The sequence below is a fragment of the Pistacia vera genome, unplaced genomic scaffold, assembly GCF_008641045.1.
Source record: "Pistacia vera cultivar Batoury unplaced genomic scaffold, PisVer_v2 Contig234, whole genome shotgun sequence".
In the NCBI taxonomy this organism is placed as follows: Eukaryota; Viridiplantae; Streptophyta; class Magnoliopsida; order Sapindales; family Anacardiaceae; genus Pistacia; species Pistacia vera.
This window is the reverse complement of record NW_022196040.1, coordinates 579098-650632: the sequence shown is the minus strand read 5'-3', so window position 1 is coordinate 650632 and position 71535 is coordinate 579098. Positions and strand designations below refer to the sequence as shown.

At 35.4% G+C, this 71535-nt stretch overlaps 7 protein-coding genes and 1 non-coding gene across 9 annotated transcripts in view; 4 read left to right on the top strand and 4 right to left on the bottom strand.

Annotated features, from left to right (window-relative positions):
- The first annotated feature begins 13705 nt into the window (after nt 1-13705).
- Nucleotides 13706-13778, top strand: TRNAR-UCU. Its single transcript has one exon. It is a non-coding gene; the product is annotated as a tRNA-Arg (tRNA).
- A 5858-nt stretch (nt 13779-19636) lies between these two features.
- LOC116131568 lies at nt 19637-20910 on the top strand. Of its 2 annotated transcripts, none has more exons than XM_031417221.1 (2): nt 19637-20010; nt 20111-20910. In XM_031417221.1, the coding sequence occupies exons 1-2, from the start codon at nt 19663-19665 to the stop codon at nt 20750-20752; spliced, it is 990 nt and encodes a 329-aa protein (XP_031273081.1). In that variant the 5' UTR covers nt 19637-19662; the 3' UTR covers nt 20753-20910. The 2 variants fall into 2 exon arrangements, with proteins under 2 accessions (XP_031273081.1, XP_031273080.1); XM_031417220.1 differs by having other exon boundaries at nt 20108-20910.
- Nucleotides 20911-21979: 1069 nt separating this feature from the next.
- On the bottom strand, nt 21980-27697 carry LOC116131490 (serine hydroxymethyltransferase 7). Its single transcript, XM_031417138.1, has 4 exons — nt 26383-27697; nt 24620-25025; nt 22920-23021; nt 21980-22593 (listed from the first exon to the last, which is right to left on the bottom strand). Exons 1-4 carry the CDS (start codon nt 27415-27417, stop codon nt 22367-22369), a joined length of 1770 nt encoding a protein of 589 aa, XP_031272998.1. The 5' UTR covers nt 27418-27697; the 3' UTR covers nt 21980-22366.
- Nucleotides 27698-28433: 736 nt separating this feature from the next.
- LOC116131558 lies at nt 28434-30517 on the top strand. The gene is made up of 3 exons (XM_031417210.1): nt 28434-28561; nt 28645-28791; nt 29994-30517. The coding sequence occupies exons 1-3, from the start codon at nt 28453-28455 to the stop codon at nt 30032-30034; spliced, it is 297 nt and encodes a 98-aa protein (XP_031273070.1). The 5' UTR covers nt 28434-28452; the 3' UTR covers nt 30035-30517.
- Nucleotides 30518-46540: 16023 nt separating this feature from the next.
- LOC116131534 (protein GrpE) lies at nt 46541-48971 on the bottom strand. Its single transcript, XM_031417180.1, has 3 exons — nt 48677-48971; nt 47644-48153; nt 46541-46957 (listed from the first exon to the last, which is right to left on the bottom strand). The coding sequence occupies exons 1-3, from the start codon at nt 48860-48862 to the stop codon at nt 46748-46750; spliced, it is 906 nt and encodes a 301-aa protein (XP_031273040.1). The 5' UTR covers nt 48863-48971; the 3' UTR covers nt 46541-46747.
- Nucleotides 48972-50128: 1157 nt separating this feature from the next.
- LOC116131549 (auxin response factor 17) lies at nt 50129-54103 on the bottom strand. The gene is made up of 2 exons (XM_031417200.1): nt 52939-54103; nt 50129-51582 (listed from the first exon to the last, which is right to left on the bottom strand). The coding sequence occupies exons 1-2, from the start codon at nt 53914-53916 to the stop codon at nt 50884-50886; spliced, it is 1677 nt and encodes a 558-aa protein (XP_031273060.1). The 5' UTR covers nt 53917-54103; the 3' UTR covers nt 50129-50883.
- A 1745-nt stretch (nt 54104-55848) lies between these two features.
- Nucleotides 55849-57795, bottom strand: LOC116131528 (probable eukaryotic translation initiation factor 5-1). Its single transcript, XM_031417171.1, has one exon. It carries the CDS (start codon nt 57421-57423, stop codon nt 56092-56094), a length of 1332 nt encoding a protein of 443 aa, XP_031273031.1. The 5' UTR covers nt 57424-57795; the 3' UTR covers nt 55849-56091.
- An 11386-nt stretch (nt 57796-69181) lies between these two features.
- Nucleotides 69182-71535, top strand: part of LOC116131527 (beta-1,3-galactosyltransferase 7) — a 3705-nt gene continuing 1351 nt past the window's right edge. The window contains exons 1-8 of the mRNA XM_031417170.1: nt 69182-69329; nt 69431-69527; nt 69622-69680; nt 69795-70000; nt 70093-70156; nt 70965-71037; nt 71125-71245; nt 71350-71437. Coding sequence (XP_031273030.1) covers nt 69232-69329; nt 69431-69527; nt 69622-69680; nt 69795-70000; nt 70093-70156; nt 70965-71037; nt 71125-71245; nt 71350-71437 — 806 coding nt within the window. The 5' untranslated portion in view covers nt 69182-69231. The remainder of the gene's footprint in view (nt 69330-69430; nt 69528-69621; nt 69681-69794; nt 70001-70092; nt 70157-70964; nt 71038-71124; nt 71246-71349; nt 71438-71535) is intronic.

Genomic DNA, 71535 nt, shown 5'->3' with positions numbered 1-71535 from the left:
TTATGGAAGGGATATACGCCTAATTTAAAATATTTGAAAGTGTGGGGATGTCTTGCTAAGGTGATGCTTCATGTCTCTAAGAAAAGGAAAATAGGTTCTAAGACATCTGATTTGCATGTTTATTGGTTATGCTGAGCATAGTGCTGCTTATGGATTTCTTATTTTGAAAAGTGATGTGCTTGATTGCAATACTATAATCGAGACAAAGCATGTTGAATTCTTTGAACATGTTTTTCCTTTAAAATCTAAGAACATTTCTCATGCACCTGTACAAAATGTTATTGAAAATCTTTTTAACGATTTGAGAAAAAGCAAAAGACAAAGAAAAGAAACTTCATTTGGAAATGATTTTTATATATGTCTTGTTGAAAATGATCCATTAACTTATTCTGATGCCATTACTTCTTCTAATACTCTACTTTGGAAAAAAGCTATTGAAACTGAAATTGATTCTATTACACATAATAATACTTGGGTTTTGGTAGATTTATCTCCACGAGCTAAACCTATTGGTTGCAAATGGAATTTTAAAAAGAAATACAACCCTGATGAATCAATTGAAAAACACAAAGTAGGATTGGTTGCAAAAGGTCTTAATCAAAAACAAAATGTTGACTATTTTGACACTTATGCTCTTGTGACTAGAATTTCTTCCATTAGAGTTTTAATTGCTCTAACTTCAACCCATAAACTTTTTATTCACCAAATGGATGTTAAAACAGCTTTCCTTATATAGTTTAAAACAAGCACCAAAATAGTGGCATGAGAAATTTGATCAAGTTTTGATTTGTGATGGCTTTTCTTCTGTTGAAGTTGATAAATGTGTGTATACAAAACTTGTAAATGATGAGTGCATAATTATTTGTTTATATGTGGATGACATGCTCATTTTTGGTACTTGTCGTGATATAGTGCACAAAACAAAATGTTTTCTTGCCTCAAATTTTGATATGAAGGACATAGGTGAAGCAAGTGTGATTTTGGGTGTTAAAATCATAAGGAAAGGTCATAGTATAATGCTATCGCAAGAACATTATGTTGAGAAACTTCTTAAGAACTTTGGACATTTCGATGTCTTACCAGTGACTACCTCTTATGATGCTAACACTCAATTAAAGAAAAATATAGGCGATCCTGTTGCTCATTTGGGTACGCATAGATTATTGTGACTCTGTTGCATTTGATGAACTTTTCTCGACCTAACATAGCATATGTTATGTGTAGATTGAGCAGGTATACACACAATCCCAATCATGATCATTGGGCTACATTGGTCAGATTAATGAAATATTTGAGAGGTACCATGAACTATGGTATTCTATATAATAGATTTCCCGCTGTATTAGAAGGATACAGTGATGCTAACTGGATTTCAGATTCAGATGAGATAAAATCCACTAGTGGTTAGGTATTCACCTTGGTGGTGGTGCAGTTACTTGGAAATCAACCAAACAAACTATTATTACTAAATGCACGATAAAGTCAGAGTTTATTGCTTTAGAATTGGTTAGTAATGAGGCTAAGTGGTTGAGAAACTTCTTAGCAAATATTCTGTTTGGCACAAAACCAACACCTTCTGTATCTATGAATTGTGATTGCCAAGCAACAATAGCCATTGCAAAGAATAAAACCTTCAATGGTAAGAATATACACATTCATTTGAGGCATAATGTGGTTAAGTAGTTGCTAAAAGATGGAATTATAATCATTGATTATGTGAAGTCAGAAGTGAATTTGGCCGATCTTTTAACTAAGCCTTTAGGAAGAAAATTAATAAATGAAACATCGAGGGGAATGGGACTTGAGCCAACCTGAGAAATTAAGAGTGATGGTAACCCAACCTTTGTGATTGAAGATCCCATGAATAAGGTTCGTATGGGTAATAACAAGTCACTAGTTAATTCTGCTAGCACTATTATTTTTGTCCCATCTTATGGTGTGAGAAGTGCTAGACTGTATTAAATGAGAGAATGAGCTAAAAGCTCTTAATGATTTTCATATCCCTTATGGGTGGTGTAAAATTGCAGTATACATTTGATGAAATCACCTATATGAGTGTGGAGTGGGGCCGCTCCTATGAGATTGTGGCATAATCTCTAGAGCACTCATGAACTACCAGGCGAGCACATGGTCTATAAATGCAAAACAGCATCAACTGTAAGAATTATGAGAGTGTAATGTGATTGATAGGATTCTAACTTACTAAAAAGGGTTTTGGTTCATAGAAGCTAAAAACTTCACCGACAACTTTGTATGTCAAGTCTTATTTGTCTAGGTCTGGTTCATAGTCCAAAAGACACTAGATTCGAAGCATCTACACTCATGTTTTAACTTAGAAAACTTTCTTCTTATTTTTCTTTTCCCAAATCTTTTTAAAATATGTGAGGGATTATTGAATTATTATTGATATTTCAAAAATCTAGGACCGTTATTATTTTTTATTGCATTTGACCAATTATTCCTAAACTTTATCAAGGAGTTTTACTAATTGTTGGAGTTAGCATTATCCTTGACTTCTTCATTACATTCATAAGCCTTATCTTTCTCCTATCTTTCCTCAATTACAACGTTATTATAACATTATAATAAAAATCCTTGACTTCTTCATGAGCCTTATCTTTCTCCTATCTTTACTCAATCACAACATTATTGTAACGTCATAATAGAAGAGTTATTTACTCTTCACAATGAGATAACTTATCAGTCTTTCCCTCTGTATTTCCTCTCTAGGTTAATTAAAATCTCTTACTGTTCTGTGTACCTGAAATTATTTCAGAAGAACCTGTTAAATCCTAGGGGAGTTTTGCATTCTTAAAATATTTATTGTGGCGAAATAATCTTTAAGGACATTGTTTATAACACGTCTCCGGTTTTCTAATTTTTCCTTGTTTTCTAAATTATTTTACAACACCAATTACGAGTTATCACGTCAAGGTTGTGAGAGAAAGTTTCTAAGAAGAGGTTGTGGGTGTAGTATTAGTCAAAATGGAAAATAGTTCTTCCTAAAATCCTCCCTTTAATTTCTTACATGGGAAAATGACAATTTTCCATCCAAGGTTTGGCCAAACGATACTTTTCACCCAAACAGTTTCAAAATGATAATTTTTCACCCATTGTTAAGATCCGTTAGTAAAATTCGTTAACTAATATGATATAAATAATGTAAAGACAAAAATACTATTCTCTCCTCTTCTTCTCTTTTCTCCTTTCTCCTTCGTCACCCCTCTTCTTTTTCTCTTTTCTTCTTCTTCTCCTCCTCTTTCTCCCCCTTTCCCTTCTCCAAGACTATATGTCCAAACTTTGGCCGTTCGATCTGGTCGCCTCTTGCCCAAATCACAACGGTCATGATCTGGTCGTCGCTTGCTCAGATCATGTTGGCATGATGTGGTAAAGCGGTGGCCAGACCAGATTGTGGTTGCCCAATCTAGCCATCCACCAATTTTTTAATACATTTTTCTTATGATCTACTTTTTCATTTTTGAAGTAATAGATCCTATGAATTTTAAGTTGTGTTTTAACATTTTGGAGAATTTGAACATGGTTAAATCTTTAATTTAGTAAGTTGTTAGAGATTTGGTTGTGGAAAAAAAATTGAGATAAATTGTTGAATGTTTGGTGACGAAGATTTTTGTTGGTGATTGGGATGCAGTCTGACTGCTGCAAAAAAACTGGTGATTTGGAGCCGAAGGTGAAGGAGGAGGTGGCGGTGGCGGTGGACGCTCGGGTAGTGGTGGATGAGGAGGCATTGGAGGTGGTTTAGGTAAAGATGGAGGCTTTAGAGTTGGGCACGATGTTGGTGACAGGGCTAAAGGTCGTATTGGTGGTGGTGGTTCTGGCCCCAATGGAGGCTTTAATGTTGGAAGAGGTGTGGGTGGTGGTGTTGGAAGAGGGGGTGATGGTGGTGAGGGTGGAGGAGAGGGAGTTGGAGTTGGAATTGGAGTTGGTGGATGATCTAGACATGAGGGTGGTTGTGGAGTTGTGGAGGCATAAGTTGTGGAGGAGTAGCTAAAGGCAGGGGTGGAGGAGGAATATGTGGGGGTTCAGGCAAATTTGTATTGTTGAAGGTGTAGGTATAGGTAGTGGTGTTGGAATAGGATAAATAGATGGTATTGGTGGAGGCCATAGAGCTGATGGTGGAGGTGGAATTGGGATAACCATTAGAGTGATTTACTATTTTGTTCTTCTTCCGTTAAAGTTAACAGACGAATCTTAATGATGGGTAGGAAAGTGTCGTTTGGCCAAACCTTGGGTGCAAAATTGTCCTTCTCCCTTTCTTACACCTCTAAATGTGATATAATAACATTACTCACATTTGCTAAGCATGTGGCTCGAATTCTTTTTTATACAGTTAGAACCAGAGTTGCAAAGGAAATGGATTAAATTTAACTGCAATACCAACACCTTTACAATTTGCCTAATGAAAGATAGCAAAGCGTCCTTAAGTGCCCCAATAATTTCTAGAAATGATTAAATATCTTCTTGAAATTATCAAAAATTTCCAACAAATATTAAAAAAAAATGCCTTACAAATATAAGAAAAACGCTACGTAGAGGATTTTTAATACTTTCAAAAACAATAATGCTACGGACACCGGGATTCTTACACTGAAATCTTATACCAGCCTACGTGTCCCATGACTCACACCACATGTTTCACGTTATTAAATTTTTTTCTAGTGAACGGTCGTTCATCAAATATAAACGGTTGTTCACTTACATGGACTCCCGTCCATATTATATGGACGGGGGTCCATTTACTACGGATGGGCGTCCCCATTTAAAGGACGCCTGTCCATCAGTAAATGGAATAAAAATATAAACAAAAATTAGGGACGGCCGTTCATAGGTTATGGACGGTCGTCTCTAAATATTGAATGGGCGTTCATATGTTAATGGACGTCTGTCCATTACCAATCATTTTGAAAAATTAAAAAGCATTTAGGGACGGCCGTTCCTTAATTTTGGGTCCATAATGTAAATATAAAAATTAAAAAAAAAAAGACGTCCGTCCATAACTTGGACAGGCGTCCCTAACGTGTGGACGGGCATCCGTAAGGAATGGATGCCCGTCCATAATGTGGCTTTAAAAAATTTAATAAAAACTTTGGACGCCCGTCCATAAATTGTGGACAGGCGTCCGTAATGAATGGACGCCCGTCCATTATGTAAGGATGGCCGTCCGTAAGTAATGGATGCCTGCCCATAAGGAATGGACAGTCGTCCTTTAGTTTTGGATAGGAATCCGTACTATAATTAAAAGAAAAAGTAATATATTAGGTTAAAAAAATTTGGGGGAAGTTTTTAAAATTAAAACAACACAGCTGCGGTCTTCTTCTTCGTCTTCCATCTGCGCTCTTGTTCTTCGTCTTCCTCATTTGCCATTGGTAATTTGACACTTTCGTTTTTCAATTTTTTTTTTTTTTTTTTTTTTTTTTTTTTTTTTTTTTTTTTTAATGTTGGAGAATGTGTGGATTCTACATTGTGTTGAATGGAGTTGAGTTGATAAAGAGAATCTAGTCAATTTGGTGGGACTGGTTTGTGTGATGATAAATAGAAGTGTTATGTTTGAGTGTTTTTGGGCTTGAAAAAGCTTACATTTTTGTTGGTTGTGTGATATGCTCTCTTTGAAGGCCATTTGTATAGACTCTTATGAATAGTGCACATTAGTGGCATTTTGGTTCCTTTACCTGTAGTTTTTAATTTTAAATAAAGTACATATTTTAAGAGATTCAAATTTTAAAGGAAGAATATTAGTGGAAATTTGAAAGTGTATTTTAAATACTTCGAATACTCTGTCTTATGCCTCATTCTAGTTTATTTTAAATGCATAAGGGTAAGACTGGCGATCCAGACTTACTAAAAAAGGTTAACTCACTTTTCTCATATTTAGTGAAATGAAAATTTATTGTTGATATGACAATCAATTTGGTATAAAATTTTCTCACACAAGCATATCATGTATTATATATTGATATTCCTTTTAGGATAAGGCGAAATATATTCATGTTTGTCTTGATTCTCAACCATCCACTTTAAATTTCAGCCACAGTAAAGGTGAGATATAAAAAATGAAAGAGAAAGGAAAGAGTAAGAGAACCTTTCATAGCCTAATAGCTTGTCTTGAGCCATTCATATTGTTGGATTGTTCCGACAAAATGAGTTTTTTCATCCACACACATCATTAGCTTTTTTAAATGATAAGAGAACATATTTTGTTTTTGAGAAGAATTGTGGTACAGGGTGAACCAGCAGTCCATACACATTATTGAGTTTGAAAATAGCATGATGGACTCACCAAGCTGGGAATAGTTTTTTGGCAGCATCGAAGCAACCTTATTTGTAAACTGCAATGCACGTAAGATCAGAAAATACTAAAATAGAAAACCTAAGTTCAACAGGCAATATATCATGTTTGGAAGCATGAGCCTAAGTTCCAGACTTGAAGAACAGGCCGATATATTGATGCTGCTAGGTATATGCCTTGCTCAGGCAAGATGGCTGCAGTCCCATAGCCTCTTGTAACACATTGGGACCCTTCCTACCCCATCCTTGGCGAATGAGATCAACTCCTGGATAATGCATGCATCTGAGCACTGTAGCAATAATATAAAATTTATGTTACCTTTCTTATGTTGAATTTTCATTAGATAGCTTTATGCATCTGAGCACTGTATAAGAATTTTCACTATTTGCTGATCTAGCACATTGATAGTTTACATAATTGGCTCTTTGGTCAAATTCATTTGTACTTGATTTCCCAGTCTAGGATAAGAAGAGTTCAGCTGAAGTTTTTGTATTGTCATAATCAATGGGTTGAAAGGGGATTAATGTTCTTGCCACCTGATTTAGTTGGTCATAGTTAAATACTCTTAATTGATTGATGACCTAATTAATTAAACCTCGACATCTATGTAGCTATCACCCTCTTGAGATCCGAAATTTATCTCATGATTAAATTTCAAAGCTACAATTGTGTGGTTTTTTGTATCATGCACTATGAAATTCAGTATTAAAGGAATCTTTAACGTGATAAGGGATGGCAAGGTAGTATTGGTATCTTTCTGTTCATGAATGGGGAACATGATTCTTGTGACATTTTCTCAAAATACATTGTATGTTCATACTAAAATAAGGTTTCTATAACTAGTGGAGTGCTTGAATTTTGTGAAAATCAAAATTATGTGTGAGTGTTTTTCAGAGTTAATTAAAGATTCTGCTTGGTTGGTCTCTACTTCATGGAGTAGGCTACTTCTGTTGATGAACCTAGTCTTGATATCACAATAGGGATTTTTTGGACAATTTGGAAGCATAATCAGTTGCTGGCATAGGAAGAAAGAAACATGAAGGATGATAAAAAATGGAAATTTAATTAAAATTTGGAACTGGTGATTCAGAACCTTGAAATAGTTACATTTTTTTCCTTTGAAAAAAGTGAATGTTGTTTTTGAAAGTAGAATAGAATCTAACTTTGAAATAGATGCCTTACATTAACAATCAAGATTAGACACCCTACTATAGAAGGATCTGCATATGTATCCATATATGTATTAGCATTCCTTTTCTGTAATTTTTTTTTTTTTTTTTTTTTTTTTTCCACATTATATGTGATGAGATAGTTAGCGCATTTTGTTTTGGAATTTGTCATTTATATTTTGGGCAATACTTTGAAAGCTAATTGACAATCTGTTTAGGTTTGGCAGATTATGATGATGAATTTTTTATGTATACAGGTTTTAGAAGAAAGCAGAAAATAGTGAGAGCAAAAAATACAACCATTCCTTATGAAGGCACATCGTCATCTGCAATTCAATTTTGAGACTTGCGACATAAAAAACAATACGAGGGCTTGTCGAAAAGAGATATTTTCCTTGGAAGAAGTTTGGATTTAGGACTTCTAACAAGTTTAGGTTTAGGTGATGAAATGAATGGTTGGATTAATAATTTGAAATGTGACTGGTTGGTCAGTATTAGATATGATGGATATATGCATTTGATTTATGAGTTTTTTGGTTGTTTGGAAGTTTTGGAGACAGATACTGATGAGTTTCTGACTTATACAATGTTTTTTAGATTAAAAAATCAAAACTTTGTAGTGAGACCACAAGATTTAGCAACCTGGATAGGATTTGATTTTGAAGGTTTGGAAAACGTATCTAGAACCTGGGATTCCAAACAAGCTTGGATTGATGTTTCCAGGATAGGGACTTACCATCCACATAGGTTTAAATCTACAAAGTTAAAGAATCCTGCTATGAGAGTATTTCACAGATATCTTACTTACACATTTAATGGTAGGAAAGAGACAAATGAAAATGTGACGATTAAGGATTTAATGTTCATAGAAGCAGTAGTAGCAGGGAGGCAAGTTAATTCAGCGAAGTTATTGATTAAGAAGTTGGGAAAGATTCAAGCAGAAAAAGGAGAAATATATTGGGGGATGCTTGTTACATTAATATGTGAGAAGTTGGGTATTGAGATCACCCGTAATGATGCAGCAAATAAGATTAAGTTTTCTGCAAATAATGTGTTGGGGGATGTGACATTGAATAAAATGGGTTTGATTAAAAAGAATATGGCAGGACAATGGTTTGTGATTAGGGATGAAATGGAGAGAGATGCAACAATTCAGGAATGTGTCAATGTTCCAGAAGGGGTTAATAAAGGACAAGTCTATGTGTGCAAAAGAAGAAGAACGAGTATTGAACCTAGATCATTTGAAAATGTAGAAGATATGTCTTCTCATACTTTAGAGGAAATAGAAAGCAAATTTGAGCGGATGGAAAAGTTTCAAGAGAAGGGTTTTTCACGTATTGAGAGGCAAATGCAAGAACAACATGATCAATTGCAAAGTGATTTCAATACGTTTGCATCAAGAATAGAAGAAATAGTTGACATCATTAGGGAACACATGACAGAGATTTTCAGCATGATGAAGAACTTCTCAATAGCCTCCTCCTCCTCCAGTCAACCTCCACCCCCTGCACCATGATAAAGAATTTCTCAACAGCCTTTTCCTTGTCAACATTCTTGGGGAACACACTATGAATGTTAATTATGATTATGTGTACTTCAAATGCTTAGTTTTATGTACGAAGATTATATTTGTCTTTTGTTTATAAATAGATTGATTTCAGCTGATGTTCTTGATAAAGATTGTCTTTTGTTTATTAATAGATTTGCCTTTTGTTTATACATATATGAACTACTCTTTTGAATGCATATGTATATGTAATACTAGACATACCCAAAGACATCAAAATTCAAATCTCAAATGAAATGCATATCCAAAATTCCATCTACAACCGAAGTCTGTAATGTGATGATAATATATACTAAAAACATTCATAATAAGTTACATTAAGGTCATTATGATGAATTCACTACTCTACACAACCAATGACGAAAATACTAAAAACAAAACAACTGAATCAGCATACAACTCAACTACATTCGGCAGAAATTAACCAAAGCATGAAAAATTTCTACCAAATACAATTCTATATGCTTCAACATGTCAACAATACCAAACATCTCCTAACGAGGAATGTTCATCATTTACAAACTCCTGTCCAGTATAGAAATTACTTCATCCTGTGAGATTCTGAACCAGACCAGTTGACATCTGTCATTGTTTAACAACCACAGTTTAGCACACGTTATAGAAAACTTAAGCCAATTACAATTATACAACATACATAACACATACCTGAGTAGAAACAACATCATTCGACAACACTTGAGTTTCCGCATCGGCCATGGAAGTACATGAAAGAGCTGTTCCTTTTGTCGTTGTACTGATAATCCTTTTCCTAAAAAGTAGCATAACACATTAATAATCAAATCAATATTATTCTAAACTTCAAATAAGTAGATAATATTTCAAAAAAATATATATATATTATGTAAGCATAGGTGTATAACTCATACCAATTCTTTGTTTTTGTATTTTTTTCTTTTTAACCCTACGTACAATTTCTTCAACCTTCGATTACTTTCTTATACATAAAGGACGACCTTTGCTACGAACTGCCTGTGGACTATTCCCCTCTTTCGGAGGACTGTCCCCATCTTGACTACTCAAACCGGTTGTGGAAGATATGTTCACTTTTGTACCAAGCCCTCCCTCACTTCCCTTTTGCTCCAACTTTTTCCTCATGTCAATCATAAACTTCGTCAACATATTATAATCTTCCTCATTGTTTGATGCCATATCGGCTACTGTCAGCATTAAATTAGACAACTTATCAAAACGTTGTCCTTCAATGTTGATGCTCCACCTATTATAACTCACCTTAATTTTCATATGACATCTGTTTATATTTTTCCTCCAACTTCGTAAAATGTACTTTTCCAGAACGTGTGAAACCTTTTTATGAATCAACACCATAATGGCATGTCTGCATAAAATCCCTCTAAACTCAAACAAATGACAAGTACAATGAATATCACACGAACTTTCTTCAAAGTATATTGCAAACGGAACATGGTGACTACTATGTCCAAACTAAACATCTTCCAAAACTTGATACTCCTCATATGAATCACATTTATTCGGAAAAGATAACTCACAATAAATCTTCCCCGCAATCTCTTCTTGAAACTCTTTAAACCTTGCAGTTATGTATGCACTTTGAAATTGTTTCACAATAGGGTAATTAGTTATGCATGGTATCCAAGATTTGAAAGATCTAAAATCAGGCTCCCTTTCTTTTTCTACTTTATCTCACAATGCATTATCATATTGTTCCACAAATTGTTTCAAAGTAGTTTTGGAATTTACATACCCATCAAAAAATACATGCATACTTTTACTACATTGGGTAGTAGACATACCTGCCCAGAAAGTATCTTTAAGAAATGCAGGCACCCATCGTACTCTTTCTTTGTACAATCCACATAACCTTACATTCTCGTGAAGGTTGTGCACATCAACAAATTGGTTCCACCATTCTTCGAACTCTTCATGCGTAAAGGAATCATACACAATATTTTGCAACTTAAACTTTATAGTTTCACATTCCTTATACCTTCTTAGCTTTTCAGACAGTTTCTTCATTATATGCCACAAACACCACCTATGTCTTGTACCAGGGAAAACAATCTCAATTGCATTTTGCATGGCCTTATCTTGATTAGTGATAATTCCATTAGGAGCAACATTCATGCATTCAAGCCAAGAACGAAATAGCCATACAAATGTCTTAGTGTCCTCATGAGAAATTAACCCACAACCTAACAACGTCAAATGTCCATGATGATCAACCTTCACAAAAGCAGCAAATGACATATCATACTTGTTCGTCAGATACGTTGTGTCGAAGGTGACAACATCACCGAATTCGTTATATGCAGCCGTATATCTAGCACCAACCCATAGCACATTTTGTAATCGACTCTCTTCATCTACATCAATCATGTACCAGAAATTTGAATTCTCCTTTTGCATTTTCATAAAATACTCAAGTATTACCGAAGCATCTCCAACTCCAAGTCGTAGCCTTCTCACTTTTTCAATGTAGTCCTTACAATCTTTTTGTAGAAACGTCAAATTCTCTACACCTCCTGCCTCAACTGAACATGAATGAAAATTTTTACACTATCTAATCTCAGCCATATCATAATTATCATTAACTTCAAGTCGCTTTTTCACATAAGGTTGTATAGTTCGGTTAACCTTGAAATATCTTCTTTTTGTCGGACTTGTAAGATCATGGTTATGTTCAAGTACAACTGATTTAATTTCCCATTTGCATTCACCATTCAAAGCTGCACTAATCCGACTCTTACAATCTGTTTTGGCAACAGATTGCTTTTTGAAAGTATTTATGGACTTATATCTCTCCTTCCTAGAACAAGAACATGCCACTGTCACATATCTCATCTCTCCATCATCGCCTTTCGTTGACATACGTATCATTGCTTCAAATCCTATTTTGTTACCATACCGTTTGTAATACTTCACCAGACTATCAACTGAATCAAACACCATTCTAATATAAGACTCTACTTCTTCCTCTGCACATCCCATATCTTCTAATTTATCACGTTCATTTTCCTGATCATTTAATAATTTTATAATAAGCAAAATTAGAATGTACTAATACAACACATCAAAAGAAACAATACGATACAATAAATTTAAAATCATGTTAACAAAAAAGTTGAGGTTTCAAGCACAATTTACCTCAACATCATTGAAATGAGGCAAACTAGACTCTTCCATATTATGTAATTTAATGCAAAACCAATACTAGTGTTCATGTTCACGAATCTGATTCACAACAATCACCAACAAATATTATCTATCAGTTTTTTTCTATTGTAACATATATTCAATACAAAATAGAATACAAAACTAATAAATGTATAAGTTAAATAAAAACTAGTTAACAACCTCAACAAATCTTTTTAATCTGGACAAATTTTGATCTTCTTTATCTCCCTTTCCACTGTAAACAATTGTTTGAAGAAATATTTTTAGCTTTCGTTCTTGTCACGGTAGCTGGAAAATGAGGAAGAAACGGCTGTTGAGGAAGAAACTCGAGAAGAATGCATACGCTTTGAACAGACGGGAACGATGAAGCAGATGGCGGCGATAGGTATAAAATGAAGTTTTTTCTTTTTTCTTTCGCTCGAAGATTTTTCGTGCTGGTTTTTGGAGAAGCTAATGTTTTTCGCAAATAAAAAAAAATTAAAATAACATTTTATTATATTATGGACGGTCGTCCATATTATGTGGACGGTCATCCATTCCTTACGGACAGCCGTTCATACGTAATGGACGGGCGTCCATTCCTTACGGACGCCCGTCCATACTTTAAGGACGCCAGTCCACAATTTATGGACGGGCGTCCATAGTTTTTATTTAATTTTTTAAAACCACATTATGGACGGGCGTCCATTCCTTACGGACGCCCGTCCACACTTTAAGGACGCCAGTCCACAATTTATGGACGGGCGTCCATAGTTTTTATTTAATTTTTTAAAACCACATTATGGACGGGCGTCCATTCCTTACGGACGCCCGTCCACACGTTAGGGACGCCCGCCCACAATTTATGGACGAGCGTCCAAATATTTTATTTAATTTTTTAAAACAACATTATGGACAGGCGTCCATTCCTTACGGGCGCCCGTCCACACGTTAGGGACGCCCGTCCACAAGTTATGGACAGGCGTCCAAAGTTTTTTTAAAATTTTTATATTTACATTATGGACGGGCATCCCTTATTTGCATGCCCTTCTTTGCGGGCACCCGTCCAAAATTAAGGAATGGCCGTCCATAACTGATGAACGGCCCCTAAATGTTTTTATATTTTTAAAAACGATTGTTAATGGACGAGAGTCCATTAAAATATGAACGCCCATCCAATCTTTAGGGACAGCCGTCCATAACCTATGAACGGCCGTCCCTAATTTTTGTTTATATTTTTTATTCCATTTACTGATGAATATAATAAATGGACTCCCATCCATATAATATGGACGGAAGTCCATGTAAGTGAACGGACTAGAAAAAAAAAATTTCACATGAAATGTGTCTGGTGTGAATCACAGGACACATAGGCCGGTATAAGATTTCGGTGTAAGAATCCTGGTGTCCGTAGCATTATTGTTTCAAAAATTGATAGGTTGAGACTTGATTAAGGGATGAATAAACAATTCAAATTAATAATAAAATTACCATTAAAGAAGACGTCAAGTAGCGCCCATGGCCTAATGGATAAGGCGTCTGACTTCTAATCAGGCGATTGTGGGTTCGAGTCCCACTGGGCGTGACATTTTTATTTTGCATGAACCTGTCTGAGAGATTGGTTTCTGAATGGAATATTTATGCATGAATAGAATCCCACTCATTACCTGTCAATTCTTGGCCAGGCTTTTCTACTACTTTCTAATCACTTTTTTTCTTTTCCTTTTCCTTTCTTTTTAGCTTTATGTTCCGCCTAATGCAGCAACAACTCTGCACAATTTCATTCTCTTTTTATCACAATGCACCATAATCATCACCAAAAACCCCCCATCCAAATACCAGTTTAATCGTATAAACCAGGGAATGGGATTATGGATGGGCCGATAAAGAAAGTATAATTAGTAGCCCAATGTCAACTATTCTTCTTCAATACAAAACACAAACTAAAATCCAACCCACCATCGATAATATTTAATTTAATATCAGCTTTTACTTTAATAAAAAATTATTCTTTCTTCTGGTTCTGGGTTACAGACATGATTACATTCTGCTCTCTCTGGTCGATGTTGGGTGGCCGCCCTAATAGGGCCAGCAAGCCGCAATGCTTTAAATAATGGATTTTGAGTACACAAAAAGTACTAAATTACAACTCACTATAAAAGCACAACAAAAGTGGGCCTACAGTGAGCCTACTCCTCAATAGTGATTGGGTCCAAACTCCAAACCCTTGTAATTGTTATCTATTCCCGTTCCTATTTCCATTTCCATTTTCCATTTCCCAACCCTAGCCAACAAAAGTAGTACAAGACTGCTTACTTTTTCTGTATATTCAATATAATATTGACCCACTTTTGGATCATTTTTCTTTCTATTCTCATTGGACCATGCTGAATTTTACCCAAGTACCACAATTCTTACCTTCTTGGACCATATTGCTTTCTTATGGCCTGGTGACTCTGGTCCCTCCATCTAAACTCTTAACGCATTAAATTAAAGGCCGAATGACATTTTGTCCCCCTAATCTGTAGTGAAAAGACCAGTGTCCCCCCTTGGTTTCCGAAACACCCAATATTATCCCCATTTTTTTAATTCAAACTTAAAACTTAACCTCACCTCATGTAGATAGACAAAAAAAACCTAAGACTCGCTTTATTATGAACGTGGCTGATCAAAACAGTTGGCTTGACACACAGTTTTGAGTTGAATCAAAATACAACCTAATCATCATCTGAGTGGAGTGGAGCGGAAGGCTTCTTTAATCTTTGATGGGTTGATAAAACATAAAAAGTTTTAGAGGAGAAATCAACACGAGTTTCCTGTTTAAGTTAAGTGCATGATGAAGTAAAATTTCACACGATGAAACTTTGTTCCATGATGGGTTGTTGGACCACATAGAAGAAGATGCTCTTGGTCTCTAAAATTAAATGAATATTTTGATGGGATTTATCTTAAAAGGACCAACGTTTTACATGGAAATTGATTGAAGACGAAAGTACTTTTCAAAGGTAATGGCATGGCCAGGGCACTCTTGGTCAGTATCCACAAACATGTCAGCTGTCAAAAATTTATTCTGCATAGCGTAGACCTATCTACACAAAACCCCCTTGTGAAATGAACCATTTAGGTGGCCACTACTACCATTAAATTTATAACATGTGGCATGCCCCAGCACTTGGGCACATGGTGAGTGAGGTAAGGACTTAATCAAATTGGGTTTTGGGAAAAGAGAAAAACTTGTAAAATCGAAATCATAATTATGAAAAAGAACACACCCTAAGGCTAATACAAAATTTCTAAAAGCCTAGAAATGAAGCCACCTAGTACTAGTTACGGACATTACTATAAATGTTGAGTTGATGGGTTTAGGTCCATTGGAAAATTATATATAAATGCAGAAGGCTCCCTCTTTTAGGGGAGGAGAAAAGGGTTAAAAGGTAGCTATAGTGGGAAGGAATCCTGAAGTGGGTTTTGCCTAGTTGAAGCAAAAAAGAAAAAAAAAGACCCTTCTTCCTCTCACTCTCACCATCATCAATGTTAGTCAAAAAAAATATAAGTTATGGGCTACTACTAGACCCAAAGAATAAGGTATATATGGCCTTAAATATGATACTACTTTCTGTTCATATCATCATTTTAAAGTTGCCCCTACCTTGTTTCTTTACATAAAGAAACTATTCTTATTGGTCGACCCTCTTTCCATTTACCCATTTCTTTTGGGGTTTTGTTTCATCCAATAACGTTATCAATTTATATTATGATAGTGTAGTTTCGTTCAAAGTAAAATAGTTGAAAGATGTTTTATGATAATGGTTATAACATCATATCATAACCACAAGCAATTCCTGCCGTGTCTCAAGCACTGGCTTGAATTGAACCCATTGAATTTGAAGGCTCTTTGGTCATGTCAATATAATGTATTATGGCCCATCTTATAATAACAAAGTTGTCACTTCTAACACCACACACACATGACTTAGTGTTTTTTTTTTTTTTTTTTTGGTAATTGGGTATTCAGACTAACTTGAACGCACCTCAATTAATCTTTGGAATCTATTGAATATCTTACAAACCCAAAAGACTAGATAAGTTACAATATTATTGTGGTAAATGACTCAACAGTTTGAACTCATGAACTCAAGGAATGATTAAACCTCCTTAATCGCAAGACTAACCCTTTAAAATTATGGCTAAGTATTCTTCAATTAAACCATCACACACATTTCAAGTTCAAATCATTATTCAGATACCCAGAAACAAATTATTCTAAATCAAAATTTTACAAATGAAGGGCCCAATTGATTGTCATGTTCATGTTCATGTAGAAAGGATATTGATATCAGTCCACTCTTAACAACACAATTGGCTGCATTCTTTCTTTTACTTTAATTTTGCGTTTATTGTTTCCCCAAATCTTTATATCAAGTAAAGGTGTAATTAGGTGGCCCAGAAGAAAAGAAAAATTATAACTTTAGAAGGTTGAGCATATGATTATGATCCAGTTGTTTAGTTTCCTAGCCGCCACCTGTCCTCTATAATTTGAAGCTATTTGACACTTTCACGTAGCTTTAGTAAGTTCCTTTTTCTCTTTTTTTCCCTTTTAACTAACACACACAGTAGAAGAATAAGAAGAAGAACAAAAAAGCAGCGATTTAAATTACATTTGTTTATGATAATTGGAGCACCTACTTTTGCAGAAAGACAACGATGCCCTCTCCAACTAATTATTATTTTTTTTGCTATTTTTTTCTATAATTTGATTGTGTACATAAATATGTTTACAGACAAGACAACTGTTTATATACTCAATTATTGTTTCTGTATCTTATTAAAAAGGTATCAAGCAATAGTTAAAAAGGTGTTTATGAGGGTAGACAGAAGATGCTTTATGCCATTGCCATTTATTCATTACTGTATTTCAAATTTTATACTATTATCATATAATAATTACTTAAACTTAAATAGCTAGCGTGACAATCAAGGAGATTTGAATCGGATAATCTACCATAATAATATTATGACTTATCTGATCTTTTGAGTTTATAGTATTTAATGAACCTCGAGGATTAGTTGAGTGAAGAAATACGTGCAAGCTGGCTGGACACCCTCGATTACCTACCAAAAAAAAAAAAAAAAAGAAATCTCAAAGAAAAATCAAGGCCACCCAAAACTTAGGTCAAGGATAGAAAGTAACGGTAATTCATAATTTATAATGTTTTAGATAGAAAAAGAAAAGAAGATATGGGTTTTTGTAATTCAATAAATTCAAGAAAAACAGAGTAGGAATTGCTTTTATCTTTCATTAAACACACTGAAAAGAAGTGTGAGTGGTCCCTTTAGAACCCCAATTTAATTTGGAACTAATTTCATAACCAACTTGGCAAGAGGACTAGCCGTATCAACTCAACCATGGACTTAATTAAATTCATTTTTATTATTCTTTTTATATCATTTTCATTTCTTAGAGGCCATGGACCATCCAGTTGTATCCATCTAAGACCATTAAGAAGAAAATGAAACATTCCCCTTTAATTTCATGATGTGATTATGATAGAGATGTAGGCTTTCAAATCCAGCCATCCATTCATATTTACCTCCGTGATTTTGATGGACCCCTTTCTCATGGAATTTCTCCACCACAGACATACAGTTAATAGTTCACTTCAATTTAATTAATTAATTAATTAGAATGAATTTTTGGAAAGTGCTTTTAAAAAAGAAGTGCTTCTTTTACTAAAGATAATCAAACAACCCCTCGGCTATCGACCTCCCCCAGATACTTTACCTTGGCAATATTTTTTTGAATAAATAAGCAAATAATAAAAACCCTTTTTATGTAAAACAAAATAGAGTAAGAGGGAGTCCTAGAGAAAAGAAAAGAGGTGTCAAAATCAAAGGGGGGGGCTTAGGTGTAGTTCACTTTCCAATGAAATCTTAAAAGACCAACATACTCTTAAGATGTCCCGTTCTCCGAAAACCCACGAGCAACCCGACTCTTAACAATTTTCATCAACCCAATAAACAAGATTTCATGGTCCCCCACAAACCAATTTTAATTTTAATTTTAAGATTATGTTAAACCCATTCAATTCTTGTTTAAAAGAAAAATAAATAAATAACACCAACCCACGCCTTTAGACGTGCTTTTGCCGTTGATTAATAACACAATAGGGGCCAATCAATCATTAGAAACCCAATTGGTCAAATGCAACAAAATTTGGGACCCAATTTTATCATTAATCAACCTTAATCAATAAACTCCTTCTTTGATATCCGCCGTTTAATGGGTCCTTAAACCATACCAGACCCATTGTAATTTAATTTTGTTTCCTAATTTCGAAATTCAACCGTAAAAATACAATTTTTATTTTTAAATATTAATAATGGTGGCCTAAAAAGACTGAATTTTTTTTTTTGCATAGAAGAAGGATACATATATATACAAGGAACCTCATCATTCCAATTGCCCTTTTTGAAAAAATCAAAAAAANCCTTCTTTGATATCCGCCGTTTAATGGGTCCTTAAACCATACCAGACCCATTGTAATTTAATTTTGTTTCCTAATTTCGAAATTCAACCGTAAAAATACAATTTTTATTTTTAAATATTAATAATGGTGGCCTAAAAAGACTGAATTTTTTTTTTTGCATAGAAGAAGGATACATATATATACAAGGAACCTCATCATTCCAATTGCCCTTTTTGAAAAAATCAAAAAAACAAGAAATATCTAGGAGAAGTAAACCCACAAATTTCAATAATAAAATAAAAATACAAGGGGGAAGTAAAGTCAGTTGCTCGAGGAAGAAAATTGGGGAAGAAGAAGGAGGCAGCCAATTAAATTCGAATTAATACAAGTTTTATAGAAAGAATCAGAATCTCAGTCAATAATCCAGTCAAACTTTTTACAACCCAATAACCTCCATTCTATTCTATAATCAATTAATCATACAAAACAAATACCAACTCCATATAATACTACTATTAATATACCCATTATTTCCTCTATATAAATAAACTTACAAAAGTAAAAAATTGGAAGCATTAAAAATGATTAATTATAACATAAAACAAGATTAAGCAAGGATGATTAAATTAAAAAAGAATATATTTATTTTTGGGTTTTTGGGTTTTCCTTTCTGCCCATTAAACAATGAAAATGGCATATTACCAATCATCCTTTCCCCTCTATAGGAAACACCCATCATTGCTCCCAACAATCCTTTTCAACCTTAGAAACCTGAGCTTCTAAGATATTCCCTCTCTTCTTCTACTTCTTCATTCTTATTCTTATTATTACGTTTCTTTTTTCCTTTTAAATATCTCCCTCTTTTTTTATTTTCATATTATTAATTTTAATTTTAATTTTTTATTTATATATATATATAACCTTTTCTCTGCTTTCTTGATCTCCCCTTCTCTCCCTCCCTCCCTCCCTCCCTCCCTCTTTTCTTTCTTTTGTTTTACTATCATGGATCCTTCCTCTGTGAACGGTTTCTACTCTTCTCTAACTCGTGGGATCGATGATCTTGAACTCGTTTATCTCTCTAACAACTTCATGTCTATCCAATTTCTTCAACGGGCTCTTTCTCTTCTTAGATCATTTCATTCTCAACTAACTCTCCTCGTCCAGAAACTCCATTTACCCGTTGGTGAAAAATGGCTCGATGAATACATGGACGAAAGTTCCAAGCTCTGGGAGGCTTGTCACGTTCTCAAATCGGGAATTTCAGGAATGGAAAATTATTACTCTGCTGGCTTAAACATCACTTCATCTCTCGACAATCATCGCCACCTTAGCCCACAACTCTCCAGACAGGTTAACTACTCAATCATTCTTTCATTCAACCACTTTACTTGTATATTTATATAAATATATATAAAACTAACATGAATTTAAATACATTAAAATGAAGCAGGTGATCCGGGCAATTTCAGGGTGTAGAAGAGAGGCAGTGGGGCTGGAAGAAGAGAACAGGGCTTTGATGGAAACGAGAATCCAGCCACTTTCGTTAAGATTTGATGAGAAGGTGTCAATCGAGTCAAAACTGAATGGATTCAATGGTTTTAGAGGAGTCTTATATGCAATGAGAAACGTAAGTTCACTGCTGCTGATGATCTTGGTGTACGGACTGGTGTACTGTTGGCCGGAGACAAGTGGAGGAGTTGGAGGAGGAGTTGAAGGGTGCTTGTTTTTTGGATCGGCGTTTATGATCTCAACGGCAAGATTGCAACAAAGAGTGGCGACAGAGATAAGTCAAATGAATGGAAGGCCGGGGGTGTTATTGTATGAATTTAGAAGGTCAAAGATGGCGTTGGATGAGCTGAGAGCAGAGTTGGAGAGAAGGAGTGGAGGGCATGGACATGGACATGGTCAAGGAGGAGGAGTGGTGGTGGATTGGGAAACAGAGGTGGGGATAAGGGAGAGAGTGGAGAATTTGAAGGGATGCTTTGGTGTATTGAGATCTGGTGCTGAGAATATTGTTGGACAACTTGATGATTTCTTTGATGAGATTGTTGAAGGAAGGAAGAAGCTTTTGGACTTTTGCAGTCATAGGTAGAGCTAGAGATTAGAATCGTCGAACCAAAAAAAGAAAAAAAAAAAAGAAAAGAAAAAAGAAAAAAGAAATATATATTATTACTAGGTAGAGGAATCAGTTGTTGGGGTTGTTGTACCTTTAACCCATCTCTTCATCTTTTTATTTCTTTTTTTCATTTTTCTTTTTAATTTTTCTTTTGGTTTATTTCTTTCTATGTTCTTCTCTTACAGTTACTATAGTTGAAGCTTTAAAGATGGCTTTCCTTCAAAACTCCATAAATGGAAATGTTCCATCCAGATATCATAAAATATGAAGCAGAGGAAACAATGAAGAGAAGTTTAGACTAATTTTGAAGCAGGCAAAGATGTTTAAGAGCTTCTTCTTCTTGTTCTTATATCTTTCTTTTTGGGGGAGAAGAACAAAAAGAATAGAAGCTTCAGTCCAATCTTATTGGTCTTAGCTGTTTTTAATGTAATTTAATTAAAATTTTTGAAGAGCTTTAGCTCTAATTGTGTTTAGAGAAGGAGGGTGGGTGAGTGAGTGATCTCTAGTTGTTAATAGTAAATGACCAGACTAATGATTCCAGTTGTGAAAAAATGATGAAAAAGGGAGGCTTAAGAAGCTTTTGTCTGATTCGGTTTAGATTGAAAGCAATGGAGTTGATGATGAAAGCTTCTAACAAAATAACTCAACTTGAAAGAAATGTCTCTTTTGTGTCCCTCTTTCAAATATAATTTTTTTCTGTTGCCAATTTCTTCTTCTTCCCTCTTGTGGAAAATATTAAAAAAATATAGAGAAAATTAAGGGAAGGTCACTTTCTCATTTCTAACCGTATCTCATGCTTTTTGTCCCTTCCCGGAAATTCATGCCTTGCCTCCCTTCAAGGGTGCCATACAAGAATGCTCAATTAAACTAAACTATAAAATAATGGGGAACATCGAAAAACAGCAAGACATATATCTAGTAAAAAAAATTTTAAAAGCTAGCTGTGCCAGAACCGTTTGGATTTGGCAACAAAATTATGTTGCAACATATCTATGACCTGTTCAACCACACGCCAACCGTATACATTGCCAACATAAATCATGCTCTCCAATACTTCTAAAGGTTAATTAAATGGGGCTCAACCAACCATTCATAACACAAAAATATCAAAATACTATTAATCTTCTTCAATTTCCCCTTTAATGGTCATTTAACGAAATGGATCAAAGAAGAAGAATTAACTCTTAAGTCGAGCACCATAAAGGTTTTAAGTGGTTTATTCATCACTCTAAAGACTAAAAACTCAGTAGGCCATGTTAAAATGAACAATTCATTGATGTTTTACATTTATAACTAATTAGGTTGTACCTCCACAAATACATTAGAAAAGGAATAACTGTATAGTGTATACAGGTTATACCGAAATACAAAGAAACAAAATCTATTGGGCACTTTGGGAAGGACCACTTGTAAACTAACTTTTGGGAACATATGCAAAAACATGATGACCTCTTTGTATAATTTACGGGTGATTAAAGGAAAAACATAGAAGGCGCTAAGTGGGGAAGTTACCATGCAGATGTGGTGGTAAGCCACACTAGCAACACAAAAGATTGTCTTAAATGCAAGCAGGCTGCGTAATTTACACATTCAAATGATGTCAAATCCTGGCATTGCAAACTGGGAAGCAAATGCCTCAACCCGATTTCGGAGCTCAACAATATCTTTATTGTTCTGAAGATCCTCAATAAATCCTTTCTGCAGTTTTCCATGTTCCCTCTGCACATTACTTGTTATTTCAACTGCCCTGAGAAGGAAGTCAGCAATTGTCTCAAAATCAGCCTCTACACAACCTCTTGATGTCATGGCAGGTGTACCTGCAAAAGCACAAAAGAAAAGAAAATTAAGACAAGGAATGATGAGAAACTGTCAGCTAACATTTGAATATGTCAAGATAAGGGAATCAAGTCACTTTAAAAATATGTTATGATAGAGGAAATTATATATAACACTGGAGTATTGTATATGATATGTATTGCACTCTATACATGTATATATATGTATGTATAGGGTTTCTGTGGCAGACTTGCCCACAGCCCACTAATAATATTATGCATAATACTGGCCTGTCATGAAGCTGGCAGAAACATTACAAGAAACTATAGATATTACAATCGCAAATGCACAAAATGATTCTACTTACCAATTCTAACTCCTCCAGGACAAATAGCACCATTGTCACCAAATATAGCACTTTTATTAAGTGTAATGTGGCACATCTCACAGACTTTCTCATAGTACTTGCCTAAAAAACAAAAGTGCATAAATTTCAGTTAGTGAAAAAAAAGGGTATTTTTCATATTGACATCAATAAAATATGCACATGAAGGTATGAATGAACAACTTCAAACATATGGAAGCATACAAACCACCTACACTTTTAAAGAGATGTACTTATCACAGAATGTTCATTACAATCATCATGGTAAAACACTTTAACTCCTGTTACTTCAAAAGCTTCCATTTCTAACAATTTGATTTGTACCACTAAAGCAAAAAGCTACACTAATGTCCCTACAACAACTTTAAAAGTGACATAAAGTAAAATAAGGAATCAAACAGGAAAATTATTGCAGCGGTGCACCAAAAGAATACAACTTCAACCATTTTTTTAAGAGCAGCTTAACCCTAAATTTTCCTCCCTTTTCTATAATGCAATTGCAGCAGAATAATTTTTCCTCATATTAATAACAACAAATCCTGTGGTTCCAACACATATAGCCAATAATTTGGCTCCAATTGGGCACAAACATGAATACTTGAGCCAAATTCCAATACTTCACTGAAAATAGAGAACATAGATATCTCTAAATATCATACTACTATCTGATTAAAATGTTGGCAAGCATCCTACTGAATTTCAAATTATATACGAAACCACATAGACCTTTCTATAATTCAACTGCCACAGAATTTTGACAAATCCCATTAATAAGCAGTTTAGTCTTTAAGTTACAATAATGCTCTCCTTCATTCTAGAAGATGGAAGCAAGGGTAATGCTATGGGTACTAATAGATTCTACAAACTAGTGTACTAACTTAAAGCATAGTATGGGTACCATGCGCATAATACGGGTACTATGTGTGATTTTAACAAAGGTTAGTACATTGGTTAGTAAAATCCGTTAGTACACACAGTATTATTCTGGAAGCAATATAGTGCTTTCACTCAATCATGTCAAATTTCTAGAACAAAGCTGTACTCATACAACTAAAAAGCTAACAAGAATAATCAGACTACCCTGAGCAACCAGGGTCTTGTAATTCTGCCATAATCCACAAGGAAATTTGCATAATATGGCAGCAATATAGTGTTTTCACTCTTAATCATCACTTAATACTCTGAAAAAGATTTTCTCCACCCAATCTGAAAGTTTCTATTACAAAAAACCTGAGAACAGGACACTTTTAAAGCTCAGGTGTTTTATCAGTACTATACGTTAGTAAGGAATCCTTGCGGAAGTAGCTGGCATGACCTGTACTTTAGAATAAAGTATCTGGCCAAATTACCAATAAATCTCGTTGCATATTTACAAATTAAATACTTCATTGGTTTCTTAAATAAAGTTTTTCTAACTTCAGAACATGGAGCAGCAATGATAGTTGCTTTAACACCATTGACACTCAAAAGCAGAGGAACTAACCATTGAAAGCAGTGTTAGTGAAGTATTAACCATCAGCGAAGAGGAACTAATACAACGCTCTAATTACCATACCAGTATAAATAGATCCATACCTAACCATGATGTACAAAGTTTTGAGAAGCAAATATCTATTTTCTTCCAAAAGCATACCAATTTAAAAAGTGTTTTAAGAACATAGAAAAGGTTAAAATTAGTATACCTCTTAATCCTCGAGTAGTTAGATCCCATAGCAACAAATGGTTGTCAGTGCCCCCAGTCACCAATTTGCATTTTCTTCTCAATAAAGCAGATGCTAGGGCCTGGGCATTTCTCTTCACCTGCTGCATATATGCTTTGTACTCTGGAGTTGCCACTTGTTTCAAGGCTATGGCAAGAGCAGCAATGTGATTATCGTGAGGACCCCCTTGTAATGATGGATGGACAGCAAAGTTTATCTTCTCCTCAAAACCATAATGGCTACTATTATCACCATGACCAAGAGGCATGCCTTGCTTCCTGGATTTTTTGCCTCTCCTAAAGAAAATGATGCCTCCCCTGGGACCGCGGAGACTTTTGTGAGTTGTTGATGTAACTATATCACAATAGTCAAATGGACTAGCCAATTCCTGTAGAAGAGAACACCAGAACATGGTAAGTACAAGAAATTTTTTTTCCCATTTATTAATAATAGCTATTCTTATATGAATTTCAAAGAATGAGAGGAAAGAAGAAAAGAAGCAGAACACGGTACATGCAATGGAAAAGACACATAACCTATAATAAACACCATTGTAGTATTTTAAAGCACGATCAAGATCCACAAGCTAAAATATTAAATTACTAAGATCATAATTGAAATCTATTTTTTGGAAAGTTCATAAGAAAAGAATGCTTAAAATTCTGACAACCAAATTCAATTATATTTTTATTTTCGAATGACAAGAGATGTATCACCAAACACAAATAATTATGACCAGAGTATGTTTCAATATGAATGGTTATTGTGTATTAAAGCGCAGCTATCACGAGTTCCACAAAGATAATTAAGGATAAAACCAATTCTCCAAGAGATGCAACAATCTGAGGTCCAAAACTTAAGCACTAAATTAAATCAAAGCATTCCAAACAAAAATATCAAAATTGGAAATTATGATAGAACTTCTTCGCCTGTTATATACTATAACCACTTAAAACGGAATTTGAGGAACATGGCATTTGAGAATTACTGTTGAAAAAATTCATCCCAGGTTATAAGCATGAATTGTAGTTTATCTAAGGATTAAGGACCTGAAAGTTCAAACATTTTGTGATATGAAATCCCATTATCTGTGAAACATTCACTTCTAGGAGATTATAAGCAAATCAGCAATCTCATACTGTTTCCAGCCCCTAAAATGTAACGGGACAAGGGAGGATGTGTATCCTTATTACTGCCAAGCATCATCATGTATTATCTTGCAAAAAGTCAAAAAGAAGTTTAGAATAAAAAGCACATCAAATGATGAGCCCTCCTTATATGGTAATGTGACTCATTTAAAATACAGCGCATTGAAAGTTCAAGTTAATGTGGGTATACAAAGATGATACCAGCAGACAAATGTTTACATCATTAGCAGTTATTCACAAGAAGCATATCAGAGGTATATATGTTCCATTGATGTGAGTAGCAATCCATCCATGAAAGAAAGTTCTTCCAATCTTCTTAAATATAACTCTAATATATAAACAATAAAATATATCATTGGGCAAGTACAACTACCTAGCAACAAAAGTATGGGATTTCACCACCCCAAGTGACCATAACACAGTATGAACAACGACAATAAGATAATGGAAAGATTGCAAATAATTTTATTTCTGTGACTATAGATGAAAGCATATGCTGTATGTAATATATTTTTGTAGGTGCATCTGATAAACCATAAAATTCCAAAGTTTTTCATACATGAAATTAAAGTATTTAACAATAGAGATTATCCACACCTTTGCTGCCACGAGCCCACTTATATGAGCCATATCACACATCAAAACAGCGCCACACTTATCCGCAATCTGCCTAAACCTCCCATAGTCCCACTCTCTTGGATATGAACTCCCACCACAAATCAAAATCTTAGGCCTATAATCCATGGCCTTCTCCTCCAGCTTCTCATAATCAATCAAACCAGTTTGTGGATTCACTTTATATGGAAAACTCTCAAAAAATAGAGAAGCAGCCGAAACCTTTTTCCCTCCCGGAGTATAATAACCATGACTCATATGCCCTCCAGACGGTGAATCTAAACCCATAATTCTTTCTCCCGGTAACAGGAGACCGGTATAAACGGCGAAATTAGCAGAGGTACATGAATATGGCTGAACATTGACTCCCCATTTATCACTATCAAGATTAAACGCTTTTAATGCGCGTTCAATACAAAGACTTTCTATCTGATCAATGTATTGATTACCTGTGTAGTACCTAGCTCCAGGAAATCCTTCCGAGTACTTATTTGTTAAATGGCTTCCAAGCGCTTCCATCACAGCACGACACACAAAATTCTCCGAAGCTATTAACTCAATTCCGCTAAATTGGCGCTTTTTCTCCTTTTCCATGATATCGTGAATCTCAGGGTCCGCCGCGGCCAGCGGCTGATTTCCCCAGGCTCGAACCGAGGCTCGACGCCCTTCGAGCCCAGGTTCAACTGCGAGTCGCTTCGCGAACGGCAAACAGTGGCCATCTCTTTGCCGTTTTAGGCACATCTGGTGGCCTAAGATGCTGAATTCTTCTTCTTGCTCATCTTCTTTCTCGTAGTCTTCTCCGTTATTTTCGGAATTTAATTTGACCGTTTTATCCTCGAGGAGTTGCAACGGTTTTGACGGAATCGGATTCGATGAACTCCGGTAACTTGAATCAAGTTGCAGAGAAATTGAGTCGTCTATGATAGTCGTTTGCGAAGAAGGCGGTGACGGTGGAGATGATGCATGTGAATGGAAGCTTAAAGAGAGGCTCGATTGTGTATGCGATGATAAATCCATAATAAGACCTAAAATGAATCTAGAACTCGATGAATTTGAAATAAAATACGAAAATTTCAAGGGTAAGTATAGAAGCAACAGAAACAGCGACAAAAGCGTCTACAGCGACAGCGCAAGTAACGAATTGATGATCGTTGATGCGATGTTGATGAAGAAACAGAAGCAGAAGCAGAAGCTTCCATGAAAATTGTCAAAGTGAAATGGGAAACCCTAGCAAATGTTTATTTCTTTATATGACAAAAAATAAAAGAGTTAAATGAGAATTTTAGGTGCTCGAAGGTTTTACAGCGACGGGTAGATGGGAATATCGTGGGATGAACCTGGATGTGAATTTGGCGGTTAGGAGAGGTAGTGACTGGAAAGTGCCGGTTACTCTTGGCTTGTTCCCGGTAAGTTACACGTGGTGGAATGTGATAGGAGGTGTAGCTGGAAGAAGAAATGTTAAGTTTATCTGGACAACAAAAGCAGCTAGGTTCAGTGTAGCCATTTTCTTTCTATTTTTTAGTAATTGTTTTTTGGGTCGAGGGCCGACGTTACGATTAAGATTGGGTGTAGTTTCTGGCTGTAGAATGGGCCTATTTCCTCTTCTTTAAGGCGGAGGACCACATGTGGATGTTTTTTATTGGCTGTTTAATTGGCATGAAATATATTCTAGTTTTCAAGCTTATAAACTTTCCAAGCGTGTAGACGTGGAGCAGTCAAATATTTTATGATTTCTTCAATTTTATCAATGCAATAATATAATTATAAAAAGTAGCAAAAAAATTCAGTCCTCAGAGATATCAAATTATAATGCTGATTATTTCACAAAATTATATTCTAAGATATAATTGCTCTTGTTAAAAATGAGCCAAAGAGATTTCCCATAAGAGTCCGAGGCCCAAGATCTCAATTATGGCTAGTTTTATCAAGCCCAAAAACTACACAGGCCCAAGGTCGAGTCTTGGGCCCAACTTTCACAAATTTACGCACAAGACGCAGACGGCGATATAAAGAAGTGCTTTGTTTAGGCTAGTTGAGGTAGCAAGATTGTCAATGGAGTCATCGTCTTCATCCAACTCCATTGGGGTATGGAATTACCTGATTTTATTACTTCTACGTCCGATTCTCGCAATTTCTTTCGTTCTATCCTTCATTCTTCTTGGTAAATTGTTTTTCTGCCTCTCATGCGATTTATCTGGTTGTTCTTTCTTTTGTTTTTGTTTTTGAGAAATTGATTAATTTCAGGGTGGTTTTTGGCATGGAAGTTAATTCTGGTTCACGTACCTCTGATTCAAGATATATTTGGTTTGCGAGAGAAACGTATAAAACCCAAGCCCCCGAGTCGTGGAAGATTCTCTAAATTCTATAACACCATCGATGACATTGATTCTGGTAATGTTTATTGTTCAATTCTTAATCTTCATGCAATTTTTATTAAAGAAAAATAAACGCTACACATAGATTCTACTTATTAATAGCTGAACTGAGTGGTTTTATTTATCAATATAGATTCTTAATTTTTGCTGGGAATTGTGGACTCTTATATGCCGGATCAGGATTGTATTTTTTATGGTTGCCTAAGCATTAGCATTCATCAATTTTATTCAGTTGTAGATGGTGACTGACATTTCATCATATATGTGCCAATCACACAACCGTGATAGTTGTAATTATCATTCTAGTGTTATTCTAGTGATTGAATCTTTGCACGTCAGGGCTATATATTTGGTTGACCATTATGAAACTGATGAAGCTATATTGAAAATGCACATATCTTTTAAACCGTGATAGTTGTTAGGCAAGCCTTTTTGTGGTTAGGATGGTTAGGATTCCAGAAGGTAAAGGAAGGAATATGAGAAGAAGGAACTTTGCCTTACAAACTGAAGGTTTCCTAATTAGTTCAGTGGCTTAGAAAATAATTGATTCATCCCTGCATATTAACTCAGGATCTAGATATGTAACGATATTACTTGAAATGATCATATACGTTAGTTTTCAGTGAACTTGCTTTGATCATCTTAAACTTGTATTCTTGGTTGTTGTGTTGCAAATGCAATCTTGGAAGGCCAGGTTGAAGGAAGAAGGTAGAAGAAAACTTAAGATAATTAATTGATATTTCCAAGTGGATTGCAGATTTGTTAATTCTCCTTTAGAGTTATCTTAGATGTAGATTGGATGTGTTCATAATTTGCACTGGCGGTAGCTGTTGAATCTTCTTTCGTGTTCACACACTGACAAAATTCGTTGTAGGAGTTTTTTTCTGTCTTGCAACAATTGAAAAGACTATTATGTTTTACATGACAATTTGAAAATGGATATCTATCACAAAAATGAAGCCAATATTTTCCGTTCAAATGACTTCATTAGAGATAAGAGTGATGGTCACCATCAACATAAATGAGTGTAGAATCACCCTTGGTTTCTTTAACTAAGAATCAAATGGTGGCTTCCAACTTTTATGTCAGTTTCTTTCTTTTGAATAAACATGTGGAAAAATGATTTATGAATTACAATGAGGCTGTTCAAATTTCATTGCACATCAGAAAGCACAGTTGAGTGTCTTACAATCTATTTCTTAATGATGTCGGATGCAGAAAAAACTGTCTCAGGATCAGCAGGAGATCAACTTTCTTGAATTCTTGTATGCTTGGAAGGATAAGGGAAGCACCATGATATGCAAATGTACAATAACAGTTATTTGATCCCTATAGTGCAATCAACTTCAGAGTATTCAAGAGGTTTAAAGATCAGAGGTCATGCCGCCTGTACAGATTTGTGATTTTCTTTGACAGTGTTGGTGGATTTATGACAGAAGTATGGTGGTGGTAGTTCCACGATCTCTGTAGTTCAATATCTGTGTGTTGGTTTCAGCTTTAGTGCTGTGGCATATATTTCGATCGTTTGTAATAAATTACTTGTCAAAGTAAAGGAGAGGGTAGGGAATTTGCAGCTAATGCTTGCTTTAGACGCAATGCCAGTGACTTTTAGAGGCCACAAAGAAATGGGATGCGTAGTATTCTGACCTCTGGCAGGATTTATGTGTTGCCGATGCAGGTCAAGTAAGAGTCATAAGAGTAATGTTATCCATTAATAAAAATCTTTTTTATGTATTGTTTCATTTTCTATATTACTTGTATTTCAACAGTACAACCTAACTAAAATATATACATACTCAGCAATTACAAATATACCCTTTACAATATATATACATAGTTTCTAACACTCTCCCTCAAGTTAGAGCATATATATCTATCATGCTCAGCTTGTTATAAATATAGGTTACATTTTTACCAATTAGAGACTTCGTAAAGATGTCAGCTAGTTGTTCCCCTGTTCTAACATGATTAGTAGCAATTATCTTTTGTTCAAGTTTCTCTCATACAAAGTGACAATCCACTTCTATATGCTTAGTCCTCTCGTGAAAGACTGGATTGTTTGCTATATGTATGACTGTTTGGTTGTTACACCACAAGTCCAATAGTCCCTGGGTTACCAAACTCAATTTCTCTAAGAAGATGTCTTGTCCATATAAGCTCACACGTAACTTGTGTCATAGCCCAATACTTAGACTCTGCGCTTGACCTAGCTACAATTGGTTGCTTCTTACTTTTCCAAGAAATAAGATTTCCTCCAACAAAAACACAAAACTCAGTCACAGACCGTCTATCCGCAGAGGATCCTGCCCAATCTGCATCTGAAAAACCTTCTACCTTATTATGACCATGATCACTGTAAAGAATCTCACGTCCAGGGGCTCCTTTTAGATACTTCAAAATATGGAGGATTGCATCCCAATGAGATGTCCTAGGGGATGACATAAATTAACTCACCACACTCACTGAAAAAGCAATATCTGGACGGGTTACTGTAAGGTAGTTTAACTTTCCAACTATCCGTCTGTATCTCTCTGGATCACCAAACATCTCTCCATCCTCAGCATTCAATCTCACGTTAGGAACCATAGGAGTGTCACAAAGCTTAGCCTCACTTAGACCCATTTCGGTCAACACATCTAACACATACTTGCGTTGAGAGAGAAAAATCTCTTTCTTACTCCGAGAAACCTCGACTCCCAAAAAATACCTTAAAGTACCCAAGTCTTTTATGTGAAATTTGGAAGCCAAAAAGTTTTTCAAACTCTGAACACCAACATCATCACTGCCAGTGATTACAATTTCATCAACATAAACAACCAAAAGAATGATGCCAGAACTAGATTGCTTATAAAAGACAGAATGATCATAAGCACTCCTATGTAAACCAAACTGAGTCACCACTTCGCTAAACCTCCCAAACCACACTCGTGGAGATTGCTTTAAGCCATATAAAGATTTCTTCAATTTGCATACCTTTCCTGACTCCCCCTAAGCAACAAACCCCAGAGGTTGCTCCATGTAAACCTCTTCAAGAAGATCACCATGTAAAAAGGCTTTTTTTACATCAAGCTGGTGAAGAGGCCAACAATATGAAGCTGTAAGAGAGATGAATAGTCAGACAGATGTCATTTTAGCCACTAGGGAGAATGTCTCAAAATAAACAATACCATACATTTGGGCATAACCCTTAACAACCAACTGAGCTTTTAACCGAGTCATAGTCCCATCAGGATTAGCCTTCACTGTGAAAACCCCTTTGCACCCAATAGCCTTTTTATTTTCAGGCAACTTCATTAGAACCCATGTATCATTATGTTCTAGAGCCAACATTTCTTCTTCCATAGCCCTTCGCCACCCATCATGAGTAATTGATTCAAACACAGAGTTGGGAACAGACACGGAGTCTAAAGAGGCAATAAAAGACTTGGAAGATGAAGACAAAGAGTGATAGGAAACAAATGAGGAGATAGGATAGGTACAAGAGCGCTTACCTTTACGAAGAGCAATGGGAAGATCATGATCATGGTCAGAGGAAGGAGGAATTAGACCCGAAGGCGAGGTAGTGGATCAGATGTTACTGCAGGTGTCCCATGGTGCTAGTGAACCCTGCGAGAGTATACCTGCATGATAGGAGGACGAGATGGTAGAGGACTATGATGGGTAATGTTGTAAACAAGAAGATCATCAGAGGGTGCTTCAAGAGAAGTAGATGAAGTGGAGGACACAACATATGAAGTGGTTTCAAAAAAGGAAACATCAGCAGAGATAAGGTACTTACCTAGGACAGGAGAAAGACAACGATAACCCTTCTAATATCGGGAATAACCCAAGAATATGTACTTGAGGGACCTAGGTTCAAATTTGGATACATGAGGTCTAACATCTTGAACAAAGCACGTGCATCCAAACACTTTAGGAGGAAGAGAGAATAAAGGTTGTGATGGAAAAAGGATGGAGAATAGGATTTGATCACCCAAAACAGAAGAAGGCATGCAATTGATCAAGTGACATGTTGTAGAGATAACATCTGCCTAAAATTCTGTAAAGACTTTCATGTGAAAAAGGAGAGTACGAGCGACTTCTAATAAATAACGATTTTTGCGTTCAGCAACTCCATTTTGTTGAGGTGTATAAACACATGATGATTGATGAATAATACCTCTAGTAGATAGAAAGGAAGAGAAAGAGGCAGAAAAGTATTCTTTGGCATTATCACATCTGAGAATTTTAATAGATGAAGTAAATTGATTTTGTATTTCAACATAAAAGGTACAAAATATGGAGAATAATTCACAATGATTTTTCATAAAGTACAACCACGTTACACGTGAAAAATCATCCACAAAAATAACAAAGTATCGATATCCAGACTTAGACAACACAGGGCAAGGACCCCAAACATCAGAGTGTATAACATCAAAAGGGGTTGTGGCTCTTTTGTTTATCTTAGGGCTATAGGACACTCTATGGTGTTTTCCAAATTGACACATCTCACACTCAAGGTGTGACATTAACCATGCACTAGGACACAACCTTTTCAAAATGGGAAAGGGAGGATGACCAAGGCGACCATGTAATATGGGTAGAGATGAATCACTGGTACACACAACAGGTTGAGAGACAGGAGTGGAGACATCATCGAGCATATACAGGCCACCTGATACACAACCCCTACCAATAATCTGCCTCGTCCCAAGATCCTGAAATATACAATGAGTAGGAAAAAAGTAAACACCACAATTGAATGCATTAGTAATGTGACTAACAAATAAAAGATTAAAGGGAAAATAAGGAAGACACAAGACAAAGGAAAGAGACATACATTTGTTGAGATGGGCAGTACCACATCCAATAATAGGTGTAGTAGACCTGTTAGCTAAGGTAACTGAAGACAAATTGGGAGAAGGTGTAAATGAGGAAAGAATACTTGTATAGCCTGTCAGTTACTGCTAGAAATGGACAAACAGACTGTAGGATTACGCAACTAGGTTAATGTAGTGGTAGTCGATGGGATGGATGACTCGGAGCAAGAATTCTGAGTAAGACGAGCACATTCTGCTGCAGAGATAGTTACCTGTGATGGGGTGGGTAAGAGACCATCTTGAGTTGCAACATGAGCAAACTTCTGAGTGTCTAGCATATTCAAGGGCTTGCCATGGAGCTTCCAACAATTTTTTTTTACGTGACCCTCAGCACCACAGTGAAAGCAAGTATGAGGGCCATTACCACGATTGTTCCCGGTATCACGACTTGTCCCTTTGTTACCTTTGCCATCACCATACTTTATGCTAGCTAGGGTCGCATGATCAACATTAGGATCGTTAAGGGTTTCTTTGTCCTTAGACACTCCTCAATCTTCCCCTTTATTAACTCTGAGAAGTCGAGCAAAGACATTCGTAAGAGAGGGAAGTGTCTCACCGGTAAGAAGTTATGTACGAGCTATCTCATATTCTGGTCTCAACCCAACCAGAAACATTGCATTACCACTTGTTCTTCTTGTACTTGCATCATCTTCACATTAGTAGGGACAGGAAACATAGCCCTTTTTTCTTCAAAAGCTTGTTTTATCTTTGTATAATATTCGAGCAACGTCTTCTCTTGCATATTTGCTCGATAGATCTTCAATAACAATTCATGGACGTGAGATAGGTCTTGTTTACCAGCATACAAGAACTCTAGATACTCCTATAACTCCTTGAGTGTATCACAATGACCAATCACATCATCCACGGACGAATCGAGAGTGTTCTGAAACTGATTGAAGAGCTTATCATCTTCCATGAGCCATTTTTTTCGAGTTTTATTATCATTTTCTGTTTTCTCAAGCGGGTCCTCGATTAAATGGTCTCCCATATCAATGTTGGACACATATCGTCGAATAATCCGTTTCCATTGAATATAATTCATTTTTCCCAATAATTTTCGATCAGTAATTTTGGTGAAGTGACAATTTCAATCACCATCTTCTTACCGTCCTCTACCATACTGTCTAGCAAATAACTCTAAACTCCACATATTCACAACACTCTCAACACCAAACAACTAGGATTCACAACAATCTCAACAATCCTACTCTCAACACCAAACAACCCAAGCAAACACAACAGCATCCCAATCTCAAACAATTAGGATTCACAACAACTCCAAGCCAACACAAAAGGATAGCAACAAAAAAAAAAAAAAATGATTCACAACAACTCCACGTTCACTGCACCAAACAACAACAAAGAAGAGAGACTGGAACAGAATCAGCAACAGTCGCCGAAAAAAGAGAAGCAAAGGTCGTCGGAGATAATAGAGGTCGTTGGAGAGATCAGGGGAACAAAGAACAGACTCAGACATCGCCGAAAATAGAGAAGCTAAAGGTAGACATCGTCGGAGAGAGAGAAACCATGAACAAAGGCGTCACCAAAGATCGTTGGTCATCGAAAAACAGAAACTGAGGGAAGAACAGACTCAGACGTCGCCAAAAACAGAGAAGCTAAGGGCAAACGTCGCCGGAGAGAGAGAAACCATGGACAAAGACGTCACCAGAGATAACTGGTCGCAGGAAAACAGAAACAAGCAAATGGGTTTAGCGTTTAAGGGTTCACGCATCGTCCCGGTGCTCTGATACCATGTTTCATTTTCTATATTACTTGTATTTCAACAGTACAACCTAACTAAAATATATACACTCAGTAATTACAAATATACCCTCTACAATATATATACATAGTTTCCAACATATATGAATTTGAATGTAGCATTTGAAATTATAATAAAATCGTTTGTTTTAATATGTTTAATCTTAATATTAGTTGTGCACTTTCAATCACATCATACATATGGATCAAACATAATTAAGTATACTGTAGTGATGAAAACAAGGGGTTTTGTCTTTTTATAATTATAATAAGTTTGAATTTTATTTTTAGAAGTTCTGTTACATCCTTTTACATCTAATTATGAATTTAAATATCAAAAAAGTAAGGCTGCGTTTGGTTGAAAATTTGGGAGTTTTGGGAAAAGTTTTTTGAAAAAAGTTAAAAAAAAGTTGAATTGGGCGGGTATTACGAGGTAAAATTTATAAATTAATAAAATCTCCTTTATGTTTGTTTTTTTTACAAAATACCCCCTATAATAAAACATTAAAAGTTAACAAAAATACCCCTAACCTACCCTCAAACACCCCCAGCCGGCGACCACCACCGGAGGTGGCCGGAGTCACCGTATACTGTTTCTAACACTCTCCCTCAAGTTAGAGTATATACTATCATGCTCAGCTTGTATAAATATAGGTTACATTTTTACCCATTAGAGACTTCGTAAAGATGTCAGTAGTGTTCCCCTGTTCTAACATGATTAGTAGCAATTATCTTTTGTTCAAGTTTCTCTCATACAAAGTGACAATCACTTCTATATGCTTAGTCCTCTCGGAGAAGACATGGATTGTTGTCTATGTATGACTGTTTGGTTGTTACACCACAAGTCCAATGTCCCTGGGTTACCAAACAATTTCTCTAAGAAGATGTCTTGTCCATATGAGCTCACACGTAACTTGTGTCATAGCCCAATACTTAGACTCTGCGCTGACTAGCTACAATGGTTGCTTTTACTTTTCCAGAATAAGATTTCCTCAACAAAAACACAAAACTCAGTCACGACCGTCTATCCCAAGGATCCCCAATCTGCATCTGAAAAACTTCTACCTTATTATGACCATGATCACTGTAAAAATCCCACTCCAGGGGCTCCTTTTAGATACTTCAAAATATGGAGGATGCATCCAATGAGATGTCCTAGGGGATGACATAAATTACTCACACACTCACTAAAAAGCAATATCGACGGGTTACTGTAAGGTAGTTTAACTTTCCAACTATCGTCTGTATCTCTCTGGATCACCAAACATCTCTCCATCCTCACATTCAATCTCACGTTAGGAACCATAGGAGTGTCACAAAGCTTAGCCTCACTTAGACCCATTCGGTCAACACATCTAACAATACTTGGTTGAGAGAGAAAATCTCTTCTTACTCCGAGAAACTCGACTCCCAAAAAATCCTTAAAGTCCCAAGTTTGTATGTGAAATTTGGAAGCCAAAGTTTTCAACTCTGACACCAACATCATCACTAGTGATTACAATGTCATCAAAAAAACAACCAAAAGATGATGCCAGAACTAGATTGCTTATAAAAGACAGAATGATCATAAGCACTCTATGTAAACCAAACTGAGTCACCATTCCTAACACTCCCAAACCACACCCTGGAGATTGCTTTAACCATTAAAGATTTCTTCATTTGCATACCTTTCCTGACTCCCTAAGCAACAAAACCCAGAGGTTGCTCCATGTAAACCTCTTAAGAAGATCACCATGTAAAAAGGCATTTTTTACATCAAGGGGTGAAAGAGCCAACAATATGAAGCTGTAAGAGAGATGAATAGTCGACAGAGTCATTTAGCCACTAGGGAGAATGTCTCAAAATAAACAATACATACATTTGGCATAACCCTTAACAACCAAAGACTTTAACAGAGTCATAGTCCCATCAGGATTAGCTTCACTGTGAAAACCCCTTTGCACCAATAGCCTTTTATTTTCAGGCAACTTCATTAGAACCCATGTATCATTATGTTCTAGAGCCAACATTTTTCTTCCATAACCTTCCCACCCATCATGAGAATTGTTCAAACACAGAGTGTGGGAACAGACACGGAGTATAAGAGCAATAAAAGACTTGGAAGATGAAGACAAGAGTGATAGGAAACAAATGAGGAGATAGGATAGGTACAAGAGCGCTTACCTTTACGAAGAGCAATGGGAAGATCATGATCATGGTAGAGGAAGGAGGAATTAGGATCCGAAGGCGAGGTAGGAGGATCAGATGTTATGCAGGTGTCCATGGTGTAGTGAACCCTGCGAGAGTATACCTGATGATAGGAGGACGAGATGGTAGAGGACATGATGGGTAATGTTGTAAACAAGAAGATCAGCAGGGTGTTCAAGAGAAGTAGATGAAGTGGAGGACCCAACATATGAAGTGGTTTCAAAAAAGGAAACATCAGAGGATAAGGTACTTACCTAGGACAGGAGAAAACAACGATAACCCTTCTAATCGGGAATAACCCAAGAATATGTACTTGAGGGACCTAGGTTCAAATTTGGATACATGAGGTCTAACATCTTGAACAAAAGCGTGCACCCAAACACTTTAGGAGGAGAGAGAATAAAGGTTGTGATGGAAAAGGATGGAGAATAGGGATTTGACCACCCAAACAGAAGAAGGCATGCAATTGATCAAGTGACATGTTGTAGAGATAACATCTGCCAAAATTCTGTAAGACTTTCATGTGAAAAAGGAGAGTACGAGCGACTTCTAATAAATAATTTTGCGTTCACAACTCCATTTTGTTGAGGTGTATAAACACATGATGATTGTGAATAATACCTCTAGTAGAAGAAAGGAAGAGAAAGGGCAGAAAGTATTCTTTGGCATTATCACTCTGAGAATTTTAATAGATGAAGTAAATATTTTGTATTTCAACATAAAAGGTACAAAATTGGAGAATAATTCACAAGATTTTATAAATACAACCAACGCACGTGAAAAATCATCCACAAAAAACAAAGTACGATATCCAACTTAGACAAACAAGGGCAAGGACCCCAAACATCAGAGTGTATAACATCAAAAGGGGTTGGGCTCTTTTTGTTATCTAGGGCTATAGGGACTCTATGGTGTTTTCCAAATTACACATCTCACACTCAAGTGTGACATTAACCACAATAGGACAACAACCTTTTCAAAATGGGAAAGGGGGATGACCAAGCGATACATGTAATATGGGTAGAGATGAATCACTGGTACAACAAACAGGTTGAGAGACAGAGTGGAGACATCATCGAAGCATATACAGGCCACTGATACACACACCATACCAATAATCTGCTCGTCCCAGATCCTGAAATATACAAATGAGCAGTCAAATATTTTATGATTTCTTCAATTTTATTAATGCAACAATATAATTATAAAAAGTAGCGAAAAAATTCAGTCCTCAGAGATATCAAATTATAATGCTGATTATTTCACAAAATTATAATCTAAGATACAATTGCTCTTGTTAAAATGAGCCTAAGAGATTTCCCATAAGAGTCCGAGGCCCAAGATCTCAATTATTGCTAGTTTTATCAAGCCCAAAAACTACGCAGGCCCAAGGTCGAGTCTTGGGCCCAACTTTCACAAATTTACGCACAAGACGCAGACGGCGATATAAAGAAGTGCTTTGTTTAGGCTAGTTGAGGTAGCAAGATTGTCAATGGAGTCATCGTCTTCATCCAACTCCATTGGGGTATGGAATTACCTGATTTTATTACTTCTACGTCCGATTCTCGCAATTTCTTTCGTTCTATCCTTCATTCTTCTTGGTAAATTGTTTTTCTGCCTCTCATGCGATTTATCTGGTTGTTCTTTCTTTTGTTTTTGTTTTTGAGAAATTGATTAATTTCAGGGTGGTTTTTGGCATGGAAGTTAATTCTGGTTCACGTACCTCTGATTCAAGATATATTTGGTTTGCGAGAGAAACGTATAAAACCCAAGCCCCCGAGTCGTGGAAGATTCTCTAAATTCTATAACACCATCGATGACATTGATTCTGGTAATGTTTATTGTTCAATTCTTAATCTTCACGCAGTTTTTATTAAAGAAAAATAAACGCTACACATAGATTCTACCTATTAATAGCTGAACTGAGTGGTTTTATTTATCAATATAGATTCTTAATTTTTGCTGGGAATTGTGGACTCTTATATGCAGGATCAGGATTGTATTTTTTATGGTTGCCTAAGCATTAGCATTCATCAATTTTATTCAGTTGTAGATGGTGACTGACATTTCATCATATATGTACCTATCACACAACCGTGATGGTTGTAATTATCATTCTAGTGTTATTCTAGTGATTGAATCTTTGCACGTCAGGGCTATATATTTGGTTGAAAATTATGAAACTGATGAAGCTATATTGAAAATGCACATATCTTTTAAACCGTGATAGTTGTTAGGCAAGCCTTTTTGTGGTTAGGATGGTTAGGATTCCAGAAGGTAAAGGAAGGAATATGAGAAGAAGGAACTTTGCCTTACAAGCTGAAGGTTTCCTAATTAGTTCAGTGGCTTAGAAAATAATTGATTCATCTCTGCATATTAACTCAGGATCTAGATATGTAACGATATTACTTGAAATGATCATATACGTTAGTTTTCAGTGAACTTGCTTTGATCATCTTAAACTTGTATTCTTGGTTGTTGTGTTGCAAATGCAATCTTGGAAGGCCAGGTTGAAGGAAGAAGGTAGAAGAAAACTTAAGATAATTAATTGATATTTCCAAGTGGATTGCAGATTTGTTAATTCTCCTTTAGAGTTATCTTAGATGTAGATTGGATGTGTTCATAATTTGCACTGGCGGTAGCTGTTGAATCTTCTTTCGTGTTCACACACTGACAAAATTCGTTGTAGGAGTTTTTTTCTGTCTTGCAACAATTGAAAAGACTATTATGTTTTACATGACAATTTGAAAATGGATATCTATCACAAAAATGAAGCCAATATTTTCCGTTCAAATGACTTCATTAGAGATAAGAGTGATGGTCACCATCACCATAAATGAGTGTAGAATCACCCTTGGTTTCTTTAACTAAGAATCAAATGGTGGCTTCCAACTTTTATGTCAGTTTCTTTCTTTTGAATAAACATGTGGAAAAATGATTTATGAATTACAATGAGGTTGTTCAAATTTCATTGCACATCAGAAAGCACAGTTGAGTGTCTTACAATCTATTTCTTAATGATGTCGGATGCAGAAAAAACTGTCTCAGGATCAGCAGGAGATCAACTTTCTTGAATTCTTGTACGCTTGGAAGGATAAGGGAAGCACCATGATATGCAAATGTACAATAACAGTTATTTGATCCCTATAGTGCAATCAACTTCCGAGTATTCAAGAGGCTTAAAGATCAGAGGTCATGCCGCCTGTACAGATTTGTGATTTTCTTTGACAGTGTTGGTGGATTTATGACAGAAGTAGGGTGGTGGTAGTTCCACGATCTCTGTAGTTCAATATCTGTGTGCTGGTTTCAGCTTTAGTGCTGTGGCATATATTTCGATCGTTTGTAATAAATTACTTGTCAAAGGAAAGGAGAGGGTAGGGAATTTGCAGCTAATGCTTGCATTAGATGCAATGCCAGTGACTTTTAGAGGCCACAAAGAAATGGGATGTGTAGTATTCTGATCTCTGGCAGGATTTAGCTGTTGCCGATGCAGGTCAAGTAAGAGTCATAAGAGTAATGTTATCCACTAATAAAAATCTTTTTTATGTATTGTTTCATTTTCTATATTACTTGTATTTCAACAGTACAACCCAACTAAAATATATACACACTCAGCAATTACAAATATACCCTTTACAATATATATACATAGTTTCCAACATTCCCCCTCAAGCTGGAGCATATATATGTATCATACCCAACTTGTTACAAATATAGGTTACCCTTTTACCAACTAGAGACTTCGTGAAGATGTCAGCTAGTTGTTCCCCTGTTCTAACATGATTAGTAGCAATTATCTTTTGTTCAAGTTTCTCTCGTACAAAGTGACAATCCAGTAATCTACTTCTATATGCTTAGTCCTCTCGTGAAAGACTGGATTGTTTGCTATATGAATGACTGTTTGGTTGTCACACCACAAGTCCATAGTCCCTGGGTTACTAAACCCAATTTCTCTAAGAAGATGTCTTGTCCATATGAGCTCACACGTAACTTGTGACATAGCCCGATACTCAAGACTCTCCGCTTGACCTAGCTACAATCAGTTGCTTCTTACTTTTCCAAGAAATAAGATTTCCTCCAACACAAAACCCAGTCACAGACCGTCTATCCACAAAGGATCCTACCCAATCTGCATCTGAAAAACCTTCTACCTTATTATGACCATGATCACTGTAAACAATCCCACATCCAGTGGCTCCTTTTAGATACTTCAAAATATGGAGGATCGCATCCCAATGAGATGTCCTAGGAGATGACATAAATTGACTCACCACACTCACTAAAAAGGCAATATCTAGACGGGTTACTGTAAGGTAGTTTAACTTTCCAACTATCTGTCTGTATCTCTCTGGATCACCAAACATCTCTCCATCCTCAACATTCAATCTCACGTTAGGAACCATAGGAGTGTCACAAGGCTTAGCCTCACTTAGACCTATTTCGGTCAACACATCTAACACATACTTGCGTTGAGAGAGAAAAATCCCTTTCTTACTCTGAGAAACCTCGACTCCCAGAAAATACCTTAAAGTGCCCAAGTCTTTTGTGTGAAATTTGGAAGTCAAAAAGTTTTTCGAATGCCAACATCATCACTGCTAGTGATTACAATGTCATCAACATAAACAACCAAAAGAATGATGCCAGAACTAGATTGCTTATAAAAGACAGAATGATCATAAGCACTCATATGTAAACCAAACTGAGTCACCATTTCACTAAACCTCCCAAACCACGCCCATGGAGATTGCTTTAACCCATATAAAGATTTCTTCAGTTTGCATACCTTTCCTGACTCCTCCTAAGCAACAAACCCCGAAGGTTGCTCTATGTAAACCTCTTTAAGAAGATCACCATGTAAAAAGGCATTTTTTACATCAAGTTGGTGAAGAAGCCAATAATATGAAGCTGCAAGAGAGATGAATAGTCGGACAGAGGTCATTTTAGCCACTGGGGAGAATGTCTCAAAATAATCAATATCATACATATAGGCATAACCTTTAGCAACCAACCGAACTTTCAATCAAGCCACAGTCCCATCTGGATTAGCATTCACTGTGAAAACCCATTTGCACCTAATAGCCTTTTTATTTTCAGGCAACTCCATTAGAACCCATGTATCATTATGTTCTAGAGCCAACATCTTTTCTTCCATAACCCTTCTCCACCCATCATGAGCAATTGCTTCAGACACAGAGTTGGGAAAAGACACGGAGTCTAAAGACATAATAAAAGACTTGGAAGATGAAGACAAAGAGTGATAGGAAACAAATGAGGAGATAAGATAGGTACAAGAGCGCTTACCTTTACGAAGAGCAATGGAAAGATCATGATCATAGTTAGAGGAAGGAGGAATCGGATCCGAAGGTGAGGTAGTCAATAGAGGCAGTGAATCAGATGTTGTTGCAGGTGTCTCATGGTGTTGGTGAACCCTGCGAGAGTATACCTGGGTGATAGGAGGACGAGATGGTAGAGGACTATGATGGGTCATGTTGTAAACAAGAAGATCATCAGGGGGTGTTTCAAGAGAAGTAGATGAAGTGGAGGACTCAACATATGCAGTGGTTTCAAAAAAGTAAACATCAGTTGAGATAAGGTACTTACCTAGGACATGAGAAAAACAACGATAACCCTTCTGATATCGGGAATAACCCAAGAATATGCACTTGAGGGACCTAGGTTCAAATTTGGATACATGAGGTCTAACATCTTGAACACAGCACGTGCACCCAAACACTTTAGGAGCAAGAGAGAATAAAGGCTGTGATGGAAAATGGATGGAGAATGGGATTTGACCACCCAAAACAGAAGAAGGCATGCAATTGATCAAGTGACATGCTGTAGAGATAGCATCTGCCCAAAATTCTGTAGAGACTTTCATGTGAAAAAGGAGAGTACGAGCGACTTCTAATAAATGACAATTTTTGCGTTCAACAACTCCATTTTGTTGAGGTGTATAAACACATGATGATTGATGAATAATACATCTAGTAGACAGAAAGGAAGAGAAAGGGGCAGAAAAGTATTCTTTGGCATTATCACTTCTGAGAATTTTAATAGATGAAGTAAATTCATTTTGTATTTCAGCATAAAAGGTACAAAATATGGAGAATAATTCAGAACGATTTTTCATAAAATACAACCAAGTTACACGTGAAAAATCATCTACAAAACAACAAAGTATCGATATCCAAACTTAGACAACAAAGGGCAAGGACCCCAAACATCAGAGTGTATAACATCAAAAGGGGTTATGACTCTTTTGTTTATCCTAGGGCTATAGGATACTCTATGGTGTTTTCCAAACTAACACGTCTCACACTCAAAGTGTGACATTGACCCTACACTAGGACACAACCTTTTCAAAATGGGAAGGGGGGGATGACCAAGGCGATCATGTAATATGGGTAGAGATGAATCATTGGTACACACAATAGGTTGAGAGACAAGAGTGGAGACATCATCAAGCAAATACAGGCCATCATCGAGCATATACAGGCCACCTGATACACGGCCCCTGCCAATAATCTGCCTCATCCCAAGATCCTGAAATATACAATGAGTAGGAAAAAAGTAAACACCACAATTGAATGCATTAGTAATTTTACTAACAGATAAAAGATTAAAGGGAAAATGAGGAAGGCACAAGACAGAGGAAAGAGACATAGATTTGTTGAGATGGGCAATACCATATCCAATAATAGGTGTAGTAGACCTGTTAGCTAAGATAACCCAAGACAAATTGGGAGAAGGTGTAAATGAGGAGAGAATACCTGTATCGCGTGTCATATGGTGGGTAGCACCAAAATCAATGACCCAGTTACTACTAGAAGTGGACAAACAGGTTGTAGGATTACCTAACTGGGTTAATGTAGTGGTAGTCAATGGGATGGATGACTGGGAGCAAGAATTCTGAGTGAGACGAGCATATTCTGCTGCAGAGATAGTAACCTGTGATTGGGTGGGTGGGTAAGAGATCATCTTGAGTTGCAACATGAGCAAACTTTTGAGTGCCTTGCATATTCAGGGGCTTGCCATGGAGCTTCTAACAATTTTTTTTTATGTGACCCTCAGCACCACAGTGAAAGCAAGTACGAGGGCCATTACCACAATTGTTCCCGGTATCACGATTTGTCCCTTTGTTACCTTTGCCATCACCATACTTCATGTTAGCTAGGGCTGCATGATCAACATTAGGATCCTTAAGGGTTTTTTTATCCTTAGACACTCCTCAATCTTCTCCCTTACTAACTTTGAGAAGTCGAGCAAAGACATCCGTAAGAGAGGGAAGTGTCTCACCGGTAAGAAGTTGTGTACAAGCTATCTCATATTCTGATCTCAACCCAGCCAGAAAACATTGCACTACCACTTGTTCTTCTTGTGCTTGCATCATCTTCACATCAGTAGGGACAGGAAACATAGCCCTTTTTTCTTCAAAGGTTTGTTTTATCTATGTATAATATTCGAGCAACGTCTTCTCTTGCATATTTGCTCGATAGGTCTTCAATAACAATTCATCGGCATGAAACATGTCTTGTTTACCAGCGTACAAGAACTCTAGATACTCCTATAACTCCTTGACTGTATCACAGTGACCAATCACATCATCCACGGACGAATCGAGAGTGTTCTGAATCTGATTGAAGAGCTTATCATCTTCCATGAGCCATTTTTTTTTAGTTTTATTATCATTTTCTGTTTCCTCAGGTGGACCCTCGATTAAATGGTCTCCCATATCAATGTTGGACACATATCGTCGGATAATCCGCTTCCATTGAATATAATTCCTTTTTCCCAATAATTTTCGATCAGTAATTTTGGTGAAGTCACAATTTCAGTCACCATCTTCTTACCGTCCTCTACCATACTGTCTAGTAAATAACTCACAACTCCACAGATTCACAACACTCTCAACACCAAACAACCAGGATTCACAACAATCTCAACAATCCCACTCTCAACACCAAACAACCCAAGCAAACACAACAGCGTCCCAATCTCAAACAACCAGGATTCACAACAACTCCAAGCCAACACAAAGGGATAGCAAAAAAAAAAAAAAAATGATTCACAACAACTCCATGTTCATTGCACCAAACAACAACAGAGAAGAGAGACTGGAACAGAATCAGCAACAGTCGCTGGAAAAAGAGAAGCAAAGGTTGCCGGAGATAACAGAGGTTGCCGGAGAGATCAGGGGAACAAAGAATAACGAAGAACAGACTTAGACGTCGCTGAAAACAGAGAAGCTAAGGGTAGACGTCACCGGAGAAAGAGAAACCATGAACAAAGATGTCATTGAACATCGCTGGTCGTCGGAAAACAAAAACAAAGGGAAGAACAGACTCAGACGTCACCAAAAACAACGAAGCTAAGGGCAGACATCGCCGGAGAGAGAGAAACCATGGACAAAGACGTCACCAGAGATCGCTAGTCGCCAGAAAACAGAACAAGAGGAATGGGTCGCCAAAAAGCAGAAACAAGCAAATGGGTTTAGGGTTTAAGGGTTTACGCATCGTCCAGGAGCTCTAATACCATGTTTCATTTTCTATATTACTTGTATTTCAATAGTACAGCCTAACTAAAACATATACACTCAACAATTATAAATATACCCTTTACAATATATATAAATAGTTTCCAACATGTATGAATTTGAATGTAGCATTTGAAATTATAATAAAATCGTTTCTTTTAATATGTTTAATCTTAATATTAGTTGTGCACTTTCAATCACATCATATATATGAATCAAACATAATTAAGTATATTGTAGTGATGACAACAAGGGGCTTTGTCTTTTTATAATTATAATAAAGTTAGAATTTTATTTTTAGAAGTTCTGTTACATCCTTCTATATCTAATTATGAATTTAAATATCAAAAAAGTATGATTTTGTGTTTTCATCCATAAAAATGGTGTAATTGAATATATAGATAAAGATAATTCTAGACAATTAAAATTTTGAGCATTTAAAAAATGGATTAATGTGAATGTTCACAGATAAACTCCAATATACAACTTTGCTAAGGACCAAGAAATTACATCCGCCTTAGCAGACAAAAAATATATAAGAGATAATAAATATTGAACAACAAAAGCTTCAACTCATGACTGCGAAGCAATCTCCCTTTAGAAAACTAAATCTTGTGAAACAAAAACTATTGTTCATCTCTACTAGCGGCCGCTGCATGTTGCCCAGCAGATTTCTGAGAAGGCACAGGGGCTTTCTTACGACCAGGCCCTGCAGAAACTTTAACTGTTGCTGGTCTAAGAAGCCGATTCCCAATAAGAAACCCACGGCGGACTTCTTGAATTACAATCCCTTCCTTGAACTCCTCAGATTCCTCCCGTGCAATTGCTTCATGCAACTAAATTACAAAACAAACTAGTGTGAGAGAAGAAATTATGAAATGGAAAGGTAAGAACAAGAAGCATATCAGTTCATAAGCTAATGACTAAAAGTGCAGACTACAAGACCAATAACTTTATGAACAGATTGAACCCAATACTACATAAATTGATTGTAATTTCTTTTTTGATTGAATGAGATCTTCAATGTCAGTGCATAAATTGTATCTCTTACTAACATGCCACTGTAGGGAACAAGTAGAACCTCTACCTCAGAGTTTGTGACAATGTAATACCAGCAAATGCAAAGGGGAATATCACTAAAGCATGCAAGCAAAATTTCTGATGCCACAAGATGGGCAGTATCAGTCTATTTTACCCAGAAGCAAAAATTCAATGATGCAAAGGTTTGGAAAGTTGGCAATGTTAACCTTCTTTAAATATCCAATTGAAGATCTAAAACTCTCCCCATATTAACTTCAATTCCTCACTTCCAGATATACAAGTTTTCAGCATCATATCTTTCCACAAATTTTGACAACGTTAAACAAAAAAAAAGGCAGAAATTTAAATTCCTTTCCACATAATCTTAAATACTTATGAAAAATGTTTTTATCATCTGGCCAACACAAACAAGAAGCATGCTCACTACCCCTAATTATAATGATAGAAATAGACACTGATGTAGTCTAGAAGTTCCACTTACCGAAGGATCAAAAGGTTTTCCTACTGTTGGCACTGCGGCCACTTGCATGCTCCTCATAATCTCAACAAATTGTTTGTATATACCCTGATAACTAGAGTCTATCTTTTTTTCTTTTTCTGTTTCCGGCTTTATTTGTTGCTTGGCACTCTCAAAACTGTCCACCATTAGCAAAAGGCCCTCAATCACTTCTCCCTGGGCATCAGACCTTATCGTCGACCTCTCTTTCTCCATTCTTTTCCTAAAATTATCAAAATCAGCTTGCAGGCGGATGTGTTTCTCCTTCCCAGAGGTTATCTCAGCCGATAAAGCTGAAACTTTTTGTAACAATTCATTCTTGACATTTTCTATGACGCATATTCTAGCTTCAATAACAGACATAGTCTTCTCATCTCCATCAATAATGGCCTCCTTGTAGGCCTCAATAAGCTTCTTCACATCGGAAAGATGTTTCTTACCCACTTCACTTCCAGATACTTCTACATCATCCTGAAAACCCTCCTTGCCATTTATCTAAGCAGAATAGCACAATAGAAATTTCATGGATAAAACAGAAAGAAAAAAAGTTACTGAAAATATATACATGGTGTGTTCCATAACCTCAAATATTTTGTTGGAAATTACAGATAGAATAATTTTATCTATCACCTGGAAAGTACAGACTTTACATTAATAGAAGTTGAGGTTGAAAAATAAAGCTATCTTAAGCCGAGGAATACATTCGTGAATTCTTTGAAAGCACATAAAAAGTTATAACACTTTTTCAATTTAATAAATCTGTTAAATTGTTATGAAGAAAGGTTCATTTGATTCTTATCAAATTTTAAGTGCCCAAAGCTTACAAAATTAAGCAAGGTAAAATAATTCAATCGATAATTGTAGAGCTTAAAGATACTGAAAAATAAAATAATATAATATTATCATCTGAATTATGAGAACACATACAAGAACTAACATAAAACCAATGCAGAGAATTCAATGATCTAATTTAATAAAAGCTTAAATATGAGAATATGAGGGCAAAAGAAAAACTCACCGTGAAGAAAGCGTTAAAGGAAGGCCTGGCGGTGTTGATAGGAGGAAACCCTAAAATGGGTTTGAAGAGAGGTCTGTGATGGAGAGATTGAAAAGCTAGGGTGGTTTTGGAGGGTTTTGAAGAAGAGAAGAAAGTAGAAAGGCGAAGAGGAGGAGCGAGGGAGTAGTTCGAGAGAAAGATAGCCATCGATTGATTTGATGACTCCTCGCCACAAAGTCAAAGACTTCCCTCAATTTGTTAAGTTATTGCTTACTTTAATCTCACCCAATTGTTGCCTCCTTTGTCTGGACTGGATTCCCGAAATTGGCTTTTATTTTATTTCAAATAACTGGGTTAATCACTAATTGGCCTGAATTTTAATTCTTAAGTGTTCCTGTTGAGTGTTGACACATTCAACTCTCTTTAGTTTTCGTACAGTATCTTATTATAACTCAAATTAGTGAATTACCATCTTTATTATCAAAATTTTATATTATAAGAATTGGGAGTCTCAAATATGACAAAGTCTATTTAAGGGATGGTGAATGAGGCAATTCTTTGTTTTATTATTTCTCTGGAGCACAAGCTGCCCATATGCATCTCAGTCCAATCTCCATCATCAATTTAATTGGTTTTTTTAAGCATAATATTCATAACTGGTCATTCTTTCATAAAATACAGTATTACACTAGCCTGATTGAAAAATAATTATAATAAAGAATCGAGGAATACTTCCAAAACTTAGACATATGTTACTAAATGATCATTATCTTCTCATGACCATCTAAACCATTATTTTTCATGCCAGTAATCAGTGAAAAAACCAAAATTGATTACTCCAGAATCAAATCAAATCAAACAAAGCATTGAACTAAACATAATTTGAAGCAATGTGCTTATGTCACACCAACATCTGGTTCCAACATTTTATATAACTAAACAAACTACTAGTTTACACAAACTAAACTCTAAAACAGTTCCAAGTTTTTGACCCGGCAACTTAAACAAACTAGCTTAAACAAACTAATATCTGCCAGAGTCTAAGAAGTCATCTTCTCCACTGATTAAGTACCTGCAAGGAAATCAAAAGAGAATGTCAAAACCATAAAGGTCAAAACACTCAGAAAATAGTTAAAATTTTACCACTCTCCTCATTGCAGTAAACAAGTGAAAAAGAGCTAAAAGATATCTAGGGTTGGTTCTGAGTACATGTCTTGTAAGAGGATTTTGAAAAGAAATTTAGAGAAGCACAACAATGAAAATCCTTTTATATTAGTGCTTGAAGTAGAAAAAGTGTTATAAATGTGTCCAGAATCTCTTTTTTTCTAAATACCTACAACGTTATTAAAACCATTTTTGCAGTTAACACTAATTTATTGAAAATGAATGCTATGTTTCCTAGATCCTCCTTTTCATAGATACCAGAAACGTCTTTAAAATGTTTTGGATTTTAATACTAGCTTGTACTTTTCAAATATAATTACTAGTATGTTTTACAACTGTTTTTCAATGTCTAAAACAGAAAATGGGTTTAGAAAACAAATACCCTACAACGCCTTAGCCACTTCAATTTTTCAGCTCCATCGTTTATGATCACTCATTCACATTCATGGATGAATAGATCTTGAACTGAATGAACTAAAATAAATAAAAGCCCAACATGTACTACAGCTCCAAGCAGGCATGCATAGAACAGTCAATTTAAGGATTCCTACCAAATAGCCAACCTTTGGAAAGCACCAGCTGGTTGGTAATATCACCGAATGTCATAAAATTTTCACTAGTCCAAATGCCATATATGATGCCATCAGTAAGTCTCATATATAATTAATATTAGCCTACTACACGAGAATAATGTCATCTGAAGTTCTAATAATTATCATTTCACAAAAAACCATAACAAACTCAATCTCTTCCAACTAATTTTACCAGTAATTGCAGCAGACATATCAGATTCACTGTCTGTTTCAAACATACATTCAAATAGTAGAGAAATTGCAAGATGAAAAGCACATTAGACAACATGCCTGATAACTTAAGTGAAAGTAACCCACTATGCATATAAAAGCATGATCAAATTTTGATAAACATTAGCCAGTAATTAACATCTGATGATTGGTTTCATGGTTCAGCGTAGTACACAGTATTCAGATAAAAGCATACCTGTACAGCTACTTATCTGCATGCCATAGACACAATTATTATTTCACAAAGAGCAAGCTTCAGCTTCAACTGCTGAGTCGCTCAAATGGCAAAGACCTATTAAGCAGTTCTGTGTAAGTCAAGGGAAGATTCATTCGCTCATTCAAACCTTCAGTTACGTTGAGCACTCTACTGCCATCATCTTCCAAGCAAGCAACATCGTCCAAACCACTTCCAACAGGCTGATTCATATGTATGATCTTACCAAATAACTGAAAAGAGCTAATACCAACTTTTGTCAAGTTGCAGCCCTGGTCTCCAAGAAGTTCAGTACCATAGGAATGCACACTACTGTGGCTATCTGGTGATAGGTTGTCAGACTGTGAACTTCCAATGTTCAGTTCAGTAGAAATGCGTTTCAACTTTGGCATCAAGTTGTTGCCATAGGTACTATCATTGCACACTTGAGGAGTATTCTCACTTCTGAAGTTAGATAAACTAAATACACTAAAAGGATTTTGCCTGGCTCCCTGCATGCCAGCAGGAAAAGTGTTATAATTCACCAATGAAGGGTTTGTGTGCTCCATTGCTGAATTAGTTAATCCTGTCAGTGGAAAGAAGATTTCTTCCTCTCCATCAGTCACTGACACAGAATTCTGAGGAAATTTTGATCTCTTCGCTGGAGGAATTGTGGTATGAAGTGGTCGAGTGGGCGAAACAAATTCGATTTGCCAAGGACTTACTCTATTTGAGCTCTGCAGAATTTCAGGTTCATCCCACGTAACCTACGACAAAAAAATGGGGCAAAACATTTGAAAGCTTAAAGAACAAAAGATATAAATCTCAATCCTCTCAGAAATCAATATTCCCATATGCCACTGCAACTATGAAACCCAAGATATACAGAATCCAATTTTCCCTAGATTCTTTAATAAAAAAATCTCAAGCCAGTATAGCTGCAAACAAAGAATTTGGACAAAAATTACTAGGCAAGATAAAAGAACATTTATATCAACCATAATATAACTTACAATCAACAACATTTGTAGGGCAAGTTCATGTCAGATGATACTCACACATTAAGTCAACACCTATGCCTTCATATCAACACAAAGCATTTCTTCCCTTAAAGATTAATAATATTAAATAGAACAGAAAGAAACATTGTAAATTTAATAATATTTTTTTTTCCAACATTAACGCCACTATTTGTATGTTATGGAAAAGGAGAACCATCAATTATCCATTGACGATTTTGCATGAACACAATGTCTAAAATTATTCTAGGTGTGCTTTGCAAAACAAGCACTTAAGGCATTGCATCTTACTTAAAATCAAAATTACCTTCTAAAAGGTCATTCAAAAATCAGAATCCAATCAGTCGACAGAAGAACAAGAAAGAAACTAAGAAAGGTTAAAAAGCAAGACCAGCCAACCAGGTATCTATACTGCCAAACCAATACTCATTATAAACTATACAGGCTGGCTCATAATTTATAACAACAAAAATAATTCATTCCCCTTTTCTCTCATAGCAACAAAAATTCAGACAAAAAATTGAAACCTACTGGGATATTAATTTTATTTTTGAGGAAAGAGAAAGAGCAGTACACATATTGTTAAAAGAAACCAAGGAAAGACTTAATATAAGCCTCATATAGAACACAGAATTAAATCCACTTCTAGAAAAGAGCCAATTGCATATTAGAAAACAAGCTCTTTTCATTTCAAGGATCATTAATTTCACCAATTTAGACAAGAAATAACATCTATGCACTCATGAAAACATCAAGGGAGATAAGTGTATGCATCAAGTGTCATAAGTTCTACTCAAAATGGTAAGTAGGACACATCAGATTCTGCCGAGCAATCTGACCAACTGAAATCAGTGACTTCCTAAACTCCAAATATATTTTCTGGTCCAAAGATAGAACAACCTTTATATGCTGTGATTATTCAGAGCAACACTGTATACGCAATATCAAGGTATCATCATCGAAATATTTAATACTTCTAACTTACATAATCATATCATAAAAAAGATAAAGCTAATAAAATATCTCATATCACATCACATCACATTACTATAATCCAAATAAAAACAACTACAAATACTCCAAACCATAAACATTCTTTTGTACCTCAAGCATTCGCCACGGTGAGCCACACCACTGGCCACTATCGAGCACAGAAACTGCCATTACCGTGCCCTGAACCCACGTCAATCTAGACGAATCCTCAGTCTCCACCACCATCTTAACTCTCAACCCAGCCGTCCAAAACACCCTCATTGCCACATCTACCATTTCGGCCCTCACTATAAAATCAGCCCACCCGGCCCTTGGATAATATACCACCTCAAACGGAAACCCCAGCGCCGCCCTCTCCACTGCCTCCACCACAGCCTCCGGCGTCATTCCAATCTGCTCCCGCCACCTGGCAACTTCTCCATTGTTCCCGTACCTCATCGATCGCCTGATCCCCACATACATTTTCCCTCTCGTATCTCTCATAAAAACAACAGAATCTCCGGCAATTAGTTTCTTTCGGTTCACGAACTTGCTCCATCCTGTCGTTAACAAATGCCGTCTCGGCGTCCCACGATAAATGTGGCGAAACTCCCAAACGGTTCCTTGAATATCCGTAATAGACAAAGTTTGCACTGGAGGATCCGCTTGGTAGTTAAGTGGCGGGAAGATCGAGTCAGCACAAAACCTCGGGACGGAAAAACCACCGCCGTTATTCGCATCTGACGGCGTTAAAATCTTCGCAAACGGAAAAACCGCATTCTCATTCTGCTGTTGCTGGTGGTGGTGGTCAAAGAAGTTTCCAGAAGACCAAGAATCGAACGAGTTGACAGGTGTGAGAAGAACTTTAGCGAAGACCTGGTCGGTGAGAGGATCAGCGAGAAACTCGACGTGGGAGACGATGCAAGGAATGAAGGGTTTGGAGAGAGGGACAGTGACGGAAGGACATGATTGCTCCATGTGGCCTTGAGGGAAGTAGTAAACCCTAGAGTTGAGGGTGGGGATTTGAAAGGAGGAGCCGGCACAAGCGCGCCAGATTCGTGGGTCGACAGGGCAAGGCTCGGAGGGAGAGGACGGTTGCTGAGACGGCATTTGTTAATGTTTTTGTTGAGAGAGAGTGCGTGTGTGATTAAATGGTTAATTAGGTCTTTAGCATGACATTGTGTTTGTGTGTGAGTGTGTCTTTCTCTCTCTTGGTGGGAAGTCTGGATAGTACGGTCCGTTACGAAGTTAGAGTGCGTGAGAGTCTGATGAGGAGGGAAGAGAGAGAGAGAGAGACGTGTTGGGGTCCGAGGACAGGCATTGAAGAAGTAGAGTGTATGTATGAGGATGAGTTGATTCCATAAATTACGGTTTTACCCACGACAACTTTATGAAACTACCATGTCAAGGTCCATCAGCACTAGTCGTAAGCATATACATGATATGATAGTAGTCAGTTACACTCGCTGTCACTGTTAATATTTAGATTAATTAGTTAAGAAACTTCCTATCTGTCACTGTGATTAAGTGTAATTAATAAAATATTAATATTTAAGTGTAAATTATCAATGTTGTATTTATCCCAATCTCAAAGATACATGCTTTAAATATAATTTAATAATTAATCTAGAGTTTTACATGTCCAAAGGGTAATGATAATAAATAAATAAATAAATAATTATGAAGGTGTGATAAATGAGACTAGAGAGTACAGTGACGAAGAAATAAACAAATAGCAGTAGAAAGCGTACTTGAATTGAAAGATAGGAATAATTGATAATCACGGGCAATGTACGTGGTTGAGATTCAGGGTATATCAGAATGGATATGTGTTGTTGACCATCTGTTGAAAATCTGTTACTATCTACGCCAACTTCGTAATAATATTATTAACCCCCTTAAAGATTTCATGAACAACCCCCCAAGGATTTAAAAAAAGCGATAAATAAACACAAATATTTGACCAACATTAGTAAGGCAAAATAGTGAAATGCAGCTATGCATACAATTTTATATTAAATTTTGATGGAAGTATTTTTCATAAATAACCAAACGAAATATTATTATGTAGCTAACTCATTAGTTAGAATTAAGGAGCAATAAAGTGGTGGGAGGGATATAGTACAACACTAGTGAAACACAAAGATTTCAGAAAATGGGATCCACAAATCAGAACGGTGGTCGGGCTTTTTGAGTGATGTGCTCAAGTTTTATAACTTTGATTAAACATAAGAGATTAGGGGAGAGACAACTGAAGGAAAAATTAAATAAAGGAATAAAGGATAGGTGAGAGAACATCGGTTTTTGTCCCGAAAATTTTATGTCAAAGTCGGATCTTAATTCTTATTATCATATTTCAAAATTCTGGGTGTGGCTGTTACTTTTGAAAATATTTGGGTGTAGGGAAATTTTTTGGGTCCCACTCTTTGTTTGAAAACAAAAACCAGATTTTGATGCTTTGCTGTCGCCACGTCCTTTACGCTGACACTACTTTTCTTCTTTCTTTCTCTATTTGTTAATTTTTATGTTTTTGTTGTAAATGCTGGTAAGTGGTACGAGGGTGCATCGACTCTGATTACAAAAGGAAAATTCAGTTTTAGAATTGTTATTAAATACAAAATAAAACCATTAGTACAACAAAATAAATAAAAAATTACTGTCCTCGGGAATTCGATGAACAACCAACAACAATATTTGTTCATTCCTAGACCTCTATAAGACAAGATAGGAAACCTCCAACGGAAAAGAACACCTACCGACACAAAGATAATAAACTTGAAAGACGAATAAGACTACTCTCCCTTCTAAATCCTAAAAGAGAAGTTTTAGATTGCTTTACATCGGCTATAACGTATAGAAACAGCCCAATCGAAAACTTGGTTTTCAAAGGAATAAAGATGCCACATCCTATACATTACTGGTTGTTGTTGTCAAGGTATAAAACATTAAATTCCATTCAAGCCCCAGGACCACATCATTTTAGTTTCTTCACAAAATTAAATACGCATACAACATTTAAATTAACATGTTTTAATAAATAAATAAAAAAAGGAAATCAAAATAACAAACACAATCTAATTAGATAATCCCACTTAAACAGAAACAGACTGCGACTGAGCTCAACAAACTTGACCACATACAATGATAATGGCTATATAGCAATATAAAATAACCACTAACCAGCAGGAAGAGGAGTCTGCTCAATGTTCGCAAACTTATTTCACACCATGACAAAGCAAAAGAAAAAGCAAATTACACACGAACAATTAAATTCTGCTATCATAATCATTCCTCTTCGGATTCGGACTCGGCACTCTGAAGCCACTCAATAAATGGCTTCGAATTCTTCCAAACCAGAGAGTTTTTATTGCCACCACTCAGGCCCTGCTGGTACCACTCTAGTATAAACTCCTCTTCCAGCACATCGTTATCATACAGCGCTTTGAGAACCAATGCTACCTCCTTCACCACCTCAGGATTTGCCTTTCCAAAGAAAGACTCAATAGAGTGCAGAAGAATCATCTGGGATCCCTCCTCTTGGGTTGCAGCTGCCAGGTAGTTCTTTTTCAACACCTCTTTAGCGAATCCCTTCTTAACACCATCAAAGAGAGCTGCAAACAAGGCATTCATGATTTCTTGTGGAGTCCCAGTGAGTCTACTCAGGAACGATTTAAGTTGGCTAGCAGAAGAGCCCTTCTTCAGGCATTCCTTTATCTCATTGACAAGCCTTTCATGGGTATTAGTACCATTTGTTCCATTCTCATGTACCTTTCTCTCACGCTCCGGAGATTTCTTCACTGACTTCTTCTCTTCACTGGTAGAAAGCATAACCATATCTGCAGTAACAGCACTCAATTGCTCCTGGATACGCTGCTTAGCTGCCTCTAATGAAGTATCCGTTTGCCACTGAACGTCGTCGTCGTCGTCATCCGAAGCTGCTTGTTCATTGTCATCAGCCTGGCTGCGAGGGGGAGAATGATCCTCATCAGAAGCATGGGCTTTTTTCTTGGTTGATGCACCTTTGGCAGCAACATCCTTTGAAGCAGCAGAACCCTTTTTCTTTCCTGTTTCTTTTTTAAGCTTCTTCATCTCCTCATCTGCAGCCTCACCCTCCTTGAGCCGTTCCTTCTCAGCTCTCCTCATTGCTTTCTTGTCCTTTGATGATTTTTTTTGCTCTGGGGGATTCTTAATAATAAACGTTGTAAGCTTATCCCTCATATCAACATCTGAGACAAACCCACATGCAGCACATTTCAGTTGGACCATCTGTGTCTTACTAATGACTATATCAGTCTCTGGGTTACCACATCCATAGCACTGCACGTATTTCTTAATGAAGTTCTCAAGAAGCCCAGCAAGCTTTGCAGTATCATGGGCCCCATTCACAAGTGAAGTTCCAGTCTTCTCATCAAATTTGGACTGTGCTCCAAGCTCATTTCCAAAATACTTGGTAGTGTAAGATGCAGGTCTAGCCAAGGCCTTAGCAATCTCAACCATGTTAACCACATTGGTCTTGATGCCATTGCCTCTTCCTTCAATCTTGGTGATCATTTTTGGCATCTTATACCTATAAAAGGCATCATCACTGTTCGAAGCACCAATATTTTGCAAAGCCATTTTAATTCAACTGTTTAAGAGCAACAAATCAAATTAATCAGAAAGGGCAAAAGACAGCAGCAGCTTCTCTTTTGGTGTGAAATCCTCCTTTACCAAACAAGTTCCCAGCAATTGGAAAAGGTCGCATAAACTGGCAACCAGAACAGTGTGTATTATTTGCCTCAGCTAACTCAACATGCATGCAGCCAACTTTGTGTGATGTATGTCTGTTCTTTTTTCTAGACGTAGGACAGTATTCTCCAAGCAAACCAATTGATGTCAAAAAGAGAGAGGCCCGTTCAGACATAAAAGACGTTTCAAACTTGACACCCTCCACTTTGTCAGAGCTGCAACTCAGCAGACTACACCACTAACTTCCTGAAAGCAAACAATATAGATACTTAAAACGAAAAAGTTTTCATTAGTAATAAAAGTTGAAATGACAGTACTAGGCATCACACACTGAAGCATATAAATAAATATCAATGTTCAACCAGAGTTTAAAAATCAACGAATTTAACAAATATCTAACCTCATGTACATATGTTAAAGGCGAATCCATATAAACTTAATAATATTCTTAAGGAACTTAGTAATATTTGATAATAAGAGATATGCAATTGATGTTGCATAAGGCATTGATTATTTACATGTAGCAGATGAAAAACAACAGATTAAACTTCTTTCCCAACAAGGAAAGCATGATAGCCAAGCAACCTGAACAACCAGATAAATAAGTAAAAGATATATGAAATTAAAACCTCTTTTATCAGAAAAACATAATTATTTAAAAAAAAAAATGGTACTGAAGAAAACAGAATTACAAAGCTGTTCACAAAACTGAATCTCTTTACAATTTGAAACTGAATATCTTTCAAACATAAATTTACCTTGTCATACGGAATGAAGACTTAAATCTTAAAAAACTAAAATCTTGATACTAAACAAAGCTTCAAGATGTCAAACTTTATAATACAAACATTATTGTTCAACAATACATGTTATGTACTCTGTCCTGACAATGGTCATAAGTATGAAAGAATACTTAAATGCTATAGCTAAGTTATCAAATACAACTCCAAACTAGATCAGACACGGAGATAAGCATCAGTCCTCTCTCCATCAAGTAATTAAATTCTCCAAGGAACAAATATAATTATTAACAGTTTCTAATTTGCTTTATCTTAATCAAAAATATAATAATTTCAATTAATCAATATATCAATACAGCATAAATAAACTAGTCTAGTCAACCAATCTGTCAAAAGTAAAATCTATCCGTATTAAGAAATCGAATTAATAAAAATATCAACAAACACAATAATCCGAACATAATTAGACAAATCAGATTATCTAAATATTCCAAAAAGATTAATATAAACCAATCAGATTCCTATTCAAAACAATTGGACAATTTTTTTTATAAACAAATATTTTACAGATCTACAAAATTCTGGAACAAACACAAGAGATTTATATCCGATACAACAAATTCCACCTCCGATCATAGAAACTACATCGCATCAACAATATCGATCGAAAAGGAAAATTAAGTAACAAAATTGAATCGTTGAATAAAAATAAAAATAATCAGTACACAATGAATCTGAAGAAATCAACAGAACCAGAGATTATACCTTTAAGATGATAGAAGAGAAAGAGAAAACGAGAGACAGATGTTGAAGAAGGGGCTCTGTGGTGCGGTGAAGAGATATTGTGAGAATATAATGAGCGGAGACGGGGCCTTATATAAGTATATAACAGGTTTTACGAGTTTAGGGCAAACTCAGCGTCTCTTACGTTTAAAAAAATTATTTTTTTGTTTCCTGTTTTTCAAGATACTTTATTTTAAAAAAAATGCGACATTTTGTTTATTTTACTATGCTATTTTAAATATCTGTTTTAATATTTTTAAAATCTAATTCTATTTTATTTAATTCTCAAAATATTAATAATTATTTTTCTCATAAAGATAATTTTTTTTAAAATACTATTTAAAAAAAAAAAACAAATAATAAATCAAACGGAAGCGTATAATTTCATGAAGATCATTATCAAGCCAGCTTTGTGATCATGGGCTTGTCCTTTGCTTAACACATTACTTAACCTAAAATCCAAAATATGTTCCCTACGTAATATGTATGCTCTCCATGGAAAGAAATCTGAAGAAACTTAGCCTAAAAGAAATATTTTTTATTAAGTTTATTGATGTTCACATATAAATTCATCCTTTGCTTTTCTTGATGATCAAGGGTACTGGATTCCCAGAATTATCTTCACCAAATTCAATAATTTGTGGACAACTTTGATGTTTAAACAACTGCTTAATCCATTGTTAAGGCAACTGAGTTGGGGATCACATGTGATACAAAAAATTCTTTGATGCTCAATTAATGCCAAATTATTGGGTACAAGTACAACCAGTTCCCAAGCAAATATTATCATGAATTGTTTTTGTTTGTTGTCCCATTTCAGTCACCTAACAAACTTGATTGGATTGTGGCAGTTGATTCTTGAAAACAATTACCAATCGTGTTGGCAATCTGTTGTTGATGGCAATGAAGAAAGGAAGAATAATCATAGGCAGTTTGAAAAATGAAAATCCTTTAACATTCAGTGTTACAATTTAAGACGCAAGATGTGCAACTGGTACTAGGTGTCAACTAAAATATGTTAAGGTCTGATTTGAAATTTTACCGGAGCTCTTTCCCACGGTCATACTTTTGCATCCATAAACTTCAGAAACGTGGTTGGGCTCTGGATCAGGTATCTTATTGTCAAAGGCCCATACACATGAGGGCTAAGGCGGCCCTTCTTCGGTGTACAAATAAACAAGAACAAGACCCGAAGCCACACGTTCGACACTGCCACTCAAAACCCGAGAGGTTAGCTCAAGTTACATGTCCCACAACATCTTCAATCTGCCGCAAACCATGCTACCTTAACTTAAGGNGAAAAACAACAGATTAAACTTCTTTCCCAACAAGGAAAGCATGATAGCCAAGCAACCTGAACAACCAAATAAATAAGTAAAAGATATATGAAATTAAAACCTCTTTTATCAGAAAAAAATAATTATTTAAAAAAAAAAATGGTACTGAAGAAAACAGAATTCCAAAGCTGTTCACAAAGCTGAATCTCTTTACAATTTGAAACTGAAAATCTTTCAAACATAAATTTACCATGTCATACGGAAGGAAGACTTAAATCTTAAAAAACTAAAATCTTGATACTAAACAAAGCTTCAAGATGTCAAACTTTATAATACAAACATTATTGTTCAACAATACATGTTATGTACTCTGTCCAGACAATGGTCATAAGTATGAAAGAATACTTAAATGCTATAGCTAAGTTATCAAATACAACTCCAAACTAGATCAGATATGGAGATAAGCATCAGTCCTCTCTCCATCAAGTAATTAAATTTTCCAAGGAACAAATATAATTATTAACAGTTTCTAATTTGCTTTATCTTAATCAAAAATATAATAATTTCAATATATCAATACAGCATAAATAAACTAGTCTAGTCAACCAATCTGTCAAAAGTAAAATCCATCCGTATTAAGAAATCGAATTAATAAAAAAAATCAACAAACACAATAATCTGAACATAATTAGACAAATCAGATTATTTAAATATTCCAAAAAGATTAATATAAACCAATCAGATTCCTATTAAAAAAAATTGGACAATTTTTTTTATAAACAAATATTTCACAGATCTACAAAATTCTAGACCAAACACAAGAGATTTATATCCGATACAACAAATTCCACCTCCGATCATACAAAACTACATCGCATCAACAATATCCATCGAAAAGGAAAATTAAGTAACAAAATTGAATCGTTGAATAAAAATAAAAATAATCAGTACACAATGAATCTAAAGAAATCAAAAGAACTAGAGATTATACCTTTAAGATGATAGAAGAGAAAGAGAAAACGAGAGACAGATGTTGAAGAAGGAGCTCTGTGGTGCGGTGAAGAGATATTGTGAGAATATAATGAGCGGAGACGGGGCCTTATATAAGTATATAACAGGTTTTACGAGTTTAGGGCAAACTCAGCGTCTCTTACGTTTAAAAAAATTATTTTTTTGTTTCCTGTTTTTCAAGATACTTTATTTTAAAAAAAATGCGACATTTTGTTTATTTTACTATGCTATTTTAAATATCTGTTTTAATATTTTTAAAATCTAATTCTATTTTATTTAATTCTCAAAATATTAATAATTATTTTTCTCATAAAGATAATTTTTTTTAAAATACTATTTAAAAAAAAAAAACAAATAATAAATCAAACGGAAGCGTATAATTTCATGAAGATCATTATCAAGCCAGCTTTGTGATCATGGGCTTGTCCTTTGCTTAACACATTACTTAACCTAAAATCCAAAATATGTTCCCTACGTAATATGTATGCTCTCCATGGAAAGAAATCTGAAGAAACTTAGCCTAAAAGAAGTATTTTTTATTAAGTTTATTGTTGTTCACATATAAATTCATCCTTTGCTTTTCTTGATGATCAAGGGTACTGGATTCCCAGAATTATCTTCACCAAATTCAATAATTTGTGGACAACTTTGATTTTTAAACAACTGCTTAATCCATTGTTAAGGCAACTGAGTTGGGAATCACATGTGATACAAAAAATTCTTTGATGCTCAATTAATGCCAAATTATTGGGTACAAGTACAACCAGTTCCCAAGCAAATATTATCATGAATTGTTTTTGTTTGTTGTCCCATTTGAGTCACTTAAAAAACTTGATTGGATTGTAGCAGTTGGTTCTTTAAAACAATTACCAATCGTGTTGGCAATCTTTTGTTGATGGCAATGAAGAAAGGAAGAATAATCATAGGCAGTTTGAAAAATGAAAATCCTTTAACATTCAGTGTTACAATTTAAGACGCAAGATGTGCAACTGGTACTAGGTGTCAACTAAAATATGTTAAGGTCTGATTTGAAATTTGACCGGAGCTCTTTCCCACGGTCATACTTTTGCATCCATAAACTTCAGAAACGTGGTTGGGCTCTGGATCAGGTATCTTATTGTCAAAGGCCCATACACATGAGGGCTAAGGCGGCCCTTCTTCGGTGTACAAATAAACAAGAACAAGACCCGAAGCCACACGTTCGACACTGCCACTCAAAACCCGAGAGGTTAGCTCAAGTTACATGTCCCACAACATCTTCAATCTGCCGCAAACCATGCTACCTTAACTTAAGGGATTGTATAAAGTTTCACTTCCCAAAAAATAACCCTTCTGTCAAAACCCGAGAGGTTAGCTCAAGTTACATGTCCCACAACATCTTCAATCTGCCGCAAACCATGCTACCTTAACTTAAGGGATTGTATAAAGTTTCACTTCCCAAAAAATAACCCTTCTGTCAAAACCCGAGAGGTTAGCTCAAGTTACATGTCCCACAACATCTTCAATCTGCCGCAAACCATGCTACCTTAACTTAAGGGATTGTATAAAGTTTCACTTCCCAAAAAATAACCCTTCTGTCAAAACCCGAGAGGTTAGCTCAAGTTACATGTCCCACAACATCTTCAATCTGCCGCAAACCATGCTACCTTAACTTAAGGGATTGTATAAAGTTTCACTTCCCAAAAAATAACCCTTCTGCTTTGTTCTACGAGTAAAGAAAACGCAAGGCTTTAGCATACTTGTAAGACAAAATTTAACTGTTGGAAACATAACAGTAAAGGAAGTATTAAGATTAATTGAAATGTGCATAAACTGATTGGACACCCTGATTACCCAAAAAAAAAAAAAATTGATTTAATTTTGTCTTTACAGAATATGAAATATACACAAAACTTTTCTCTTTTTCAATCTAATTTTTGGAAATACTAATACCATGTGGTCTATGTTCAAATTAATTTAGTTTTATAATATGATAGTGAACGTTTTATTTCGTCTGTTAAAGATATACTTATAAATTTTTACGGTAACGATCCCAAGCATTTGTTATTTGCCTAAACAAGAGAAAGAAAACTAATGCTTATTTATTGTGGAACAGTTAACCAATTCATTAAATATAGTGTTTATAAAAAAATTAAAAAAAAAAAAATGGCTTTGCAAAAGCATAATCTGTAAGTCAATAATTCGCACCAAAGGTGTAAAATGTTGACACAATGAAGGTGTGTTTTGTGACAAAGGAATGAATTATAATCAGGCTTACATAAAATATCCCATGAAATTAGGAGTTGTTTTATATTATTATTTCTCATATATTTCCTTCTTCATCCAATTTAACTTAAATTTTGTATGAATGTATCTCATTATCTAAGAGCTCATCCGATCAATTTTATCATATATGATTATTAAACAACTATATATTATAATAACGATTAATAAATGAAAAACTAAATTAATACATATAAAAAGAAAAACTAGAATAATATACCGTTGAGTGGTGGGGACACAGGCACCATACACTTTTTTATCGTCTAAAGAACTTTCCTTAATTAGTTAATATATTTAAGTAATAAATTTTATAATTTAAAACGTTTACAAACGCTTGGTCTTAATTTTCCACGAGTAGATTAGACATTGACAATTGGACTTGGCCACCTCTTTGACCAGAATATTATTTAAAGCGACAAGACCGATGGCTTGGACCTTAAGGCATACGTACACAATCACGAGCAGCTCCCGTGGTTCTTATATTAATTCAATTTAATTATTAATTAAATTACATATAAAACACGGAATCTATCAAGGCTGACAAATGACAAAGTTTTAATGGCTGCGATGGATATACTAAAAATTGAAAAATATGATTGTTTTAATATTCTCTAAAATTAAATCATATTATATTTAATTCAAAATATTAATAATTATTTTTTTAATAAAAATTTTTAAATTAACAAAAACACCCTCATTCACCCAAGCCACTATCACCCATCAGCTACCACCATCGTCCTCTGACGCCCTAATCTATCCGTTTTCAATCATATTCACCATAAATATGGCCAGAAACGACTAGATCTACGGTCAACAATTATTGGGTGGATAGGGGTATTTTTGTTAATTAATAAACTTTTATTGTAAGGGGTGTTTAGCTAAATTAATAAATGTAGAAGCTTAAAATAATCTAAATGTTAAAAAAAAAAAATGTATCTATTCGATTAAATCATAATCATAATATAATACTATTCAAAAAAACTAAACAAACGGAGCCATATATCTTTATATGAAAAACTTTTTTTGAAAAATCATCAAATGTTTTAATAAAACGCATTTGTAGTATTTTTTCACAAAATTAATTTATTAGAAAATCATTTATATTTATTTGCAGAAGCATTTCAAACGTTTTTAAATAATAAATAATATTTATTTAAATTTCAATATTGTGTGATAAGTATATAAAAGGTAAGAATCTTTTTTAACTCAAAGTTTCAACAATTTGTATCTATCCAATTATATCTCGCCAATGAATTAATTTATTTAAAAATTAATCAATTATTAGAGTCTTTAAATGATTAAAAAAAATATAAATTCAGTAAATATATTGAAATTTGTTTTAACTAAAAAATGTTCTTTAGTGAATTAATATTGAAAATGACCTTTTTTTATTTTTTATTTTAACCAATTAATTTAAAAATAAATGGTTAAATATTTAAATTAAAAGTGTTTTAAAGCATGTCTTAATTTTTAGAGTAAACGACTTTTTCCCACTCAAGGCTTGGCCTAATGACATTTTCCACCCAAAAAGTTTCAAAATACAATTTTGCCACCCACAATATAGATCTGTTAGTAATTTTTGTTATGAAGAAGGGCAAGTTGGTCAAAAGCCCATTTAAGTAAGGGCAGAATAGTCTCTTCTTCTGTTTTCTCCTCTCCTTCGCCACCTCTCTTTTCCTTCTCTCCTTCGCCACCGTCGATGGAGAAAAGAGTCTGAAACTGAATCTTTACCTCAAAGTCAAACTCTGTTTTCTCACAATCTATATCAAATTGGAACTCATCATCTCCCATATCTGCCTAGGGTGAATACACTTCTCTCTCAATCGCCTTGCTTCAATGCAAATAATCTCCAGTTCACTGGGTTCCTCTTCCGTAGCATGAAATTCTCTACTCATCATCTCACCAATTTCAGCAATACAAAGACCAAATTCAGCAGCTTCGTTTAGGAAAATTGTGCAAAGAACCAATACCCGCAAACAAGCCTCTTGGATCATAGGGAGCTCCCTTTGCAGCATTTCAGAGTCACGAACAGGATCAAAGTTTTCTAATGTAATCAAATTTCATCATTTGAAAACGGAATCGAACCCTGAGGCCAATGGATCCACTCAAAATAGGGATCCTCCTAAGTTTTTGGCAAGCTTAGGCCACGGTCATTTGGAATGAGCTTCACCTGACCAAAGTTCCCAACACCATCAAGCTTCCTCACTAAATGGTTTCCCGCATGTCTATCAGTGTTCAAAATTCAAACATCTAATATCCCTATGCAATTCACCACAGTAACTATGAAGCTTGATGTCCCATGATCACTTGCATCAAAATTATGCCTTATGAACTGCTGGAAAGATGCAATCTTACTAACCATAGTCTTTTAGTGAGCCTTGTTCCCATTTACCCCATCATTGACATTGAAGATTGAGTGTGTGATCTTCACTAGGGCAGTGGGAGGCACATTTGCAAAGTGTTCATAATCAAACAGGTGGGGGGTAGGAGATGATGGGAGAGGTGCGGGTGGTGATCGGCGATGGCAGGTGGCTATCATGCCTTCTCAATTCAAACACCAACCCAATAACAAATCACACTCTAAAAACCAATCAAAACACAACACAATCCACAAAAAAACAATACATCCATCAATCAACCCCACAAAACTCCAACCAATCTCATGAAATCGGCGGCAATGGAAAGGTTTGCGACTAGGAGTGAAGTCGGCAGCAAGTGCAGGTGGTGAGGCTACTGGTGGCGGCGAGCTGGCGGGCGGAGGGACAGGGGTGGCGGATTTTGGTGTTGAGGGGTAGGAAAGAAAAGAAAGGAAAAAGAAAGGATATTTTCGACTTTAAAACCAATATGTACTGTATTTAACGAAAATTACTAAAAGAGTTAATTCAAAATTTTAACATTCACGTGTCATAAAAGAGTTAATTTTGAATATGATTTGATGCAACAATACATTTTTTATCGTTAAGTAATTATTATTTAATTAATTAATTTACTTCTTTTACTATTTTAATTTTTATACATGTAATAAGCATTTTTTTTGTGATGGATCTTTTACTAAATAAAGAGGGGCAAAATAAAAATCTATCTTACGTAATGGTTAAATAGTATGTGAGTGAGTGTATTAGGATTTGGAAAGGGTTTCTATATGTAGGAGTCAAAAAAGTTGTTGAAAGATAAAAAAGAAGAAGAAAATGTAGATTGGAATGTTAGATTTAGATTGAAAAAGATTGAAAGTTCAAATAAAAAAATAGTAAGAAAATATATAATGTTGGTTTGAAGGAGTTTAATTCATTATAAGTTAGGGGTGGGCAGATTCGGGTACCGACTCAAATTCAAAGGAATCGAAATCCGAACCAAAAACATAGGCTCTGATTCAGGTACCCGGGTTAATTAATTACCCTCTACTCTAAAAAAAATGATAAATAAACCGTTTAAAAATTATAATATAACTCCATAGTTTAAAAAAATTATAATTCAGTTTTGATTTCGTCTCAAATACTTGGATCTCGATTCTGAATTCATGCAAGGACAAAACTAAAACCGATCGATTCTTGATTTTTAGAACCGAAATCTATCTTATGAGGATCGATTCCAAGTAGGAACTGGAATCGAACCATGCACCAATTCCAGTTTTGACCGATTCTTTTGCACATCCTTAATTATAACTCTAGCTGGTAATAAGACAAAATTATAATCCACAGTAATGATGACGTTTATATTACTTATTTAATATTTATTAAAACCAAAATTATAATATTAAATCTTTTTATTGAATGAGACAAATCACACACGCTACAGTAAAGTAGCTCCTTTATCACAATGTTTGATTACTACGCCACTACGGTTGAGAGTTTAGAATACCGGTACCACCATGGACAGTCAAATGCCTGGCCTGCCCACCCCAGTAGACCTATTAACTATTATTAAACACAAGTAACATCACTAACGGTATTTCTGACTTTTAAACTTTACCAAAGCCAGAAAGCCTATTCTATATTTATGGAGACGTGTTCAGGTTTAATATTATTGTGTATTTTACAAAATAAAAGAAACTATTATTTTCAATTTAAATTATTTTTTTGCAAAGCCCAAATTTTCTCTAACAATGAGAAAAGTCCGCAGCAATCCACATGTCAACAGCGAATTTGTGGTTATGATAATTAAACACGTATCATGTTTTTTTAGAAAATGCTGCGACTTGGAGGAAAAAACGTTTTTATTATCAATTTTATTCTGTGGCAATAAAAATATTTTTTAAGATTTAACGACATTTGAAATATGTTTATTAGGAATAAGAAAATGTTTTAATTCAAAAACATATCCATCTCCGATATATCCTTGCTGTCTCCGACTCCACTTTTGTAATACCACACTGTGGATTTCTTCAACTCAATTCTAAACGTTGTTCTTTTTTTATTTTTTTAATAATCAGTACTATAAGAACCAGTTTTATGTGTACTTAAATTAATTTATTCGGGATGTTAGAACTATCGATCAGATAAGAGTTTTAGTAACTATCCTTACTAGTATTCGATAAATGATTCAAATTTAAAATCTCTTGATTAATATATCTAATAGTTCTTCCTGAACAACTCGATCACTAAGAAATAGTCATTATAAATGTTGTTTTATATTCACATCTAATTTTCTTACAACTAATTTACATCCTGAAAACTTTATTTGTGGCGTCTAAATCTCATTATATTGTATATAAAGCTAAAATTGAGCCCAAAACCAAATTTGACGAATACAATTCTCCACAAATCTTAAAATGATCCTAAAATTAAAACTTACATGAATGAAGGATGGTACAACTGCAACCAATATGAGATGTAGAGATAATGGTTGAGAGTTGAGAGGATAGGTGAGACGAAAAAAATATTCAGTAATGGAACCATTTAATCAATATAACAATACCATGTTTACGGAAACTCATCACTATAAAGTTGGTAACTAAAAAAAATCATTGTCTAAAAAATTTAACACATTTTAAAAACTAAAATGCATTAGAAAACTCAACGCATAGTATAGAATATCAATTTAGCATCAAATTGTGGGCGGACCTAACTAAAACCTAAGGCTACCAAAATCCCGGACCTTTCTTGGTTTAGTCTTATCAAGAAAATTCTTTTATTAAGAAAATAGTCTTGTAATTAGTTTAATCATATAATTGCATATATTTAGATATAACAACAGACAAATTGAAGGGATGGGTCGAAATATTTGAATAACTTGCCGGGCTCCAACTCCATAGAGTCGGGGGATTTTGGATCCCGATTTGAGGCGTGACTTGCGAGTGGCGTCGACGTGAAATCCACGCCAGAGGTCCCAAGTAGTCGACAAAAAGTCGCATTTTATCTTTTACTTATTGTTTTTGTTGTTAGTTACTCTCTGACCTTCCTACTCCCTACGTTCTGATTTCCAAGCCCTCTCATGAGTCATGCTCATGCGGCCTAACCTTTGACGGTCTGATCCGCATAATATTCAAAATTTCAAACCAAATAAACGAGTCAGAAAAAAAAAAAAAAAAGAAGAAAAAAAAAAAAACTCGTTTAGCTTATAGATATAAATAGAGCTTACATATTCAGCTTCAACAAAGATCATTCCCCTCTCTCGGTCTCCACAAAATGAAAAGCCGCACCAACAACACTCCTATTGTATCTTCCAAATGGATTCCTTTTATCTGCTTATCATGTTTCGCTCTTGGAATCATATTCAGTAACAGGTACAGTTTTTTTAGGATTTATGTTCGGAAAATTAGGTTTAAGTTTCCATTTCTGTTTAGGTGAGTTTGATTTTTTTATATATGTGTGTGACGATGATCAGGACGTGGAGCCCGCCGGAATCCTACGGTCAGTTCCTTTCGCGCCAACGTCGTGACCAAGAGTTGCGGATTATCTCCAAAGATTGCGTTACTAATAAAGTATGTTAGATTACCACACAATTTCACTCTCTAATATTCGTCAATTTTTTTTTCAATTTGTGTAAATTTTTTTTTTTTTTTTTTTTTTTGACAGAATCCTAAAGAAGATAAAGAGGTATTAAATGAAGTTATGAAAACCCATGGAGCAGTTCGGTGAGTACAAACAATCTGGTCAATTATAATTTAGCTTAGCTACTTTTGAATTTAGATTAATTTTTTACTAATGAATTTGGTTTCTGCTCTGTGGCTATTTTGGATACGTGTCAGGTCTTTAGACAAGACGATTGCGGTGCTTCAGATGGAATTGGCAGCGTCCCGGAGTTCCCGGGAAAAACCTAGTTTAGAAGGTTCTGTTTCCAATTCAACCAACTTGAACCCACCGAAACCGAAAGTGTTCATGGTTATTGGAATTAATACTGCTTTTAGTAGTAGGAAGCGGCGTGATTCTGTTAGAGAGACTTGGATGCCTCAAGGTATCTTTTGTTTCTGATGGTATGATTTGAGTTGATTTTGTTCGTTGTTCATTTTTTTTTTTTTTTTTAAATTGATTGTTGTGTTTCTTTAGGAGAAAAGCTTGTTCAATTGGAGCGTGAGAAGGGAATTGTCGTCCGGTTCATGATTGGCCACAGGTAAAATAGCTTTGGTATAAAATACTAGTTTAATTTCATGAATTGTGAAAGATTAGTGATTGAATAGGTTATACAAGAAATTTGAGTATAACAAATTCTAGCTCTGTTCCTTTTCTGGGGCCTCTTTTTATACATTTGTTCAGACTCCAATTTCTTCTTCTAAGAATTAAAATTAACTTGCAAACTATTTGTCTGTGTTGCAGTCATTCTGTCCGTGACAGAACTGACTTGCTGATTTTGTGGGAGCCTTTTCCATGCCATGTGCTTTATAAATTGCAGTTCTAGAATTGAAAGTTGACCTGTTGACCGTAATAGTTTGAAGAAAAAGAATATGGTCAGATTTTTGTAAAACATCCAATTTAGTCTGATCCATTAAAAATAACCTGGGCTCATGGGGACACTGGTAACTAAAATGACGTTAGGACATAATAGCTGTTAGTTATTTGAATTAAGAGTTAACTAAAAAATTCTAAGAAAGAATATTGGTTGACTTAGCTGTCCCACTCTTTTGATTGCATTGTTTCTATGTGCTTGATGTTTCCTGTGTTAGTTTCTAAACGACAAACTCTATAAATATGTGTATGTGTTGTCAGGTGGAATTTAGATTGTTAATGCTAGAAAGCTACTTATAATGACATGTTATTAGGCTTGATTGTGAGGACTTCTGGCACTTTCTACCATTCTACACCTCATTTGTTTCATATGTTGCATATATAATTTGTGATAGTAACTAAATATTGACAAGAGTGGTGTGCATTTGATCAAATTGGGAACTGAACCAAAGTGTTATCTGCCTTATTTGATACAGTGCAACATCCAACAGCATTTTAGATAAAGCTATTGATTCAGAAGATGCTCAGCACAAGGACTTCCTGCGGCTGGTAAGAAGTGAACATAAAGTGGTTGTGTATGTTTGGAAAATCTATGAATTTTGCCAGGACTTTGTGTCAACTTCTATTATCTTGTAGGAGCACATTGAAGGATATCATGAATTGTCTGCGAAAACAAAAACTTTCTTTACCACTGCTGTTGCAAAATGGGATGCTGACTTCTATGTTAAAGTGGATGATGATGTCCATGTTAATCTAGGTATGCAGTTTTGCTGAAAATTTAAGTTTCCATTTCATTATTGAATGATACATACTTTTTAACTGCCATTTCTGAGTTTGATTTTCTATATCTTGCTTGTGTAGGTATGCTAGCTACTACTCTTGCTCATCACCGTACAAAGCCCAGAGTTTATATGGGCTGTATGAAATCTGGACCTGTTCTTTCTCAAAAGTAAGTCCCCTGCTTTATGTTAATGATAATTTTACTGTTGAATTTACTTCATGTCATGCATGCAGAGTTGTTGTATAAATCTTATTTAATTCTTTACT

What these genes read in the sequence shown, in the direction of transcription:
- LOC116131528 (XM_031417171.1), bottom strand. Translation starts at nt 57,423, where the DNA reads ATGGCTTTGCAAAATATTGGTGCTTCGAACAGTGATGATGCCTTTTAT.
- LOC116131490 (XM_031417138.1), bottom strand. Translation starts at nt 27,417, where the DNA reads ATGGATTTATCATCGCATACACAATCGAGCCTCTCTTTAAGCTTCCAT. An exon ending in AACTACTCGAGGATTAAGAG is followed by an intron (nt 23,022 to 24,619) that starts GTATACTAATTT and finishes TTTGTTTTTTAG; the next exon opens with GCAAGTACTATGAGAAAGTC. An exon ending in TCCTGGAGGAGTTAGAATTG is followed by an intron (nt 22,594 to 22,919) that starts GTAAGTAGAATC and finishes GTGCTTTTGCAG; the next exon opens with GTACACCTGCCATGACATCA.
- LOC116131568 (XM_031417220.1), top strand. Translation starts at nt 19,663, where the DNA reads ATGGATCCTTCCTCTGTGAACGGTTTCTACTCTTCTCTAACTCGTGGG. An exon ending in GCCCACAACTCTCCAGACAG is followed by an intron (nt 20,011 to 20,107) that starts GTTAACTACTCA and finishes ATTAAAATGAAG; the next exon opens with CAGGTGATCCGGGCAATTTC.
- LOC116131549 (XM_031417200.1), bottom strand. Translation starts at nt 53,916, where the DNA reads ATGCCGTCTCAGCAACCGTCCTCTCCCTCCGAGCCTTGCCCTGTCGAC. An exon ending in CACCGTGGCGAATGCTTGAG is followed by an intron (nt 51,583 to 52,938) that starts GTACAAAAGAAT and finishes TTTTTGTCGTAG; the next exon opens with GTTACGTGGGATGAACCTGA.
- LOC116131534 (XM_031417180.1), bottom strand. Translation starts at nt 48,862, where the DNA reads ATGGCTATCTTTCTCTCGAACTACTCCCTCGCTCCTCCTCTTCGCCTT. An exon ending in CCTTTAACGCTTTCTTCACG is followed by an intron (nt 48,154 to 48,676) that starts GTGAGTTTTTCT and finishes TATTCTGCTTAG; the next exon opens with ATAAATGGCAAGGAGGGTTT. An exon ending in GAAAACCTTTTGATCCTTCG is followed by an intron (nt 46,958 to 47,643) that starts GTAAGTGGAACT and finishes TTTGTAATTTAG; the next exon opens with TTGCATGAAGCAATTGCACG.
- LOC116131558 (XM_031417210.1), top strand. Translation starts at nt 28,453, where the DNA reads ATGGAGTCATCGTCTTCATCCAACTCCATTGGGGTATGGAATTACCTG. An exon ending in TCTATCCTTCATTCTTCTTG is followed by an intron (nt 28,562 to 28,644) that starts GTAAATTGTTTT and finishes GATTAATTTCAG; the next exon opens with GGTGGTTTTTGGCATGGAAG. An exon ending in CATCGATGACATTGATTCTG is followed by an intron (nt 28,792 to 29,993) that starts GTAATGTTTATT and finishes TGTCGGATGCAG; the next exon opens with AAAAAACTGTCTCAGGATCA.